General features: G+C 41.7%; 1 protein-coding gene across 1 annotated transcript; it reads left to right on the top strand.

The window, feature by feature from the left end:
- Positions 1 to 26937: 26937 nt before the first annotated feature.
- LRRN2 (leucine rich repeat neuronal 2) lies at positions 26938 to 68882 on the top strand. The gene is made up of 2 exons (XM_075196087.1): positions 26938 to 27194; positions 65759 to 68882. Exon 2 carries the CDS (start codon positions 65940 to 65942, stop codon positions 68046 to 68048), a length of 2109 nt encoding a protein of 702 aa, XP_075052188.1. The 5' UTR covers positions 26938 to 27194; positions 65759 to 65939; the 3' UTR covers positions 68049 to 68882.
- The last annotated feature ends 3207 nt before the right edge of the window (positions 68883 to 72089 follow it).

Genomic DNA, 72089 nt, shown 5'->3' with positions numbered 1-72089 from the left:
TCAATGAACACCACTCCCTGGTCTCCCTTGGACCTTTAAAAACTTGTAAAATACATTTTACTCAGACTCCCCTTGTCTGAAGATCTTGCAGTGGGATGCGTGTATTCAGGTGTCATTTCCCTGTACTTCCACTACCATGGGAGTCGTCAATAAGACCTGGAGAGGACTCTCATATCTGGGTTCAAGACTCCTCCTGACGTGCTTTTTCACGGCCACCCAGTCCCCTGGTTGCAGTTTATGGGTACCTGCATCAAAATTAGGGCCTAGAATGGAAGAAATCACTTGACCATCTATTTCAGTTAGTTGTTTCTAGAGATGGTCACTGACCCCCGTGTTTTGGTTTTGGATTCGGTTTTGGATCTGGATTACCGTTGTGTTTTGGTTTTGGTTTTGGTTTTGCAAAACCGCCATTGCGTGTTTTGGTTTTGGTTTTGGTTTTGTTTGGTTTTGTTTTGCTATTTTGTTGGAAAATACATGTTTTTGTGCCTAAAATAACCCAATTTAGTGCTCCAACTGTTTTAGAGATAAGTAATCTAATTGTTGAGGTAATAAATCATCCAAAAAAACTGTTTAATTCTTCGTTGGGTGGCCTTCATTTATTCTACACACAAAACAGATTGTCTTCCTCTCCATCTATGCATATTGGCAATGCAGCCATCGTCTTTGAATCTATATTACACCCTACACTTATAGTTAAATATGTAAAGAAATGGAAAAAGACAGTTTGCTTTCTGTCTCTATAGGCCCCCTCCACTTTTTTAAAAAAACAAAAAATTCAGCCATTATAGACTGTACAATATTAATTGACATGGAGAAAGCCAGTTTGGTTTCTGTCTCTCTAGGCCCCCCTCCACTTGTATAAAATACTAATAAATTCAGCCGTTATATACTGTACAATATAAATTGAAATGGACAAAGGCAGTTTGGTATCTGTCTGCATCAGATCCTCTCTCCACTAGGAGTAAAATAGAAAACTATTCAGCCGTTATATAATCTAGAATATAAATAGAAATTGAGAAAGGCAATTTGGTATCTGTCTGCATCATAATCATCAACATCATCATTAGCGCCCTCGTCGCCTACACAAATCTCCCCCTCATCCTCTTCTAATTCCAAAGTGGCATCCTCAATTTGGGTATCACCGGCTACACTCGGGCTATTAAGGCACACATCAGCAGAATGCTCACGATTAGACATCCCACTGTTGGATGGACTCTCCACAGGGATTGTTGTCATTTGTGAATCAGAGCAAATATTCTCCTGTAATGCCTCACTGTTATCTTGCAGCTCGGCTTTGACGCGTAACAGTAGTTGTGCACCAATTGTAGGCTGGGTAACTTTTTGGGATCTGCCACTAATAGCCAAAGGTGAAGGCCTCATTCTCTCTTTGCCACTGCGTGTGTAGAATGGCATGCTTGCAATTTTTTTTTTATCGTCACTTAACTTTTGCTCAGTTACACTTCTTTTTCGCTTCAATACAGTAAATTTTTTTTTGGTTTTTGTTTTTTGCACTAATTTGAAAACACTCTGTTGTTTGACATCGCCTTGGCCAGATGACGTACTGGGAACACTAACATCAGGACTGGTGACAGAACCTGGTTGCTCATTCAGATCATATGTGGACTGCTTTGAATCCATTCTGAGCGCAAACCACTGGGGAGTGCTAAAAATTATTTAGTAGATTCTGCTGACAGTTAGGACTTTTGACAGCCAGAAATATTAATGCACAATTAGGGAGGACACCCCAAAAGCACTGAGGAGTGCTACAAATTATTTAGTAGATTCTGCTGACAGTTAGGACTTTTGACAGCCAGAAATATTAATGCACAATTAGGGAGGACACCCCAAAAGCACTGAGGTGTGCTACAAATTATTTAGTAGATACTGCTGACAGATATGACTTTTGACAGCCAGAAATATTAATGCACAATTAGGGAGGACACCCCAAAAGCACTGAGGAGTGCTAAAAATTATTTAGTAGATACTGCTGACAGATATGACTTTTGACAGCCAGAAATATTAATGCACAATTAGGGAGGACACCCCAAAAGCACTGAGGAGTGCTACAAATTATTTAGTAGATACTGCTGACAGATATGACTTTTGACAGCCAGAAATATTAATGCACAATTAGGGAGGACACCCCAAAAGCACTGAGGAGTGCTAAAAATTATTTAGTAGATACTGCTGACAGATATGACTTTTGACAGCCAGAAATATTTATGCACAATTATGGGGGACACCCCAAAAGCGCTGGGGAGTGCCAAATATGAAGAAAAAATAATAAACCTCTATCCTCCTCTCTGCACTAGCGATTTTGGTTAGAGCAATTGCAAGAACAATATTGTATTCTCTGTCCCTGCTCTAATTAGCCTATGACTACACCCTGCTCTCTCCCTCTTTCAAATGGCGATGGATTGCTGTGGAGGCGTGTATTTATAAAGTTGAAGTATCGCGAGAACCGAGCCCCGAGATCCGACGACGTCACAATGACGTTCGGCCTCGATTTGGATTCGGAATGGGCGGGAGAGTACCGAGCTGCTCAGCTCGGTACTCGGATACCCAAAGTTCGGGTGGGTTCGGTTCTCGGAGAACCGGACCCGCCCATCTCTAGTTGTTTCTATAATAAAGCAACATAGTTCAACAAATCACCATGTACATGCTGTAGTTTCTATGGAAAGTAACAGCCTGTTCTGTGTGCTGTGCCAAACAGTATCTGATTTGGTGCTAAACCAGTGTCTTTCCTAGGAGTGTTTCTTACTGAGTGCAGGTAAACATAAGATCTATGGCAGACCTGTTTCAGCCATTATTTTCTGCATTTTCAATTGCAGAGTACCATTAAGGCGCTCCACACATCCCGAACTTTGGGGTCTGTGAGGGGTGTGAAGGGCAGATATGATTCCCATGTCTTTTAACAGTTCCTTGAATCCTTGCCCCGTAAAGTGTGTCCCTCTGTCACTTTCAATGACCTCTGGTACCCCATATCTGCAGATTACCTCACTCGTAAATTTCATGGCTATTGCTTTAGCATTTGCTTTTCTATACAGCCATGTCTCCAGCCAGTGACTAAAGAAGTCGACACAGACTAGCACATTCTCAAAGCCCGAGCATTTGGGAAGTTGTATAAAGTCTATCTGCATCCTCTTATAGGGATACTTTGTCTGGGGTGCGGTTTTCCATAGGACAGACTTACCCGGGTTATTCTATGCACAGATTAAGCATCCTGCTACTAACACCTGTGCTGCTTGGACAAACCCTGCTGCTATCTATAATCTGCTAGCGAGTGCAACCATGGCATCTTTCCCTAGATGCACTTTCTCGTGTGCTATATTGGCCATAATCATGCGCTCTTTAAAACGCATAACTTGAATCAATGTAAATGTTTACTCTTTGTCCTTTTGCATATATGCATGCAAGTGTCAGGGCCTTTAATTCAGAATCTTGCGCTGACATGTGACTCTGTAGATTCTGTTGAATCACTCTTTCTGTGTGTGTGGTTACAGCACACCCTGTATAAGAAACACCATCTACGTGGTAGCGTAAGATGTCTGCATTTGGTAGCGGTGTATCTATGTCAGATAAAACCAAAGATCCTTGTCTCATTAGTTCTACACAATAATATTCAGAAAAATTTTGTGTTTGCATTTTTTTTCTTCCTGTTCAAACTGGGATGGGATTCCCCCAAATCCCTAGGGGAACCCCGATATATACAAGTACTTCTCCCATCTTTTGAAACTTGCTGCAATAAGGCAGCAGGTTTCAACATTGTGCACCACTTAAGTGTAACGTTGCAGGGAGTTAGCAGTGCTACTTAGTCTGGCTGCTGAGAAGTGTTTTGTTTATGCTTGATTTAAAATTTCTGTTACCACATGTGGCACCATTAGGGTTACTAGCACAATATCTGTACTTTTTCCAAACACCATGGCCGCTGCAGCCATTGCTCGTATGACTGGGTCTAATTGTGCAGAGTAGTATGCAAGTGACCTTAGCTTGCGACCATGTATCTGTGTCAGTACTCCTTGTGTATGTGCACGTACTTTATGACAAAATAATGTGAAAGGTTTGTCATAATCTGGCAAAGTCAGTGCTGGCGCTGAAGTTACTTCAACTTAAAATTGGTTAAACATTTGGCTCTGCTCAGAGGAGAGTATAAATCCCTTGCTATCATCCAGAAGTGCTATTGCAGGTGCACAGATAATCAAAGCATTACTATACCCATGATACAAAGAGGTATTTACAGTATATGATGATTATAGCACAGCAAATAAGGGCAGTGAGGATAAAAGAATAAAAAACTTTGTTATCTACCATAATTTGACATTACATTGCATTACTTTCTTTCAAACCATCTGATATAAAATTTGGTTAAAAAAATCCAAAAATAAACCTAAACACTATTTCATATTCAACTATGTTAGTCCATTTCTCCTTTTCTCTTTAAAAACATCTTCTCACCTTCTTCGACATACAGAAAAACCACCTAGTTCATGCATTTGCTATGCGAATAGCCCATAAACTCTAATATCTCTTTCCAAAACAAGGTAATCATTACTCAGCAGAATCTACGTTCTTTAAATCCTTCATTAGTTTATACTTATGTTTGTTGTGGCTGTAGACCAAAACATATTGCAACTTCTATTCATTGGAAGTTGGATCAATGCAATCTGGATTGAAAGGTTGCTTTGTAGCTGGAGAGCTTCTGTGAAGAAAAAAACTTTTGCATAGAGATTAACATTTATTCACTAGGAATTACAGTAACTGTTATTAATTCACATTGAACAGCTGCTAATATGTAGGGATGAGCGGACTCCGATTCTCGCAATCCGAGCCCACCCGAACAGTGCGGATCCGAGGCCGATCCGAGCACTGTTTGGGAACTTCCGGGTGGCAAACGGAGCCAAGCCGAGGCTATGACATCAGAGTCTCGCGAGATCCGACACGAGACTTGGATGTCATAAATACTCACCTTGCGGGCGCCATCTTCATTCTGGCTGTGATCACTCGTGAGGGAGGTTGTAGTTAGGGAGCTCCTGATCAGTTTAGTTGTTCTTTGTGCTTTGTCCAGTGCTCTGTCCTGCTGAGTCAAGTGGTGCTTTGTCCAGTGCTCTGTCCTGCTGAGTCCAGTGGTGCTTTTATCCTGTGCTCTGTGCTGCTGAATCCAGTGGTACTGTGTCCTGTGCTTTGTCCTGCTAAGGGCATAGTTATTTCAAATTTATTCCAAAGTTATAAAAAATTAAAAAAATAAAATATAAAAAATGTTTTAGACAAAAAGAATTGAAAAAAAAACATAAAAAAAATTGTTTAAAAATACTAGGTACTGATATTTCAAAGTCAAACTACGTCAAACTACGTTCACTGTTGCTGCTGTACCAAAAAATAATAGGTACTGCTATTTAACAGTCAAACAACGTTCTCTGTTGCTGCTCTACCCAAAAATAATAGGTACTGCTATTTAAAAGTCAAACTACGTTCACTGTTGCTGATGTACCAAAAAAACTAGGTACTGCTATTTAAAAGTCAAACTACGTTCACTGTTGCTGCTGTACCAAAAAAAACTAGGTACTGTTATATAACTCCAGTCCAGTGGTACTCTCCTGTGCCGCAGATAATTTGTCGAGTGTGTGTGGTTTAGGGGTACGCTCTCTTGTGCTGCATATAATGGAGTACCAAAATTTGGAGGATAAAGTAGGGAAAGATCAAGAACCACTTCCTCCTAATGCTGAAGCTGCTGCCACTAGTCATGACATAGACGATGAAATACCATCAACGTCGTCTGCCAAGGCCGATGCCCAATCTCCTAGTAGAGGGCATTTAAAATCCAAAAACCCAAAGTTGACTAAAATTACCAAAAAAAGAAAATTAAAAACATCTGAGGAGAAACAAAAACTTGTCAATATGCCATTTACGACACAGAGTGGCAAGGAACGGCTTAGGCCCTGGCCCGTGTTCAGGACTAGTGGTTCAGCTTCACCCAAGGATCTAAGCCCACCTCCTCCCCCCTCTCCAAAAAATTTAAAAGAGTTATGCTGTCAGCAACAATAACAAAACAGCAAACAACTCTGCCTTCTAAACAGATGACATCACAAATCCCCAAGGCGAGTCCAAGGGTGTTGGTGGTTGCGAAGCCTGACCTTCCCATCACTGTACGGGAAGAGGTGACTCCATCCACCATTTGCAGCACACCCTCTGCATATGCTGGAAGGATCACCCACAGTGTAGATCCAGATTTGGATAATCAAGGTGTCAATGTTGTACACCGGGAGGAGGCTATTGATGTAGCTGGCGCTGTGGAGGAACTTGGTGATGAGGATGCTGATGTGGTTATTTTAAATGAAGCACCAGGGGGGGAAACAGTTGATGTCCATGGGATGAAAAAGCCCATCGTCATGCCTGGTCAGAAGACCAAAAAATGCACCTCTTTGGTCTGGAGTTATTTTTATCCCAATCCGGACAACAAATGTATGGCCATATTTAGCTTATGTAAAGCTCAAATAAGCAGGGGTAAGGATCTTGGCCACCTAGGGACATCCTCCCTTATACGTCACCTGAATAACCTTCATAGTTCAGTGGTTAGTTCAGGAACTGGGGCTAGGACCGTCATCAGTCCAGGGACACCTAAATCCCTTGGTCCTGTTGGATACACACCACCAACACCCTCCTCGTCAACTTCCTCCACGATCTCCATCAGATTTAGTCCTGCAGGCCATGTCACCAGCCAGACTGAGTCCTCTTCAATACGGGATTCATCCGAGGAATCCTGCAGCGGTACGCCTACTACTGCCGCTGCTGCTGTTGCTGCTGGTAGTCGGTCATCTTCCCAGAGGGGAAGTCATAAGACCGCTACGTCTTTCACCAAACAGTTGACCGTCCAACAGTCGTTTGCCCTGAGCACAACGTACGACAGTAGTCACCCTATAGCAAAGCGTATAACTGCAGCTGTAACAGCTATGTTGGTGTTAGACGTGCGTCCGGTGTCCGCCATCAGTGGAGTGGGATTTAGACGGTTGATGGAGGTATTGTGTCCCCGGTACCAAATCCCGTAGAGATTGCACTTCACTAGGCAGGCAATACCAAAGATGTACAGAGAAGTACGAACAAGTGTCCTCAGTGCTCTGAAAAATGCGGTTGTACCCACTGTACACTTAACCACGGACATGTGGACAAGTGGTTCAGGGCAAATGAAGGACTATATGACTGTGACAGCCCACTGGGTAGATGCATCACCTTCCGCAGCAACAGCAGCAGCTGCATCAGTAGCAGCATCTCCACAACGGCTGCTCGTGGCAAGGCAGGCAACGTTATGTATCACAGGTTTTAATAAGAGGCACAACGCTGACAACCTCTTAGAGAAAGTGAGGGAAATAATCTCGCAGTGGCTTACCCCACTTAGACTCTCCTGGGGATTTGTGGTGTCAGACAACGCCAGTAACATTCTGCGGGTATTACATATGGGCAATTTACAGCACGTCCCATGTTTTGCCCACACCGTTAATTTGGTGGTGCAGCATTACCTCAAGAGTGACAGGGGTGTGCAGGAGATGCTTGTGGTGGCCCGCAAAATTGCTGGACACTTTCGGCATTCTGCCAGTGCCTACCGCAGACTCTAGCAACATCAGAAAAGCCTGAACCTGCCCTGACATCACGTCAAACTAAAGGTTGTGACGCGCTGGAACTCTACCCTCTATATGCTGCAGAGGATGGAGGAGCAGCAAAAGGCCATTCAAGCCTACACAGCCACCTACAACATAGGAAAAGGAGTGGGGATGCGCCTGAGTCAAGCGCAGTGGAGACTGATTTCCGTGTTGTGCAAGGTTCTCCAGCCGTTTGAACTGCCACACGAGAAGTCAGTTTCGACACTGCCAGCTTGAGTCAGGTGATTCCCCTGATCAGGCTGTTGCAGAAGCAGCTGGAGAAAGTGAGGGAGGAGCTGTTAAAGCATTGCGATCCAACAAAGCATGTAGCTCTTGTGGATGAAGCCCTTCGTATGCTTTGCCAGGATCCGAGGGTGGTCACTCTTTTAAAGTCAGAGGAATACATTCTGGCCACCGTGCTCGATCCTCGGTTTAAAGCGTATGTGTCACGGGCACTAGGAGTCTTTGCCCAGGATATCACCAGATGATGGACTTACCAGCGTGATATAGTTGGTACTATGGTTCTCTGGTAGTAGGGTGACAACGGAACAGGAGAAACAGCAGATGGTGAGAGAATGCTCAAGGAAAGTCTATGACTAGCAGCAACTGGTAATGAGTAGATGAATGTACACGAGGAACCAGATGGACAAGGGAACGTGAGGAAAGTCAGTGGTCTGCGTATAGCAAGTTGTACCACTGCTATAGTGAGGAGGAATGTCCAGGAGTAGCGAGGAGGTAGTGAGAGTCAGCGGTCTGCGTATAGCAAGTTGTACCACTGCTTATGTGAGAGGATACTTGAAGCTGGTGTCACAGGGAACAGGAGTCAGTGGTCTGTGTCAGCAAGTTGTACCACTGCTATATATATGTGAGGAGGGGCACGAGGAGATGAATGTAGAGCAGAGTATACACGGGGCACACAGAACTTGATCCCACGATGATATCCACAATACAACGATAACTGACAAGCACTGCTTGAAATATACAAAGTCACAATAGCTATCCAGGCAATAGTAAACAAAGTCAATGGTAACAATAGCTTCAATGGATAGGAGGCTCCTGAGGAGAACACAACTCAGTCCAGATGGATATGCAATACATAAGCAAAGTCAATGGAAGGTATGCATAACGCGGTTCAGGAGAGCAGGCTGTCAGAGAGACGTGCAGGGATACCTGAACGGCTGAAGGCCGGCAGGAGGAGAGACCACTGGAGAGTGGAAGTGGTAATCAGGTTGGTGCAGCGCACGGCAGGTAATCCAGAATCAACGAAGCAATACTCAGGAAGCAGTAGTAAGTGAAACTGGAAACATGAAGAACACGGGAGAGTTGAGGTTGTCTGGTATCCAGTAGTAGAGGTGGAGGCAGCAGAGAGCTGACACGATAAACCCTGGAGAGATGAGACGATCAGGACCTCTGCAATAGTAACGGAGGCAGCGGATAGGAAACAGCTGAGTGCAGGCACGATGAACACAGGAGAGTTGAAGTGAACAGGAACTCTGTAGTAGTAACGGAGGCAGCGGATAGGAATCAGCTGAATGCAGGCACGGTGAACACAGGAGAGTTGAAGTGAACAGAAACTCTGTAGGAGTAACGGAGGCAGCGGATAGGAATCAGCTGAAGGCAGGTACGATGAACACAGGAGAGTTGAAGTGAACAGGAACGCTGTAGTAGTAACGGAGGCAGCAGATAGGAATCAGCTGAGTGCAGGCACGATGAACACAGGAGAGTTGAAGTGAACAGGAACTCTGTAGTAGTAACGGAGGCAGCGGATAGGAATCAGCTGAGTGCAGGCACGATGAACACAGGAGAGTTGAAGTGGTCTGGAAACCACAATAGCAGCAAACAGGAATCAGCAGGAGCTGAATACACGAGGAACACAGGAACACCTTCAGAGGCTCATGGGGAATGAGACTCCAAGATCAGGCAACCAGGTAATGATCACAGGTGGTTTAAATAGGGAGGGTTGCCTGATCATCCAATCAATTAAAAGCAACAGGTACTGAAGGCTTGATAAGGGCTGCACATGCGCAGACCCTCAGGATGGCGGACGGCCACGGTTCCTGAACACACGGGAAATGGCACTCACAGTCCGGTAAATGACAGTATGTTGTGTCTCTGTTTCCGGCGGACACAAGTCTACAGCGGTGCAAAGACCTGCTGGTCAGGAGATTGTCCTCTGAAGAGGACCGTGACATACCAACAGCTCCACCTTCATTTTCTTCCACACCTTTGGCTGCGAGGAAAAAGCTCAGTTTTCCTAAAAGACCTGCTGGCGGGGATACTGAGAACATCTGGTCCGGACTGAAGGACCTTCCAACCATTGCAGACATGTCTACTGTCGCTGCATTGGATGCTGTCACAATTGAAAAACTGGTGGAGGATTATTTTGCTGACACCATCCAAATAGACATGTCAGACAGTCCATATTGTTACTGGCAGAAAAAAAGGCAGTTAGGAAGCCCCTGTACAAACTGGCTCTATTTTACCTGAGTTGTCCCCCCTCCAGTGTGTACTCCGAAAGAGTTTTTAGTGCAGCGGGGAACCTGTTCAGTGAGCGGCGAAGGAGGTTGCTTCCTCAGAACGTTGAAAAAATGATGTTCATAAAAGTGAATTATCAATTCCTCAATCAAGTAAAGCACTGCCCTCCAGATAGTACAGAGGGACCTGTGGTTGTGGAGTCCAGCGGGGACGAATTGATAATGTGTGAGGATGAGGAAGTACACACTGAAGGGGGAGAGGAATCAGAGGTTGAGGATGAGGACGACATCTTGCCTCAGTAGAGCCTGTTTAGTTTGTACAGGGAGAGATGAATAGCTTTTTTGGTGTGGGGGCCCAAACAAACCAATCATTTTCAGGGTGGGTGGGAGGGCCCAAGGACAATTCCATCTTGCACCTTTTTTTTTTCTTTGCCAGCTCGTTTTGTGGGGGCCCAACTAAACCAATCATTTCAGCCACAGTTTGGTAGGCTCTTTCACTGAAATGATTGGTTTGTTAAAGCGCGCATGTCCTATTTCAACAACATCAGGGTGGGTGGGAGGGCCCAAGGACAATTCCATCTTGCAACTCTTTTTTTGGCATTATGTGACCGTTCAACAGTCGTTTGCCATGAGCACAAAGTACGACAGTAGTCATCGTATGGCAAAGCGGATAACTGCGGCCTTAACAGCTATGTTGGTGTTAGACGTGCATCCGGTGTCCACCATCTGTGCAGTGGAATTCAGACCATTTGAAGGCGGAGGTATTGTGGCCCCGGTACCAAATTGGGTACCAGGGCCACTCCACTACGCAGTCCAGATAGATGCGTATTACATATTAAACTAAGTTCAATGTTGCTGCCAAATTAAAACAAAAGTAAAATGCCCTGTCATAATAGAAAACAAGAGGTATTGACGCGCTCGAACTACACCCTCTATATGCTGCAGAGGATGTAGGAGCAGCCATATGTGCAGTGGAATTGAGACCATTTGGAGGAGGTATTGTGGCCCCAGTACCAAATTGGGTACAGGGGCCACTCCACTACGCAGTCCAGAAAGCTACCTTGGTGCAATGTTTTGGACTAAAAACAATATTGTGAGGTGTGAGGTGTTAGGGAATAGACTGGAAATTAGTGGAAATGATTGTTATTGAATGTTATTGAGGTTAATAATAGCGTAGCAGTGAAAAGAAACCAAACAACTGGATTTTAGCACTTTTTATGCTTTTTTTAAAAATAAATCAGAACCCAAAACCCTAAATCAGAACCAAAACCTTTCGTCAGGTGTTTTGGCAAAACAAATCAGAACCCAAAACCTCAAGCTAATCAGAACCCAAAACACTAAAAGTGGCCGATGCACACCCCTACTAATATGACACTTGTTTAAAAGTTTCTCTTTGTAGCTTAACTGTGACGCTATGCGTTCCATGCAATGAAAAACTGATTTCCTCAAAGGGGCAGTCCCTAATCTCACAAACAGGGAATGTCAAAGTGAGGAGACCTGGGCGAGTGTTCAAAGCCACTCCTTTCTCATCATCTCTTTGTAAACCAAATATTCACACATATTTCCAGATTCTGTGATTTCCATGTTTAAAGTACAAATATAAATTCTCGCTCACAGACGACATTTTAGCTTGTAACATTTCTTTATGGGCATAACAAACCCTCCTGATTTCTGAGAACATTTATCAGCGCCATTTTACACAGATAAAAACAGCTTGTAATATCTCTCCATGTAAAGCTCACTCCCAAAATTCTCAACTTCAGAAACAAAATTACTTGGTTTAAATACAGAAAACGGCTTGTTGGACCCCAGCCAACTTTGTTCTGACACCAGTAATAATAGTGATAATGTACATTATTTACGGTCTTGTGACGGACCAAAGATTTTAAAACTTCTTTTGCATCTCTTCAAAAGCATTACATTTACAACTGTACAGCTTTTTCAACCTTGAAACATGTCTCTTGTAAAACGGTCAAGACAGACAAACACGGATCTCCCTCACACGCAGTAAGACGGAGATAAAACTCACATACAGAGAAAGAAAAATTAACTGCTATCTTCCAGCCTACTGCTGTGGAACTACAAGTCCCAGCATTAGACTAAATACACATTAGCTTCAACGTGTTACTATCAATCAGCACTCCGGACATATTTTTTCTCTTGAAATATTGAAGCAATGTTGCATACATTGTCAGATAACAAAAAACAGCGTGCTTCTTATCTCAACACACTGAAATCTTTTACACAGAATAAGGGAGGGGCACATCTCACTCTTCAGCTGCGCAGCATTAAACATTCATTTTTAGTACACAACCTACTTGATTCATTGTTTTAGTCATTATATCATTTAGCTTGTGATACATTTAGCCTATCTACATATTTTGCAACTTTCTAGATCTCTTAACTTTCCTTTGCCACCTCAAACTATCTCTTGGGGTTTGGCCTCAATACCCCTTTGTTCTTGTCACATTAACACTTGCAACACCCTTGTTTCTCCATTAACACATATCAATTCCTTCTTTGGCTATCCCCGCTTTCTTGATAAATTACTTGCAGACCTTCTACTCCCCACACATCCTAGAAATCTGCGCATCATTTCTATGGGGGGTTGCTGTCATCTATCTGCTTACTGTCTATATTCCCCTATATTGACAGTACTTTTGAGTCCCAATAGAGACTCTGGTCTAGTTTCTGTGGGTTGTCCCAATAGTGGACGTCCCATTCTGTGGACTCCTAACAGTGAATGTCCGGGTCTGTGGGCTCCGTACACTAGATTCCCCTTTTTGGGCTCCATACACTGGATGCCCCTTTTTGGACTCCTTATACTGGATGTCCGGTTCTGTGGGCTCTGTGCACTAGATCCCCTTTTGGACTCCTTACAGTGGATGTCCCTTTTGGACTTTTTACACTGGTTGTCCGTGCAGAATAGCCTGACAGCATCTGGGATGAAGGTCTGAAAACTCTTTCTAAACTTCTTGACAAAGTTCTGGGGGATGGTGTATCACACATGCACTCAAAATTCACTCATCTTTCAGAAATCTAATTACCAATACAATTACAATACACAAATTGTTAGTAACTGTATAATTCTGAGACTTACAGATTTGCGTGCCTGATACCTTAAACGGACATGAGATAGCTCTAAACAGAGGAGCCTGACGAGTAGAAAACTACTCACCCGGGTTATAGTCAGGGTCCTGTGTCTAGGGCGACCTCCAGTTCTGTCTGTCCTTGGCTCAGGTCAGCAGTCTCGGTGTGGACCTCCAATGCTGTCGAATCTATATCAGATTGTTCACCTGTAAGTGTCAGATTATCAGTTATGAGCTCATCAGCTGGAGAGAATTAAATACACTGCATGGTTTGAGTGTACAAATAAACTGCTTTATTAGTTACAAGTTCCTATCTATATAGCAAAAATCACGTATTGCAGAAAACTACGCCCCAAAAGGTTTTAACCACTCATGTTCCCTTCACACAGATGTTCGTATATTCTCTCATTATCCACACTAGAACTCCCCAGGAGGGGGGCTGGCTTATCTTCTGTCTGGTATGTTCAAGGTTATAAGCTTAGCCTTGCAAATAATGAATTACTCCTACAAAACAGGTGCATCTAATTGTATTTAAGCTATAACAGAACAAAATGGCTATAAGGCAACAAGATGGCGTCAGCTTAGCAAAATCACATTTATCAGCACCACTAATTCCGCAGCGCTGTACAGAGAACTCAATCAGTCCCTGCCCCATTGGAGCTTACAGTCTAAATTCCCTAATGCACACACACAGACAGACTAGGGTTAATTTGATAGGAGCCAATTAACCTATTAGTATGTTTTTGGAGTGTGGGAGGAAACCGGAGCAAACTCACACAAACATGGGGAGAACATGCAAACTCCACAAAGATAAGACTATGGTCGGGAATTGAACTCATGACCCCTGTGCTGTGAGCAATGCAGAGAAGCTAATCCACTTTTTTGTTTGTATATTGTATAATGTGCTGTCTACAATTGTTTTGTGTGGGGGCTGGATACTTGGTCTCCTCATAAATAAAGAGGCCACTAGAGAGGACTGTTTGTTAGTTAGAGCTGGACATGAATTAGGATTCATTTTGCAGTTTATTTATTTTGTTGCTCACTCTTTTTACGACACAATGAACAAATGTGACGTAAAAAAAGTTTTAAGCCTACCCATTGCTCACTGTTACAAATAATGTCTTGGGAATCGTATAAAAACAGCCAAAAAAAAGTTATTTTGTCCCTTTTGGTGAGCAAGCTCTACCCCTTACTTCTTATGGTGGAGAAGATTAAAGAAGATATGCAACAAATTTAAAGGTTTTCCAGATCTTGAATGTGTCAGTTTTTCATTGGACTGAACAGCTTGCTCTGTCTTTCAGCATTCATGCTGTCAAGTCCGCATCATTGTGCAGTATCAGTCTTTGAATTCCAACACCTCTATTTTTATAAGATTCATTATGAGAAGTTTCACCTGCCTGAAAAACATGCAATACAAAGTAAACAAGGGAAAATTAGGATCATAACAATCCATTCTCCTCTCAATGGGCCTGATTCATTAAGGAAAGGAAAGCAAAAGTAAGCAAGTAAGGCAAAACCATGTTGTATTAGAGGGGGAGGTAAATTTAAAATGTGATGGCAGATTTATAGCTGGGGTAGAGCAACTTTAAATTTCAGTGTAAAAACAAAGTTATCAGATACTTGTGCGCTACATGAAAAAACAGTCAGTATTTTCTAGGGATGTGCACCGGCCACTTTTGGTGTCTCGTGTTTTGTGTTTTGGATTCGGATTTGCTTGAGGTTTTGTGTTCGGATTTGTTTCGCAAAACACCTGACGAAAGGTTTTGGTTCGGATTTAAGGTTTTGGATTCGGATTTATTTTGAAAAAAACATAAAAAGTGTTAAAATCAAGTTTTTTGGTTTATTTTCACTCCTACGCTATTATTAACCTCAATAACATTCAATAACAATCATTTCCACTAATTCCCAGTCTATTCTGCAGAATCAGTGAACTTTGTAATATTGCAGTACCAATGGACTTTTACTGCAGGATTGTTTTTGGATATTTTTTTTTAATTTCTTTTTTTTATAACTTTTTTAAAAATTTTCGTGCTGTGCTGTGCTGGGCTGTGTCCTTCTAAGGGCATTGTTATTTCCCCAGCACAGCACAGCACAGCACGAGATATAGCAGGACAGAGGACCACCTAACACAACCTCCCTCTACCCTGATCAATGCCCGAGTGAAGATGGCGGCGACTAGTGGGGAATTTATAGGATCCGAGTATCGCGAGATCTGACAGCGGGATTATGACTCAGAGCCTCGGTTTCAGTTTTGCAATTGGCGGGAATACCCGGATCTGTCTCGGATCCGGCTTGGAACGGCAACGTTCGGGTGGGCTCGGATTTCAGATATCCGAGCCCGCTCATCTCTAGTATTTTCCTTATGTGCAACATAATAAACTCATTTCCACCCCTTGCATTGTAACATGGTTTTGTCCAGAAAACTTGAGTAAGAAAACATACTCTTATACTTTCCTACATATACTACATATACTTTCCTTAATGAATCAGGCCCAATATGGTCAAAATCTTACATATTAGAAAGACTTCAGGAGAGACATAAGTCAAACCAAACTGCCACTCCTGAAACAAGGCATTAACTTGAGGATTTAGGCAGAAAAGGCAAGATACTACGTTACCTGGAAATATTGTGTTCTATTCAGGTAGGTTGCAGACAAAATAGTGAGATTTCTTCTCTGACCATGCAAAGATATTAGCAGACAACTCGAAAAAATGAGACCTCCAAGTCCTATCTTAACTGTTGATGGGGTACCCACCTGTTAGGATTCTGTTTCTGTGCTGTTTCCCTGTGTATGAGAGCTCTGTGTTTTCAATTGGTTGCCTGCACTATTTAAGGTCTGTCCTGACACTCCATCTTTGCCAGTGATAGCGTTTTGTTGAAGTGGTAGCATCCTGGTTCCTTTGCTGTATTATCCTGTGTCTGCTTTCTGTTTCTGACCCCTGACTATGATGCTAGTTTTGATCCCTGGCGCTGTCTGACCATTCATGTTCCTGTTACTTGCCTGGCTGTCTATTTCCCAGCACTCCATTCCTGGCTGAGGTGGTGATGTCCCGAGGAACACCACTACCTCACCATCAGAGTGGTACCATTACCATTTATGCAACATGTTCTGTTGCTGACATCTGGTGGTACATCTCTCTAGTGTCCAGCTATCCACGACATTTCCGGCCTGCATCCTAACTATCTGTGGAGCAGCTTCACTCTATTCAATTGGCAATTGGATTGGTAAGAATTTGCATTGATTTTTGTACTGCTTTAAGTGCTACTGTGGCCAGGTGTTCTGAGGGACACACTCTGTCTTAGAATACTTTATATACTCTGGGATTTGTTATACACTGGTGATAAGTACACTGTGACCAGGGGAGGGCTGGAAAATTTTAGCCGGGTGGGCAAGACTCGACTATAGCAACCAATTAGGAACATTTTTAAAGGGAAAAAAAATGCAAATGGCCCAGTGACCCAGCCCAAGGTAGCCCTCTATGGGACCAGCCCAGGGGCAGATGCCGCCTGCCCCCTAGCCCAGCCTGGCCCTGACTGTGACATTATACTGTACCATAGCTGCTCATTTGGGTTAATCTTCTGCTCTGATATTAGGACTTTCTCTATCCTGCATTTTGCCTGTTGATAACAGAGCCCCCTGCATATAATTCTGAACCTGATAGATCTTCATATGATTCTAACCCTTATAATCTGCATATGATTCTGAACCCAATAGTTTTGCACATGATTCTGAACCTCATAATTTGCATATGATTTGAACCTCATAATCTGCATACGATTCTGAAACTAATAATCTGCATATGATTCTGAACCCAATAGTTTTGCATATGATTCTGAGCCTCATAATCTGCATATGATTCTGAACCTAATAATCTGCATACGATTCTGAACCTGATAATCTGCATAAGATTCTGAACCTGATAATCTGCATAAGATTCTGAATCTCATAATCTGCATAGGATTCTGAACCTGATAATCTGTATATGATTCTGAACCTGATAATCTGCATAGGATTCTAAATCCAATAGTTTTGCATATGATTCTGAACCTCATAATCTGCATATGATTCTGAACCCAATAGTTTTGCATATGATTCTGAACCTCATAATCTGCATATGATTCTGAGCCTCATAATCTGCATTTGATTCTGAACCTAATAATCTGCATACGATTCTGAACCTGATAATCTGCATATGATTCTGAATCTCATAATCTGCATAGGATTCTGAACCTGATAATCTGTATATGATTCTGAACCTGATAATCTGCATAGGATTCTAAATCCAATAGTTTTGCATATGATTCTGAACCTCATAATCTGCATATGATTCTGAACCCAATAGTTTTGCATATGATTCTGAACCTCATAATCTGCATATGATTCTGAGCCTCATAATCTGCATATGATTCTGAACCTAATAATCTGCATACGATTCTGAACCTGATAATCTGCATATGATTCTGAACCTCATAATCTACATATGATTCTGAACCTAATAATCTGCATAGGATTTTGAACCTGATAATATGCATATGATTCTGAACCTTGTAATCTGCATAGGATTCTGAATCAAATAGTTTTGCATATGATTCTGAACCTCATAATCTGCATATGATTTGAACCTCATAATCCGCATATGATTCTGAACCTAATAATCTGCATATGACTCTGAACCTGATAATCTGCATAAGATTCTGAACCTCATAATCTGCATATGATTCTGAACCTGATAATCTGCATAGGATTCTGAACCTGATAGTTTGCATATGATTCTGAGCCTTATAATCTGCATGATTCTGAACCTGATAATCTGCATAGGATTCTGAACCTGATAGTTTGCATAAAATTCTAAACCTGATAATCTGCATAACATTCTGAATTTTATAATCTGCATATGATTCTGAACCTTATAATCTGCATAGGATTCTGAACCTGATAGTTTGCATATGATTCTGAACCTCATAATCTGCATATGATTCTGAACCTGATAATCTGCATAGGATTCTGAACCTGATAGTTTGCATAAAATTCTAAACCTGATAATCTGCATAACATGCTGAACTTTATAATCTGCATATGATTCTGAACCTTATAATCTGCATATGATTCTGAACCTGAAAATCTGCATAGGATTCTGAATCTGATAATCTGCATAGGATTCTGAACCTGATAATCTGTATATGTTTCTGAACCTGATAATCTGCATAGGATTCTGAATCCAATAGTTTTGCATATGATTCTGAACCTGATAATCTGCATATGATTCTGAACCTAATAATCTGCATATGACTCTGAACCTGATAATCTGCATAAAATTCTGAACCTCATAATCTGCATATGATTCTGAACCTGATAATCTGCATAGGATTCTGAACCTGATAGTTTGCATATGATTCTGAGCCTTATAATCTGCATATGATTCTGAACCTGATAATCTGCATAGGATTCTGAACCTGATAGTTTGCATAAAATTCTAAACCTGATAATCTGCATAACATTCTGAATTTTATAATCTGCATATGATTCTGAACCTTATAATCTGCATAGGATTCTAAACCTGATAGTTTGCATATGATTCTGATCCTCATAATCTGCATATGATTCTGAACCTGATAATCTGCATAGGATTCTGAACCTGATAATCTGCATATGATTCTGAACCTCATAATCTGCATACGATTCTGAAACTAATAATCTGCATATGATTCTGAACCCAATAGTTTTGCATATGATTCTGAACCTCATAATCTGCATATGATTCTGAGCCTCATAATCTGCATATGATTCTGAACCTAATAATCTGCATATGATTCTGAACCTGATAATCTGCATATGATTCTGAACCTAATAATCTGCATAGGATTCTGAACCTGATAATATGCATATGATTCTGAACCTTGTAATCTGCATATGATTCTGAATCAAATAGTTTTGCATATGATTCTGAACCTCATAATCTGCATATGATTTGAACCTCATAATCCGCATATGATTCTGAACCTAATAATCTGCATATGACTCTGAACCTGATAATCTGCATAAGATTCTGAACCTCATAATCTGCATATGATTCTGAACCTGATAATCTGCAAAGGGTTCTGAACCTGATAGTTTGCATATGATTCTGAGCCTTATAATCTGCATGATTCTGAACCTGATAATCTGCATAGGATTCTGAACCTGATAGTTTGCATAAAATTCTAAACCTGATAATCTGCATAACATTCTGAACTTTATAATCTGCATATGATTCTGAACTTTATAATCTGCATAGGATTCTGAACCTGATAGTTTGCATATGATTCTGAACCTCATAATCTGCATATGATTCTGAACCTGATAATCTGCATAGGATTCTGAACCTGATAGTTTGCATAAAATTCTAAACCTGATAATCTGCATAACATGCTGAATTTTATAATCTGCATATGATTCTGAACCTTATAATCTGTATATGTTTCTGAACCTGATAATCTGCATAGGATTCTGAATCCAATAGTTTTGCATATGATTCTGAACCTGATAATCTGCATATGATTCTGAACCTAATAATCTGCATATGACTCTGAACCTGATAATCTGCATAACATTCTGAACCTCATAATCTGCATAGGATTCTGAACCTGATAATCTGCATAGGATTCTGAACCTGATAATCTGTATAGGATTCTGAACCTGATAGTTTGCATAAAATTCTAAACCTGATAATCTGCATAACATTCTGAATTTTATAATCTGCATATGATTCTGAACCTTATAATCTGCATAGGATTCTAAACCTGATAGTTTGCATATGATTCTGAACCTCATAATCTGCATATGATTCTGAACCTGATAATCTGCATAGGATTCTGAACCTGATAATCTGCATAGGATTCTGAACCTGATAATCTGTATATGTCTCTGAACCTGATAATCTGCATAGGATTTTGAATCCAATAGTTTTGCATATAATTCTGAACCTGATAATCTGCATATGATTCTGAACCTGATAAACTGCATATGATTCTGAACCTAATAATCTGCATATGATTCTGAACCTGATAAACTGCATATGATTCTGAACCTGATAATCTGCATATGATTCTGAACCTGATAACCTGCATATGATTCTGAATTTGATAGTCTGTATCTGATATCCTGCATCTGATACTCTGCATATACTGTTTCTTAGTAATCAATTGTGTTATCCATTTGTTTTATTATGGCTTACTCCTTAAAGGGTTGTACAACTTTTTACAACCCCTACTAGTTAGGCACATAACCCCCTGTATCTCTATTGAGGAGGTAGCCACCCCAAAGGCTTTCAGCAATACCTGTATGTAGCCATGGGTAACACACATTGACAACAAGTAGAAAAGAGAGCTTTAAGAGCTGTTAGATACTATGCACCAACTAATAATCAGGTAAAATGTGATTGTGAAGCAAATTGGCCCCTCAAAAGATTTGATGCTTTTTCGGCCATTTGGAAGCAACGTCCATTATTTAAATATTGAGTGGGAGTTTGAATCTCATAACCAGTTCTTACTGACAACCTTTACTTCTTTCTGCTGCCAGCAATGGCAGAAAGCGGCTACAACCTAGTAATTGTGGTGGGGGTATTCACCAAAGTGGCACATGGAGCTGTGCCTATGTAGCAGGAGCTGTACAAAGATGAACACTCCTTTTCAGTAGAGTCTATCAATCAAGAAAGGTCTTTCAGATGGCAAGCATGTCCGCTGCAGAAATTTGGAGTTGTAATGAGATCCTCAGCCCTCCTAACTTGCATTTTGTGGTATGTTCTCCCAAACTGGAATGTTTCAGACAATCCCTACTGTGATGCTTTATCTTGGAACACCAATTCAATAATCCCTTCATTGAAGGTGGAATGTTTGTTTCTTTCTACAGTGACTTTTTATGACAGGGCCAAACTTTCAATGATGTACCACAGACGGTCTTAGGTGCAACATTCTTCACTGAACTGCTTTCATCATGGCTGATCATAACCCTATCAGGTGAAATTCAACCTTTCAACAAGACATCATCTCGAGAAATATAATTCTGACTTTGCTCATCTTTTCTTCTTGACTGACACTAGCGATTTCTGGAATTGCAGAATACATTAGCGGGAGGTTAGTGAGACTGGACTCTGAAGACTAGATGCCGTATAGAGCATATCAGCAGCAGCAGACTGTGGTTAATCAACAAGTGAGTACAGGCTTGCAGATATCAGAGTGATTTGTAAACAAGCCATGGTCAGCAATAGTAATTCAAACATAGAAGGCTGGATTAAAGTGCCATAGCACAGTAATCTATCACTTTCTGAACGCAAGAAGCTGCTAAAAATACTCTGATGGTTTCAGGAAAGCAGTGTTGTCTGTGCACAGATGGGCACTGATCATACCCGAGGTGTTATTTATCTTTCTGAACAGATTTTGTTTGGTTCACGCTCAGGGTGTTTTAAGATTTTCTCAAAGATACTGACACGGACATAACAGGACAGGAATATTTTCCACTGTGTGGGCTCTAGATTGGATTTCCCACAATATTGTATCTACTCCTGTACTCTGTCCAGAATGAGAAAGCTACAGTTAGGTTTGCCTAGTGGTCCATTAAGGTGTGGTAGAATTATCACTTTGTATTTCCTGAGAATACACTGCAATCATCATGTGAAATGAGGGGTCATGGTGTAATATAGATCATGGTTAGGCCTGTAAACTGGCAGAGATCCAATTATTTTAAAAAAAAATCGTTACCCTTGTTTGATCTATCTTTCTGTTTCAAGTTTGCCTGTGGTGGCAAGTATATATGGAAGCGCTTCAATCAGCTGGAGAGAATTGACACAGACCAAGTTCTGTATAGAATGAATATTCTCTGATCTATTGATACAAAGATACACGTTTTTATAGCCTACTGAATAAATGAATCCTACGTCATAAGCATACTAAGTCTATGGGAACGCTGCTAATTAACTATCCCACGTATTCTTGAGGTGTTTACTTTATCCCCCTTCTAAGGACAGATGAGCCTATTATTTTTATTTCAAGGGGAGCTGGAGGTTTTATCTCCTGTGCCATGTCCAACATCATGGGCACAGCTCCCACACTACGAGCTGAACATGAAGCTACTTATTGTTCTCATATCTTGATACATTCTTCAGGTGTTCTCTATGCCAGCTTAACCTCAAGGCCATGGGCTTACATCTTGTAAAACTGCAAATCAGCAGAAAAATGAATAATCTCTTTTAGCAAATAATATTTCTATGCAAGTTACAATAAATGGCTGAACAAAGGCTTTATGAGGCCTTAACAAAAAATCATATTTAACACCCTTATGTTATATATGGTACACCATAGCTTTGAAGCCCATGGTGACATTAGGGACAATGTACATTTATTTTGAATCCTCCCAATGCTTTTAGAACATTTGTCAAAAAAGTAGAATTCCTGTAATCAGAATAGGATTTTTATTGTGAGGTGATAATCTTTGAGGTAGCAGTGAAAAGCCTCTGCTGCCTTTGGCTCTTTATGACCTTCTTCTAACTCCCTGACAATGTTTATCTTTTACTCCTGAGAACTGAAGGATGCCCTGGAATAGCTGTAAAAAAAAGTTTTTTGTACAATTGTTTTTGCTGCCTTCTCCTAAGGCTTGGTATTCTTTTCATTTGTCTTTTTCAAAGGGCAGATGCTCAAGATCATTTCTAACCAAGATGTGCACGCACAACCAAGCTTTGAACCAGTGAGTGTAACTACAAGACGAGCAAATCTTGCTGAAATCCAAACCCTCTAAAATGAAGTATCACATATATTATTTACTGTAAGACTGACATCTACTAGGTAGCATATTATGGGTCTCATTTATAGTCGGATGCAAAGTCCTTTTTGAGTGCATCGACCCCAAAACCACTATCACGCATGTGCAGCAAGCACCATATCCGTCTGCATCTTAGACGCAATTTACACTTGCGACAGCTTGCGGCTTACTACGAGGGAAAGGGCGGAACGCGTAATTGTGAAGGCGTGAACTTGTATAATATAGACACAGAGGGTGTGACCCCGTAAGTAAATCCTGGGCGCAGACGCAACACATGTCAAAAAAGGTCTAAAAATGTGCGGCAGTTATTAGATGGTGCAAGTAGTTAGCTAGCTGCACGAACTGCTTGCAGCTCGGTAGGGTATTACAAGTGGGGTGCAACTGGGGTTGCATGCCACTCGTAATACCCTACCAGGCTGCGGCACACTCCCTCTCCTCCACATCTTAGACGCACATTGCGTCCGACTCTAAATGAGGCCCTTTGTGTTTTCTTGAAACCCCTGAAAGGATGTCTTTTTCTGTCTGAAAAATCCATACACTCACGGAATATTAAAAAGGAAATGCTGCAACTACTGGTCCGAACCCTGGTGCATCAGCCTTGTGTGTTCTTTTTATAGAATCATCAGATTAACAATCTATCATGCAACCCAGGTTTCGGTGGTTGTGCGTTATCCTTAAATTCTATATTGTGGTAGTTCCCAGGTGTAGCTCAGTCTCTATCACCTCAGGCTCATATAAATTACATTTTAGCAAACAAGCTACAGCAGATGTAGTGATGTACAGCTACCAGTGATTATATCAGCGCAAGTCACAGTCACTTATTTACATCTCCCAGCTTTACTCTCTTAGTAATCACTTAGTTAAACATAGCAGTTTTGTGGGATTTCACTCTTTATCTAATTTCTATGCCTCTACATAATTGAGATCACACTAGCATACTTATACGCCCCCAGGTACCAGGTGCTCTCCAGCTCTTCGCTCACTTCACATCTATAGTTCCACTATTCTCTTACAGTATTAGTCACAGATCCAGGAATCTTGCAGCATTTAGCTTATCTGGGCTCTCACATATCTCTTATCCAAATCTATCCCCTCTCTCGCTCTCTATATGATTACAATCTTAAGTCTTCAATCTCCCACCCTCTTCTGGGGGGGTTATCTCTCTCCTCATCCAGTTTTTAGCCTACTAAAAATAATGCAGCTTCAGAGCACTATGTTGTGTTCTGTGAAGTACTACTATGTTATTTATTCCAGAATATGTCCCCTTCCTTACTCTACTTATGTAGCAGAGAGCGGTGGAAGAAATGTGATGCACAAAAATAATTAGGAGTCAATGCTGAGCAGTTGTAAGCAATTATTTTTTTTACCCAGTGATAAAGCTGATAGAGTATGGTGTAACACAATGAGAACATGTTCCCAGTAGCTAAATCATGTATCATAAGGTTCAACTCTTTGACATGCAGGTTTCTTATTGTGTCCATGAATTTCTTAGCCATAAAGGTGCAGGCTATGCATTTCTATTTTCTTTGTTTTCACCAGAAACATCATGGAGGTTTAATCCAGCGGTGCACATCAACACGTTTTTGAGGCATGTGGGAAGTAGAATAAAACTGCAGTATTTCTGCCCCAGGGTTCCCTGATCTCGTTCCTAAAAATGCCCCTCAATACCGCGAGCACCAGCCACTGCTATACACGCCATTGAAGGGGAATCCTTTACTGGAAAATATCTCCCAAATGAACTACAAGAGTCTACTTGCCCTGACATTCAGAGCCCACTGGGACCTTTAGTATATCTGTAAAAAATATACACTGACATAAACACACACACACACACACACACACACACAAACTCCAGCATGCACAAAGAGCTTAAGGCTGCCAGGGCTTGCTGGGACCAGTAGTACACCAGCACAAAAATACTCTTGATTACATCAAATCCACCACTCTAGGAATGTGAGCCCAGTGCTTTCAAAACCATAGGGAGTGATTTTTTAGGTGGGCCCAATTCCCCTAGGGAATTCAGCACCTTGCTAAATAGGCTCAAGCTGGTTGGCATTATAAGAAGAGAACTCAATGCTGCAAGTTTCCATGTCGATCTATCATACCCTAGTGCTGGTAGATGCTTTTTCAGGAATACCCCATGCTGTTTGTCCCCCCAAAATTAACTCTAGCAGCCTAGGCTATGAGCACTAGCGCTGGTACTAGTTTTGGGAGAGGAGACCACTCTTTTAAAAAAGCAAACATGTAATGACTTCTTTTTTTTAACAACGCTTGCAAGGTCCGTGTTGATGATGATGACCTTTAAATAGGTAGCAAGTACGTGAACACAACTTTACTCATACTTACCAACTTTTGAAACCTGTCCTGTGACAAGTGCAGGGGGGGTGTGGCATCGCCATTGCGTCACCATAGCCCCGCCCCTACAATGTAAAAAAAGGCAACATTTGGGGGTCTTAATGATGCAATCACGTCATTAAGCCCCATCTCCACAAGTGTCCGGGATGTTGCTTACTCTTCTGGGAGTCCAGGAGGTCTCCCTGAAATTTGTGAGCCTCCTGGAAATTCCGGGAGAGTAGGCAAGTATGCACTTTACTTGACCTACATTGAAACACCCCTTCCCTGCCTGTGTAAGCGTACACAGTAAGTAAAAGAGGTTCCCGAGGCTGCATAATGAATTGCACTTACACATTTATCATGTGCAGTATAGAATTGCGTATTTTGCGTCACAAAACTGCACTTGCAACCAACTCTATATATATTCAGTATGTAGGTTAATGCATGTTAGCATTTACTAGATTTATTGAATATTTTCCCTCCTACAAAATTGTATTGAACTATTGTTTCTATTTCTGAAATTGTATATATTTCTGTAATAATGTGTCAATAAAGTTACAATTTGCTAAACTTGTATTTTATGTGCACCTAATTTTCAGTGTGTGTTGTTGTTTCTGCCTATACTTATTCATTGATGTTTCTGTCACATATGTCACATGATATGCTGACACCACACTTTCCAATGATTTCAGTGCTGCTATGTTGACATTGGCAGTCACAGCCCACACATGCATACCTCTCTGCTTCCTTTTTCCATTAGATTATTCGACATCCATCAGTTCACCATGCATTAGCTGCAACTTTCTAGCTGTACACAGAACCATATATCAATCACCCAGTCCCTATCCTAATAGAGCTTTCTTCTCTATGCTCCTGTTTACATGCACCATGTATACATAGATAGTGCAGTTCAGGGAATTGACAACAAACAACAGGATGGTAAAGGGTTAGTCTGCTGTCAATGTCGTGTGCAGATTTCTTATCATCTCTCACCCACAAATTATCACTTGTTTCCTAGCAACCAGCCTGCACAGATAGGTTGCGGGTGAGGGGCATATAAGGGAACCACCTGCTTATAAGTGATGAAGAGAAATGGGTTGATGAGGAAATAATATTCAAGTCTTCCGACAAGAAGGACAATGCACACATGGGCTACAAGTCCATGGCTGTACATTGGCTAGTACAGAATGACTAACAACTATATTTAAAATAAATCAATTACTTAATTTGGATTTAAAAATTGATATGATTTTCTTTGAACACAATATGACACAATTCATACCTCTCCATGCAGGTTAATGTGAATATTTTATAGCAAGAAAACAATATATAATAAATTACAGTAAATTCTGTGAAAGAAAAAAAATTGTTAATGTAAAATGAAGTATCTCCATTATCATTAGGCAGATGGACTGATGACTGGATTGCCTCTTGTCCACAATCAGTGCCACAGGTTGGCATCAGAAGCTTTCTGTGCAGCATGTTCAGGAACAGTTATGCAGTAGTGTCTGCTTGACACTGGCTGGCACTGCCCCCTACCTTTACCCTGCGTTTGTGTGTATGATTGCAAATCAGTGGGTTTGGAGATTGCCCCTCCTCCCATCTTTCTCTCCCTCCCTTCTCTGCTTCTGCATCCCACTCACATCTTCCAGAGAGGAGAGAGGAAGAGTACAGTCTGCAGTGCCAAGGAAAGAGGGCAGTGTGGGTGTCACTGGAGGACTGGATTTAGCATCAGGAGATGTAAGGTTGGATGGTGAAACAAACATTTCATCCATCCACCCAAGCATTTCATCCATCCACCCAGCAACAGATCATTCCTATGTTGAGAGCAAAAGGCATAGAACAATTGCAGCTTGAAGGAGTATCCTGAAGGTAAATATCTTCTGTATATTTGGCAATTAGAAATACAAGGCAGGGATAGTAGAGTAACAGGAGAGGGATCGGTGACTTATTGTGTTGATTGTCTATAGGTCAATGTACATTATAAAATAGGGGGGTTTTGTGCTATTTTTAGGTCTGATGGTCCAGCAACGCAATGCCATTCAGGCCCCTTTCTCTAATAGCATATTGTACACCCTCTATAATGTGTGTCTGTGACTAATAGGAAAAAAAAGCATTGTGTCTATATAGATAATGAATTGTTAAAATTTCAATATTCAGTAACATTATATCAACACACCATGTTTGCAATAAAGGGTTAATGGAAGTGTGCCATTTCGATTTCAGGAATCGTTTTTTCGTTATTTATTTTATTTTTCCCCACTGGTGCATGTAGCCTAAAGGTTCATCATTATGAGGATATCTACCTGCCTTTATTGGGTTTAAAAGAGTAGCTTTAAAAGAGTATTGTTCTTGGTTTGTATTCAGTGCAACTGTAAGCACCATGCAGAATGTGCATTTGGCTGTGAACTGTTATGCAACAGAGATGGGTGTAAGAGATTTTTTGTATATATTGACATAGTCATGATTAAAATGAATAATAGGTAGATTGTGTATCCTTATCTGATATACTGTGTTATCTGTATTCATATTTAATACTTTACTGTGTTTTATATGCATTTATCAATGGGAAATCTTACCCTTTAATAGACATACAGTATTGGAAAAAATATACTGCATTTTCATATTTATTTTTTCTATGCGTTCACACTTAAAGAGGAGGTCTAGTCATCTTACCTTGTATACACTTGGCTGTCAGTTCTCTGAGTATGTGACATAATGTGCTGCCACATGTTGCAGGCCTCAGCAGTTGTTAAGGACATTCAAAACAGAATATTGCAGACTAACAATAGCAATATAAAACAGAAAAGAAAATATTTATTGAGAATATTGTTACATTGGACATTAAATTGTCATCAATCGCAGATTTTACCAGACTATGAATATTTTCACATATACCATACTCCCGAAATGTCCTAATAGAAAACTTTACCATGGATAATAAGGTTAGACCTGGCCCAAATATAATTTACTCAATGGAAACAACTGGATCTTTAGGTTTCTTAGTAATATAGCATTGGTTTGTACAGTATATCCCTAGATGGTATATACAATAGGTTTCCATCTCCGATAGAAAACTGTCCTGTAAATTGTCATCCAATACATTTATTATTTACATGCTATTCACTCCTTGACGCTTCTCTCATGTTTTTCTTACCTCCCTTTCTGTGAAATTTACACTTTTTCCTTTTTGTCATGACAACCTGTTCTTACTGCTTTCAAATTGATCATTTTGCTAGCACATCCACCTTTATTTTCCATAAATAATTTTTCTTGTTTTTAATTAAAACACATTTAAAATGGATTTTAGCATGTAGACAGTTTGATATTTATGTGTTGGCTATGTGTCCTAACAGGCCTCAATTAATGGCTGTTTCTATAGAAACGGCACATTTTCTATCTTTAATTTGTATGACAGGGGTGATGGTTCCCCGCTTCTGTGTGAGATGCATTCAGCACAAGATGGAGTCACCCTCCTCTTAGATTCACATGACCATACAAATATGCCTTTCTCTTTCCCATTAGTGTGTCTGCATCCTCTCTTCATCTGTCTTTATTGTGTTTATACCTTCTCTCTCCCTCGCATTCACCCTCTCATTCACAAATCAGTAGGTGGTATTGCAGCAATGAGTACTGTGAGCAATGTATTCAATGTATAATATTTTTATTTCCAATGCAATTAATGGTAGGTAAATTAAAGAATGAAAACAAGAACAGTTCTAACAATGATTTAATTATTTCTGGCATAAGAATGTGATAAATTGGTTTAAATAACAATCGTAGGTTTGGCTTGGTAATCAATGTATACTTTGCAATTGGGTGCTATGGCTCACACTATACTTGGCTGACGATAGTGAAACTTTTAGTTACATTAGTTATAATAGAATAAGCAGCTATTTCGTTTACCAAGTTGTTTGGCGGATTTAACCTACTAACTGCCCACGTAACAAATTAGAAGTTGAGAAGGCCAACAAGCTGGAGATCCGATGGTGAACAAAACTCACCAGAGAATCTACTGCATGATGTAGTTTTTGGATAGCATCTGGATCACAAAGGTTATAGTTATAGCATATATGCAGCCTTTTACATAGAAATAGTTTGACGCACTGTTGCCAAAGTAGTTAAACCTTTCCTAGTATTGATATACTGACATATCTTTTGGGAAAGGTTATTACCACCATGAGCAAGTTAACAATTCTACTATAGGCAAAGACTAGATTGTTACCTTATTTTCCCAACTTACCATCACTTCTTTCGTCCCTTGCATAGTCAGTCACTCCATAAGAAAGCTTATGATGACACACTTATCAATCACTGTGTGCTTTTTAATGCAATCATTGTATGAGGGTAATGAATGACAATGTACCACACAGAGAAAGAAAGTATCCTTTCTAATCTGCACCTAATGTGCTTCTATTCTAATTCTCCTGTCAGTAACCACAATACTCATACAGTGATGCCATCAGGAATAACACAGTGACTGACATCTATATCACCTTGTGCTTCCTCATGCAGTCAATTTATGAGGGAAACAGTAATTTCCACCAGGATTGTGCACTGGGTGTTAGGGATAGTTAAGGGGCAGCCTCAAGCATCATAAGAGGCAGGAAAGCACCCTGATGGATAGGCCTCCTATTTATTTAATCACAAATCCAAGATAGTGATGTCATACAGGTCAGAATTATCATTGATGCAGTCGTTGCAAAATACCTGGGCTCTAATCAGCCAGGAGCCTGTTTGCTCAACAGTCATTCTCTTTTTATGAGGGCCAGATCACATTTGCCCCAGGTCTACAGTAGCTGCTGCCCACTTAGCTGTGGTTGGTTTTTAGCTGGTTGCACTGTTGCTCCAGCAAGTTAGCGTATTGAATTCACACATGGCATGCAGCAGTCCAAGTCCTGAGGATCATGTGCTCAGGCACTGTCAGTGGACAGCATCACAACTCTAGTTTTGGTTGGGCACTTCAGCAGCAGGCTGCAAAACATAAGGGAGCTTATCTTCAGACAGCTCTGCTATTATTGAAAGACTCTTCAGGATGCTGGGGTGCAGCTAGCGGTGACACTGTCTGACAGTGTCTAAGATATTGTCACGGCAATAGGGTTTCTAGGATCCGTCTCGGGACCCTTGGGGCTAGCTGTGGCAGGGGTGCAGTGGAAACTGGGAGGCCAGATGAGTGTCTTGCTCATAGGGGTACCTCTATTCCTGTAGACCAGATGTTAGGAGGAATGCTGGACTCTGTACTGGATTAAACGACTGGAATCTGGACCTGATAGACTGGAACCTGGACGTGGAAACAGGAAGGACCTCACCCCACGCTTAGAGACTCAATACCACCAAGAACTCAGAAACTCAGAGGAATATAGTACCACAACTGGGACTGGGAAGAGTCAGAACTCAGGCAGAGACTATACAGGGGGTGGCAACCTCCTGAAGAGAATAAGCCTGGAGCTGGCCCTGGACAACTCAGAACCTGAGGTAGGCCTGGAACTGGAAGTCAGTACCCCGAGACACAGAGATGTCTAGCAAATAAAATGAAGGTGAATCCACACAAGGAATAAATAGCCAAAGTCTTTATTTCACCAAGCAGAGTGAAGCTGAATTCACACTAAGGGTTAATGGTTTAAAGTCCATATAACAGCAACAAGATGAAGCTGAATTCACACAAAGGGTTGATGGTTTGAAATCCATACAACAGCAAACAGGATGAATCTGAACTCACTCAGAGAGTAACTGGTTGAAGTCCATGTTTTAGCAACAGGTTGAGGCTGAATTCTCTCAGTGAGTAACTGGTAGAAATCTGCATACAGCAGGTGGAATGAAGTAGCAAACAGGATGAAGCTGAATTCACACGAAGGATTGATTGTTGAGATCTGTATACAGCAGACAAGGTGAAGCAGCAAACAAACAGCAACTGTGGTAGTCTGGAAGCAGTAACTATGAAAGTGTTGCACTGGCAATTTGCTGACTATAGGAGAAGACTCTTATAGTCTGCAAAGGGAGCTAATTGGTGTGTAAGATCAGGTGTTCAGACTCGGCAGGATGTTTTAGCAAATGTCTAACCCAAGATGGCAGCCTCCAGTACTGCAGACAGAAGTCACACTTGTGCCAGGATAGAATGCTGCCTTCGACCAAAATGGAGATGTACGGTGATATGGTACCGCCTAGTGGTGTAAACAGGACTAAGACCCTGATTCGTGACAGATATATCCAGTTAAAATTTTACTAAACCATAGCTGTCCTGGGAAACCAGGATGTAAGAGGGTTCCAGTGAATGATTGGATTTGTAATCAAACTGAGCTTATCACTGGTCAAATTTAACTTCCTAAGAATAATGACACAAAATAGAGATAACACTAATATAATGCATAAGTAATGTTAACATATGTAAAGATTCTTGAATACACTGCAGTAATATCTACATGCAGTGGTAATTTGTGAGATCCTTATCCAATCTTATCAACGTTTACTATCTTAGCAAATGTTATCTTGTTATGACATATATTTTTATGGTTTTGAGTATCATGGTTTTGATTTAGATGGAATGAGGCTAAAATGTTTGTCCAGGGCACATATGACACTTTTATTAGTCTCTGGTAAAAATAATACTTTTCCTTCAGTCTCTCTAACGTATTTCCAGTGTGGGCTTTTGTACAAATTGTTGTTTGTCATAGCAACAAGTGTTACCTGTGGAGTCTTGCTTGTGTGGGAAATGGTTCTAATCAGTCACTACAGTATGTTACTGTCATTTCTTCATAATTCAAACTTTGAGTCCAGTTCAGTCATCTTGTGAGAAAAAATAAGGGTCATTGATCATATTGATTGTTTATTCAGGTGCTTGGAATTAGAGATGAGCAAATTAATCTGAATGTCACGGCTCTGAGGTTTTTTGCAAATCACTTGCCTCTAATATAGAGGATGGTGGAGGCAGAACACAATAATATTCTCAGGATAAATTCACGGCTTATAAGCATTAATAATAACAGGAGAAAGTAGTAGTGCTGCAACGTATTATATTGAATGTTGGTACAACAGGAATGGAAGGAATTGGATAAATATTTTGGCAAAGATGAATACACGGCAATTCGTTGTAATGCAGACATTAATCACATATGCTACTTCATAGTCGGTAACCCTTGGCAACAGCATGAGATGAGATGATATACAGTTCAACGCAGTGATGATAAACAAGAACACTAGGATCCAATAGAGAACCACACAGCAGATGAATGTGAATCACTGGTACAGCTTACAGTCCAAACAGAGTAGTATATAGAACTTAGCTGATCCGAGAGTAGAGATGACTCAGCATGTGGTAGCAGGTGGTACTGGAAACACTGTGATTCTTATTAAGTAGCACAGCAAGCGTTAAACATCACCCAAGGACTTGGATGAACACTGACATGTGCAGTAGAATGTTGCCTAGAAGTAGCAGAGACGTGTGTAGTATCTGAACCATGCGTGGAACTACAGGTAGCAGGATTCGTTGTAACTGCAATGGTAAGTTCGCTGTAGTATGAAGCAAATGAACAGAGACACGTAACTTGAGCCCAAGTACTAGCCACCGGCACAACAAGTAGTTCACAATAACAGTCCAGTAAACAGGTAACAGCAGAGTAAGGATAACCCATGTCAGACGTGGAACTACAGGTGACAAGTAACTTGATAGTAGCTCTAACAGCGAGATGCAGCGATCTTAGCCAGCCAGACGTAAAGGTGAACCAATAGATAAGGCACAGGTTTAGCAACAACTCACGATACTCGTTCAGCGTGCAGATGAACAGCGGTGAGGAGTTTGCAGCTTGCAGGTGAACAGCGGTGAGGAGTTTGTAGCTTGCAGATGAACAGCGGTAAGGAGTTACAACTTGCAGGTGAACAGCAGTGAGGAGTTTGCAGCTTGCAGGTGAACAGCGGTAAGAAGTATAGTCCAGCAAGCAGGTAACGGACACACGGAAGGAAAAGGTGCACAGCCAGATCCAAATGCAACCAGAGTAACACGAAGAACAGGAAATGAGCCCATAACCATGGGAGGTTAATATAGTGCTCCAGGACCAATGAGGTTCAGGAGGAGGTCCAGATCACAGTAGCCAGGAACACCTGTGAAAGTAATGTCTCTGAGGCAGAAGCAAGCAGAATCAAGGTTCTTAAAGGGAAAGTCACAGCGCCGGCACCTAACTATGGGACCGGCGTGTGACACTGAAACTGAAATTGTATATATTTTTCAGATTCGACCCTTGCAAATAAATTTACAAATCGACCTTGATTCAGTAAAAGTTTGAAGATTCACAAATGCCTATAATAGAAATAGACAAAACACAATCAAAAGAAAAAGAGCCAATCGCAAAACAACAGCCAAAACCACATGACCATTACCCTATACAAATAACGTATAGCCATTTTGTCACTCATTTTTCCTAGCTGTATAAAAGAGAAACCTTTCTCTACTCTCTCTTTGTTTTATATATTGATATTGCACTGCTTAATTATGTTAATAAATTAAAATATTTTTCAACAAAACACACAATACATGAATCAAATTACTTATTGATATAATGCACCTAAATATGTTCTCTATTATAAATGCATTTTCCAGTCAAATAAATATGGCAATAGCTGGTTTAATATCTTGTAATATTATTAATACCAGTTGTGACCGTAAATATTTAACATTTTAAAAACACCTTTTTCTAGTCAAAATAAAAATTGCAATTTGGGGCTCAAATTAATTGTGATATATTTTATGAAAATTGTAACCAGAAATAAATTTAAAGAAACAGTTTTTTAATCTACTAAATAGTGCAATATGTGGTTTCATTTATTGTTGTATGCTTTTAATTAAGATTGCAACAAACAATAAACTAAAACATCAAAAGTGTAAAAACAATGTTAAAAATTCTGTCTTAGCTCCCATTCAAACTAGTTACACCAGAGAGATAAAAGAACATTTTGGGGCTAGAGTAACCGAGTTATGCAAGAACAATGGTATAACCAGCAAATCACTGAATTGATTTGCGGAATTACAACTTTTATGGCTGAATCAATTGTTAATCGAATTGGAGCAATTCCCTCATCTCTATTTGAAATGCAATAAAATACTAATGCTAATTACACCTATTCTACTTTTATACTGACCCATTACTCATTGTACTCACTCAGCCAGGACAAATTAACTTAAATTCCGTTGATTAAATGAGTTTGAGTTAAACTGGCAGTCTATTGCTGGTCTGTGAGGGTCAGCATCTTTTCTTGTGGTCTGACACTTGTTTTTAATATGAATGCCGTAAATCTCTGGTTTTTATTGTGAAACTATTTGGCCCCATTCAGAGTTGGGAGTACATCAATTTTTGTGATGTAACTCATACTTGCCAACTCTCCCTGAATGTCAGGGAGACTCCCTGAAAAAGGGGTAATCTCCCTCACTCCCAGAAGAGTCTGGCATTCTCCCTGATACTGAGCCAGTAAAAGACGCGGTTGGCTTCGCCATCTGTGGCATGATGACACAGTTCAGAAATTGTGCCCTATGTCCATGTATTGATGCCTATGGAGGTAGCCATATTCATGGAGACCAAGATTTAATCAAATACTGACAGGTAAGACAACATGACTTCAGTAATGGAGACAGAAATGTAAATGACACTTCCGTCTCTAGAGATTCATTAGCTGCTTTTCTTTAACGCATAGTTGCCTATTCTCCCAGAATGTCCGGGAGACTCCCGCATTTCTGGGAGACCTCCCGGTCTCAAGGGAGTGCAGGGCAACCTCCCGGTTCTCGCCCTCGCAATAGATAAGTGGTGGGGTCGGGGTTTAATGACGCAAATATTGTGTCATCTTAGCCCCCTGCTGTAATTGGCCAAAATGGTGACAATCATTCATTTACGGGGTAGGGCCAAAATGATGCGATTCATCAAGCCCCGCCCCAGCATGCCCACCTCCCCCGGGATCTTCCTGAAGCCAACGAGGAAAAGTTGGCAAGTATGATGTAACTATATATACAGTTCCTACCTACTGCACACAAAACTGCATCTGTATCTAGGTTTGTCTATATCTTAGGCTTACAGAAATGGACAGGCAGGCATAATTTAAGTACAGTTAGGGCATGTACAAATGTAGCCTGTCCCCTGGAGATGCCATCTAATGTGACTTTGACTCATCCCCAGATACAGTTCTATGAAGGCGTATCTTTTTTGGTATTGGAGGACTGCATATGTGAAGATGATGATGATGATGACACCTCAAGCACTATATACCTGCTTCTGGCTGCATGTGTATTGACCCCTCCAGCTGATAGTTCTTTGTTCATTATCATTGCGACTATATTATATAAAGTCATGGCCATCTATTTAGATTACTTATTTGCCATTTGCTTTGGGCCTAAGGAAAGAATATTCCTGTTGGATTTTTAAAATGGTAAACAACAGATGTAGTGGTTTGTATTTCATTATATTTTATAAGGCACATGTAATTCGCTTGCTGCTATTTAAGAACAGTATTGTAACAGCAAGCTAAAGCTGAGGCTAGCATCTTCAACCCTGCATCTTAAAGCATGTCATTTCAAGCATGAAGAATTGTATCTGAAGTTTGAATTGGGTTTGGACTGGACATTGGCCCAGTCTCCAATTTCAAACATTCTACAAGGTCTCCAGCACTGCACCCCTTGCATCCTACTACTTCCGCAATTAAACCCTCCTGCAACTTTATCAGTACTCCAACTAAACTCCCTTCTTACACAGTTCTGACATGTTGCCTCTCCTCACCATCCCGAATTATCCCCTACCCTTCCTCATCCCTTTGCATAAGTGTAGGAAGAGCCTTAGTGCTTTCAACACGGGGCTGGATCTTCCTAGAGGGTGAGCCCAGTCATTTTTTTTGTGGACCCCAAACCCTAGTGAATCCAGCCCCGTGCTAAACAGCCTGGGTTTGGTTTGTCATTATGGCAGGGGGACCCCTGCTGCGTGTCCCCCAGCTATAGGGCCACACAACCCGACTGGTTGACCTAGTGCTGGTTTTGGTAAAATCAGCAAAATCGGGGGGAGGCAGGCATTTTTTCCCCTGATTTCCCCAAAGCCAGCACTAGCCTGGCAGCACTAAGGTTAATAGCATTAGGAGGGAGGAACCCCATGCTTATTTTTTTGTAAGCTTTTTTTTAATACAGTAAAGAGCTGGTGGGTTCGCTGAATGTAATGCCGGCTCAGCAGACGCTAATAGGTACATAAGTACCTGCAGCGCCTGTGTACTGCAGCAGCTCTGTACCTGAATTCCACACCCCACTGATGTCAAGATCTATGGCTTGATGAATTCAGGCACACGCAAAGCTGAAATAGAGGCGTGAAAATTCTGAGCATGGGTTTCGCTCAGAATGCTTGCCCTACTGAATCAGGCCCATCATCCTATCCCTACCTCCCACTCCACCACTTGTAATAGAACTTTCCATCCACAACGTACCTCCAACCCAACCAACCATATTCCCACCCCCACCTGCAGTCACCTCCCATACTCTCATACAATCTGGAACACTTGTTACATTCTGTAACAAGCTTACATCCTTACTTACTTACATGATATTTTAATTTCTGGCTTATTCACTCTCCTTGCTCTCACGGAAACCTGGATCTCTCCCTCTGACACTACCTCCCCTCTACAACTCCCTCATGTAGTTGTTTCTCTTTCTCCAACACTCCTCATGGTGATCATCATGGTGGCGGATTGGGCATCCTGCTATCTCCTGGCTGCGTCTAAAACGTCATTCTCCCTGAACTCTTATTCTCCTTTTTGAGGTTCCTTGCATTCAATTATTCTTTGTCCATATTGCGGTTGTATATAGTCCACTTGGCCCCCTAGCCCAATTCCTTTACAGCTTTGCTGTTTGGCTCTCCCATTTCCTCTCCACTGACTTTCCCAACTCTCCCGGAATGTCCGGGAGACTCCCGCATTTCGCGAGAGTCTCCCGGACTCCCGGGAGAGTGTGGCAATCGCCCTGATCGGCAAAATTCGTTTTAAACGCCGCGATTCTCCCGGAATCAAAATGACGCGGTTTCGGCGCCCCGCCCCCTGCACGCCCACGTCCCAGCCGGCATCTCCCGGAAGAAAGAAAACAAATGTTGGCAAGTATGCAATACACACATGGATTATATGCTTCTCCTGAGATGAATTTTGCTGGGACAATAAGTGGGCGAGTTGCTATACTGGTAAAGTAAAACTGAAATGTTAAGTGAACCCCCCCCCCCCTTCAAAACCACCACCATTTCTTATTGCAAACACCAGGTTATACCATAATCAGCCCCCTTGATTATACCTGTATTTTCCAAATTACTTATAACGACTTTTCCTAAGTTCATTAAACGAAGACGGAAGGAAAACACAATAGTTCATTGCACCTTATATGGTTAGTTAGTCACAGTAATAGCACGAATGGAGCTAGACAAGGAATACCAATAAATCAAGTGAATTTTTAATAACAAATAAATTGTATAAACGTACAATAAAGTTAGATGGTAATCACATTTAGAGCATTTAAAAGGGCAGCTACCTTAAATGCTCTAAATACGTTATAATCTCAATTTATTGTGTGTAATTGTTTACTATATATTTGCTATTAAAAACTCACATGATCTCTTGGTAGTTATTTTATCTTAATAAAGCCAATGACAACACACAGGTCATAAAAAATTATTATATATTGAAGAAAATAGCACACATTAGTGCAGCCAAGAAAAAACCCCAAAAGGCAATAGTGCAAACTACGTGTATTCTTACCCTCCTCAAAACTTTGTATGTATCAAAATAATTATTAAATATACAACTCTGTCTGCAAGAAATCTATTTAAAATCACTTATTTGCAATACATCATAATTACTCTAAGTAAAAAAAAATGCAGTCTAAAATCGGAAAAACCACAGATTCTATTATGTGTCATAATTCAGGTTCAGTATATACCACATAGAAAAAGAGAACTATTAAGTGAAAAAGAATCTATAACAAATTCAAATCCAGGTTAGCCATCCAGCAATAGTTATAATAGTTATTTTGGCTTCCTTGTTCAGCACTCTCCATTCTACTACTGTAACCCAATAGCTTCATCAAACGTAAGTTTCCTCTTTCTTACCAAGCAGCTGTTTGTTCTGTGGATTACTGGTTGCATTATGCTGTTTCAGAAGTGAAATGCATTCTCACATATAAAATTAAATCAAGAGAGTGGCTTGGCCAGTCCAAGACTTCCCATTTTCTTCAGCCTTGAGGAACACCTTGGTTGTGTTGGTAGCATGTTTTGGGGAACTTGATGCAGTTAGTTGCCTATGAGTCTTGAGGTATTTACTTGTGAATAGGTAGACAAGATGTTTCTTCATGTTACCTTTGCCAATAAAGATGATGAACCAGTTCCAGAGGTAGAAAAGCATGACACTACCTAAACAATGTGTCACACATCGAGATCTTAGCCGTACTTACCACATCCGCCGCTGTTATATCATGGCTACCCGAATCCCTATTGAATGCCAGAAGCATTCCTGTCCATCACAACTCTGTTTGTAAACAAACACATGGGGGTAAATGTATCAAAGTGCGATTTTGCAACTCCAGCGATTTTCTCGGGAGAGTTGAAACTCGCCGATGTATGAAGCTGAGATTTCATGCAAAATCGCCAGATTTCTGCTTCTGTCAAAATCGCTATTTGCAAAATGGCCAGAGATTAAACTCCCGACTGTTTGCCACTGCAGCTATACAGCTCTCAAATGTATGAAGCTGCGAGTTAGCAAACTCAGGAGAGTTTGCTTCAAAACACGCCAGATACAACATGCTGCTTGATAGCAGCGTGTTGTAGAAACACATCACTGTTACACTGCCCTGGCAGTGTTAAAATGTTAAAGAATAGATAAAAGTTGAAAAAAGAAAAACCTGAGGTTTCCCCGCTATTCATGCTTAACCCTAGTGCTGCCTGACTAGTGCTGGTCCCGTGAAAATCGGGGAAAAATTTGGCGTGGGCTCCCCCCAATTTTCACTTTACCAGCACTAGGCAAACCAGCCAGGGTTGGCGGCACTATAGCAGTGGGACACACGGCAGGGGTCCCCCTGCCATAATGACTAACCAACCCTAGACTGTTCAGCGCTGGGCTGGATTCCCTAGGGAGTGGGGTCCACCAAAAAAAATGAGCACCCCCCCCCCCCCCCCTAAAAAAGAACCAGCCCAGTGCTGATAGCACTAGGGCTCTTCCTGCTACCCCTGGGCTGTGGGTAGTAAGGTAATACGACGATAAAGAATGAAAAAAATAAACAGACGCCATTTTGTTTTGTGGAACAACAAGTCCCAGCCAGCCAGGTTGCCAAAAACAGTGTGGCCATGCTGCTGCTTGTATAACTACAAGCACCAGCATACCCTCGGCAGCCAGGGCATGTTGGCACTTGGAGAACCACAAGTGCCAATATGCCCTGACATCCCTGGCTTGCTGGGACCTGTAGTTCCACAAAAAAAAATGTTAAATAAACAACAGCACCCTAGTAAACACCACATACATTTATTAAAAATAAAAACACCCCAAATACTCACCAAAGATGTCTTCTTTCTTCTTCCAAAGGTCCGTGCTTGCCCCAGTCCCTTAATAATTATACTTCCAAAAGTTTTGACTTGCCCCAGTCCCAGCAAAATTATACTTCCAAAATGGCTTGAATAATATCTTCATCACTTCGTCCAGAAGGGGCCCCTTGTTGATTGAAGTCTTCTTTGCTTTGGCCAGGAGGGCCCCATATTTGTACATTCCACGACACTGTAATCTTGATTGAAGAAAAATAAAAAAACTCTGGAGCCGCCGCTAACACCTCCTACTAGGTAGGAGGTCCGGTTCATTGCGTAAGCTATAACTACTGTATTATGTCATTTTCCCACGCTAGTGGGGGAATCACCTAATACAGTAAATAGAGCTTACGCAAGTAACGTAGCTCATTGTGCATGCGCAACGCTACTTGCGTAAGCTATAATACTGTAAATAAAACCCGCGATTTGCCGCAATTTAAACATGCTGGCAAGCTCACACTTTGATACATTTACCCCATACTGTTTGTTCTGCATGGATGCGGCCATCTTGGATGCAGTCAGGTGATCATTCCAGACCAACCAGATTCAGCAGCTGTGATCACATGAACTGTGCAGCAAATAATTTGAAACACCCTATTTAAACATGCTGCTGAGATCTGTTCATTGCCAGAACAACACAATTCTCCCCTGAGGATAGTTCTTGGTTCCAGTTGTTCCTGCACTGTTCCTGATTCCCTGTGTTTACAAAGTGATCATGTTCTGTGTACATGTGTACATAGACAAGCATCCTGCAAGTACTTTGCACTTCAAAGCTGCTCATCTTCCTGCAATATTCTGCATTCAGCAAGAGTGCTTACATCAGTAAGAACTTTGCACCATCTATTCAGCAGTACCAGTGGCTTTACCGGTATTACCTTTTCTGTTGCTAAGGCTGGTTCTGAGTCTCTAGGTCTTATTTTCAGTTCTGTTTATCTGCCTGTGGGTTCCAAGTCTGTGGCTGCCACATAGTCCTGTGTTCGCCATTCCGTGTCACGCTTCTCAGTTCCTAGTCCCTGTCTCCGGTTCCAGTTTGTTCTGTACTGAGTTTCTGTGTGTTTCATATCTGAGTTCCTATTAGTGGGTTCCAGTCCCGTGTGCCTGGCTACAGGAGCCGGGATTGAGTTCCCACGAACAGTTCCACTCAATTGTTACGCTGGATTCCAGTTCAGTACTCAGGCACATATTCCAGTCCTAAGACTCCTATACTGTTTACACTACTCTGAGGACTCTAGATGAGCAGAGAGATCATCAAGGCATCTAGGTTTCGTTTCACTCTTGCTCCAGCTAGACCCAAGGGTCCTGAATCGGATCGAGAAATACAGACGTCTGTGACACAATGTTTCACAGATGAGGTTGTATGCTTCGGATTATGTGCAGTTCACTCGTTTCCTCCACACTTTCCGTTTATCATTACTTTGGCAGTGGCTTATATTCGTCTTATCTCTTCATAACACTTTGTTTCAAAAGTTTACTTTTAAATCTCTATATATTTTTATCTAATGTTATTCTAGCCCAGGGGTGGCCAACTTGTCAGAGATGAGGAGCCAAAAAATATCTATATATATATATCGCAAAGAGCCAACTTTACATTTTATATGTGTGTATATACATATACACAGAATAAACACAAACATACATACCGTACACACATACATTGAAAAAAATAACATAATTTACAATATTTTGCTAAGCAATAAAGAAAATATCCAATATTGGTAAAACGTTCACAATAATCCCAAAATCTGCACAACTTTGCACTGCACAGATCTTACCTCGCTGCTGTATCCAGCGAGGAGGGTTCAGAGGGCTTCTTATAATCTCTTCACAGTGATTTACGCTGCTACTACATCCACAATTGCTATGGGAGGTACTAATGTAGTGGGGAAAAAAGAAAGTCATAAATTGCTCTTTTTCTGGGGGACATAGTGTCACGCTGATCGTGAGGGAAACCAACCTTCTGGTATTGGCACCGCTACTCCAGGAGGCGCGGAGTCTAAGCGTACCCCTGGTCTTCACCAGGGACCCCCACAAGGAGGTTTGGATTTCGTGGCAGAGGCACGCAGGTCGCGGCCCTCCCAGGTAGCAACCAGAGAGATGAGGGGTAGTCGTACAAGCACTGTGTGGGCAGAGATACAGTAGGAAATAGGCAGAGCCGTAGTCAGGATAGCCGAGGTCAAACCAGGAAGTAGCAGAGATCCACAGGGAGTAGCCGAAGAGTATTCAGGAAAGCCAAGTCAAAGCCAATTGGGAGTCCACAGAGACGAGCCAAGAGTAGTCAGGGATAGCTGGGTCAAAAACAATGGGAGCCACAGGAACAGAAGAGATAGGTACAAGCTGAAGCACAAGGAAGACCAAGATACTCTGGCACCCTAGAGGTGCCAGAGTCTTTCTTAAATAGAGGGAGAGAGAGGCTCATTGGTGGCAGCAGGGTCGGCGGTGGCGTCCTCGTTGCCTAGTAACGAGGACGCCGCGGCTCTGCGCATGCGCCGGCGCTTGTCTGGCATGAACGCGTCCCGTTGCTTAGCCACGTGGCGCAAGGAGGCGGAGAGGGAAGGTGTCCATCACCGGCAATTCCTGTAAGTGCGGGGACGACGCCTGACAGTACCCCTCTCCTCTCCCCGAGAAGGGTGTTTCTTAAGTCTTTTAAGAAAGGCAGCCATGAGATGGGGAGCATGGAGGTCCTTTTCATTCACCCAGGACCTTTCTTCAGGTCCGAATCCTTTCCAATGGACCAGATTCTGAGAGTGCCCATGATGGCGACGAACCTCCGGGATGCGACTAATCTCATACTCCACACCGTCAGAGGTTGGAATGAGAGGAGGATGGGAGGGAAAATGACTAAACTTGTTGAGCACTAGGGGTTCAAAAGTTTTGTGAACCTTGAGAGAAGGAGGAAGAAGAAATCTGTACGTGACGGGATTGATGACTTGAGTTAGGGGAAACGGACCAATAAAACGAGGGACCAGCTTTGTGGATGGTACCAGTAATTTGAGGTTTCGAGTGGAGAGCCAAACTTAATCTCCAGGCTGAAGAACAGGGACCAACCTCCTGTGGTGGTCAGCAGAACGTTTGTACTGTAGAGAGGACTTTAACAAAATTTTCCTAGTAGCAGACCAAATGGCACTCAAGTCCTGGACGAGAGAGCGTGCAGCCGGAACTGTAGAAGCCAACGGAAAAGAAAACTCCGGTAAGGTGGGATTGAAGCCAAAGACGGTGTAGAATGGGGAAAAGCCAGAAGAACTATGAACATGGTAATTGTGACCAAATTTGGCCCTTGGAAGAAGCTTACTCCATTTCAATTGATTTTTGGCAGAGAAACAACGGAGAAATACCTTGAGGTCTTGATTTACACGCTCGGTCTGTCTGTTGGTTTGTGGGTGATAAACAGAGGAGAACTTCAGATTGACTCCCAAGTCCTTGCAAAAGGCCCTCCAAAAGCAAGAAACGAACTGGACTCCGCGATCAGATACGATCTCTCGTAGGCATCCATGGAGAAGGAAGATTTCTTTAATAAAAACTTAAGCAAGCTTGGGAGCGGAGGGTAACCCGTACAATGGAACGAAGTGAGCCATTTTGGATAAACTATCCACCACCACCCAAATGGTATTGTACTCATTGCTAAGGGGAAGGTCAGAGATGAAATCCATGGAGAGGCAGACCCAAGGACGATCCGAAATGGTTAAAGGAGAAAGTAACCCGGATGGAGGTTGTCTGGGTGTCTTACTTTGAGCACAGACTGTACATGCAGCCACAAATTTACGAATATTAGAGCGGAGGCTATGCCACCAATAGTTTCGAGATAACAAGGCAATAGTCTTCTTGTAACCAGCATGACCTGCGATGAGGGTATCGAAATCCGAAGGAAGCTCGCGAGCAGCCAATTCATCTTTAACCTAATCCGTCAGGCCTTGCCAGAAAGTTGCGACCAGTGCTTCGTTGTTCCACTTTAGCTCGGAGGATAGTGTACGGAACTGTACCGCATACTAACCCACGGTCATGGAACCCTGGCGTAGATTCAGGAGGCTGGAAGCGGCAGAAGCTACTCGGCCTGGTTCATCAAACACCTTGCGGAAGGCTTCAATTAAAGAAGAGGCGTTAAGAAGCAGTGGGTCATTATGTTCCCAAAGAGGCGAGGCCCATGCCAAGGCTTGGACGGAAAGAAGCGAAATAATAAATGCGACCTTTACACGTTCGGAGGGAAATTAACCAGAATTACACTCAAAATGTATAAGACATTGATTCAGGAAACTTCGACACCTCCTAGGATCCCCGTCAAACTTTTCCGGGAACTGGGAGACGTAAAGCGGCTGCTGAAGTAATAGCGGGAGCTGCTGGAGGCTGAATAACTCCGGAGGAAGTCACGGCTACTGCTTGAGAGGACGCCACCGCGGTCTGTAATGATTCCAATCTGGCGGCAACTCCTTGAATGCACTGCAATAACTGAGCCTGCTTGGTCTCCTGTTTTTCTACCCTGTGAGCCAAGTGTAACAATAAGTCACAGGCAGAAGGTTCTCCGAAACCGTCCGTAGACATAACCATATGTCACGCTGATCGTGAGGGAAACCCACCTTCTCTTATTGGCACCGCTACTCCAGGAGGCGCGGAGTCTAAATGTACCCCTGGTCTTCACCAGGGACCCCCGCAAGGAGGTTTGGATTTCGCGGAAGAGGCACGCAGATTGTGGCCCTCCCAGGTAGCCACCAGAGAGATGAGGGGTAGTCGTACAAACCAGATCAGCACCGTATGGGCAGAGGTTCGGTAGGGAATAGGCAGAGCCGTAGTCAGGAAAGCTGAGGTCAAACCAGGAAGTAGCAGAGATCCACAGGGAGTAGCCGAAGAGTAGTCAGGAAAGCCGAGTCAAAGCCTGTTGGGAGTCCACAGGGATGAGCCAAGAGGAGTCAGGGATAGCCGGGTCAAAACCAATGGGAGCCACAGAAACAGCAGGGATAGGTACAAGCTGGAGCACAAGGAAGACCAAGACATTCTGGCTCCCTAGAGGTGCCAGAGTCTTCCTTAAATAGAGGGAGAGAGAGGCTCATTGGTGGCAGCGGGGTCAGCGGTCAGAATCAGCTGACCGCCGACAGGAAGCAGAGACGGGCGTCCCGTTGCCTAGCAACGAGGACGCCGCGGCTCTCTGCATGCACCGGCGCCTGCCGGGCATGGACGCGTCCCGCTGCTTAGCAACGGGGCGCGAGGAGGTGGAGAGGGAAGGTGTACTTCTTGTAAGTGTGGGGACGGGCCTGACACATAGATATTAATTAGCCTCAGGTCATGCTCACTCCTGAAAATATCCCAAACCATACATCTACCAACTTGGACTTTTAATATCTAGTGGACATTTAAAATATTGTACAAAATACCAACTATACATTTCAGCCAAAAGAAAAGACCTAACACCCACAAGTGTGTCCAATCTGATCTTTTGCAAATATAAACCAGCCATATAGCAAGCCGGTTCTGATTTAATCAATGCCACAGGAATTAAAATGTAAATTATCAATAAAATTAAGCTTACATTTATTGGCACCTCCAGCAAAATCAGTGTTTAAACATTATAAAACATGCTGTACAGCAGAGATGAATCCACACAAATGTTTGGACAATATAACATGAGCCTTGAAGTTGAAAAACCAAAAATTCAACATAAAACTGGCACTCAGTAGGTAAATCATACAGATTGAATTGGCACAGTAAGAAATTACTATGAATTATTTAATATTAATCAAGTGTTCAACACAAACATTTGCAAAATTTATTTTCAAGCTATGTGTTGCTGTCCTATTTATATCCCCTGTATATTTTGCTTGATGACTGTCCAAATGAATTGGCGCTTATTGGGGCTTATACTGTTTTTCTATTTTTAGATTATTCCATTGTAACAGGTGGCAAAACATTTTTTCCCACACGTTTCTAATTGAAGTTCTTTACCTTCCTGTGTTACTCCTTCTTTTAATTGTTGTTCTCTCCTCCCTCCAAAAGAGGTCTCAATACTTCCAGCCTGATTTTCTATACTTGGGAGGGAATGCTCTTCATCTGAGAAGTGATCTCTTGCTCTATCTTGCTCTATGTTTTTAGTTTCTTGTACATGAGTCCCAGGAGAGCAAGCAAGTATCCCGCATACTGGAATTTATTTGCCATAATGACATGATTCGTGTCAATTGCGTCATTTTGGCCCCAACCTTGCGACGAAACGGCATTTTGTCACGGGGCGGGGCCAAAATGACGCAATTGGCCGCGTCCCACCCTCCCCTGCCCTCCAACGACGCCCCCTGCCCAGGATGTCCCGGAATTAACTATGCAAAGGTTGGCAAGTATGGTGTTGCCTCTGCACTGTTTGTAAACCCTTCACACCTGTCAGCATTGGTTCTACTATATCCAAATGTTGTTGCATTTTTACTGTAGTTTACCACTTGCATTACTTTTAATCAAACTTGCCTACTTTTCATTCCTTAATTCCAAGAGTTGCAGAGGTATGGTATGGTAAGCGTTGGGTGTGACTTGATGACTTTTTTTTTGCTTTACTTTTCTTAATGGATTAAGGAAAGTAAAGCAAAAAAAAAAGTTTTCTCCTGGACAAAACCATGTTACATTGCAAGGGATGCTAACTAGTCTATTATTTTTCATATAAGTTAAATACTGGCTGCATTTTCATATACCACACAAATGCTTCATAGCTTTATTTGGACACTGAAATTTAAAACTGATCTAGGGCATGCCCTAACCCAACTATAAATCTGTCCCCACATTTTAAATTTACATCCCCATCCAATGCAACATGGTTTTGACAAGGTGCAAAGTTCCTCTTTTTTTGCTTTCCTTTCCTTAATGAATCAGGTCCAATGTGCGTTATCAAGTCAGCAGGGCAAGGCAGGTGATGACGCTAACTTCATAAATCCCTACCTAATCATTGTTCATTGAGGTGGGAGGTGCTTGATGACATGATTGACATCAAGATGGCCCATCACCGCTTACCTTGCCCAGGTATGTCCTTCCAGGAAAAGGAGTTTCCTCGATATTCCGGGAATGTAGACAACTATGTTCTTAATTCCGTTGCTTCTCTCTGCGGCTGCCTAACCCTTTATTGCTGACAGTATGTGAAAGGTCTTTACCACATGTGAAGTTCCTTTCTTCAATATTTTTAATTTGTCCTAATGAAACATTTTGCCTGAAAGATTGTGTCCTTTCGTTCATCGGACATCGGTTAGTGGACAAGGGAGTCGAGAATGCTTGAGAAACAGTTAATGAAATATAGTTTGTTATGATGGGTCTTTCATTCTTTTGCCCTCATTCTTTTTTCTCTCTCCTCTTTTCCTCACATTGGTGTCTGCATTATTCTCCTCCTTCTCTTTCTTATTCCAAGCACTTTCCTTTAAGACTTGATTCCTACTAAGGATCTTTTATTTGTGAAAACTGATCATCTGTCAATGGTGAATGCATATTTTTACAGTATTTTTTTATTTTGGAATACTTTTCTTTTTAGTTTTGCAACTTATGTTTCTCCTACTTTGATTTCCCTGCTATTAGGTTATAGCAGGCATGTCGAACTCAAAACCCCAATAGAGCCAAATAATCAAAGTCTAAGATTGTCTGGGCCGCATCAAAAAGAAAAAGTCTCATATACAATTTTGTCACCCCCTTTCATCTCACAGTGCAATTGTAAAATTTACACTTTTCTTGTCCTTTTTTAAAAAATATGATTCTGTTATGGTTGATTGTTTGTGGGTGGTGTGTTGCGCTGTTTATGTGTTGGATGAAATGTGCATGGTTTTTCTGTCTTAGTGGGTATTTGGTTGATCTGTTGGTCTAGGCCATACTTGCCAACTCTCCCGGAATGTCCGGGAGACTCCCGCATTTTGCGAGAGTCTCACGGACTCCCGGGAGAGTGTGGTAATCTCCCAGATCTGCCCACTTCACTAGGAAGTGCCCCACTTCCTACTGAAGTGGGCAGAATTAGGTCCCAAACGCCGCGATTCCCGGTGAATCGCGTTTGGCCCCGCCCCCCGCTGTCAAATGATGGGTTCAAAATGACGCGCATTTTAGAGCCCTGCCCCCCATCACGCCCACCTCCCCTGCAGGCTCCCGGAAACCAACATTTCAAAGTTGGTAAGTATGGTCTAGACGTATAGCATTGCCGATTGTGGGCTTGGGAATGTTATGTGTTTAGCTTGGTATTTTGTGGCCTTTTGTGGTGTGGTTTTGTGTACCTTTGGGTTGGTAATGTCTTGTTGTTATACTTCAAATATGCATTTTTTTTGTTATGGGGATGTTGTGGGTGGTACTTGTGGTTGGGCTGGGGGCAGGTAGGTGTGGGATATGTTGCGCTTGTATGGGTTTTGGGGTTTGTATTGGTTGTCTTTGTTTATGTAGTTAGGTTTGTCATTGCTGGCAAGTCATACTTGTGTCAGTGTTGTGTGGTGGTATGCTTGTTGGATTCCTTGTTTAGTTAGACGTTTCTGGAAAATGTTTTCCTGTGTACTCCTTTTTTAGTTGTCTGTGTGCTCTTGCTTGTTTTCTCTTTTTAGTTTCTAGGATGTTCTTAACTAAGCATATTTAGTCTTATTGGGTTATGTTATCCATTTTGTTGTTATAAATCATGTCAGAACATATTCCATCTTAAATGTAACCTTGCAGTCAACAAAATTCAAGTGAAAAATAAATATACAAAACCTAAAAGACCAAGGGCTAGATTTACTAAGCTGCGGGTTTGAAAAAGTGGGGATGTTGCCTATAGCAACCAATCAGATTCTAGCTTTCATTTATTTAGTACTTTCTACAAAATGACAGCTAGAATCTGATTGGTTGCTATAGGCAACATCCCCACTTTTTCAAACCCGCAGATTAGTAAATCTAGCCCCAAGTGTACATACCTCTAAACTAAAACTTTGTGGAAGCACCTTTTGCTTTTATTATTGCAGTGAGTCTTTTTGAATGAGCCTCTGTCAACTTCGTACACCTTGACTTTGCAATTATATCCCACTCTTCCCTGCATAAAAGTTCAAGGTCCATCAAATTGCAAGGGGAACTCCTCTTTTGGTCATTCCACAGGTTTTCAATGGTATTGGGGTCTGAGTTCTGACTGGGCTATTCCAAGACTTTGATCTTCCTTTTCTGAAGCCACTCCTTGGTTGACTTGGATATGTGCTTTGGATCATTATCATATTGGAAGGTGAAATTCCTCTTCTTCTGCAGCTCTGACAGAGATCAGCAGGTTTTGTGCCAAATTATCTTGATATTTAGAACTATTCATTATGCCCTCTATCCTGACTAGAGCCCATGTCCCAACTGAAGAGAATCAGCCACAAAGCATCATATTGCCACCAACATGCTTCACAGTGGGTATGGTGTTTTTTGGTTAATTAGATGTGCTTTCTTGCGCCAATTTATTTTTTTTTGTTTGGCCCAAAAAGTTCAACATTGCTCTCATCACACCAGAAGACATTTTCCCATATTATTTGGAGTGATTGAGTGTATTTTCTTTTGCAAACTTTAGATAGGCTGTTAAGCAGAGTAGTGTGAGATCCTCAACTACTAGAACCGCTTTGCGAGATGTTCACCTTTAGCAACTCCCTTTCTGAGGCAGGGGTAGGCTGGCCCGAGGGGCAGGGGATCATGTGCCCCCCGGGTCGGTCAGATCAAAGTGTCGTTTGGGCCGGTGCCCAAGTCTCCACTGCTTCAGGAGGGACCAGCCACCTTCTTTATTGGCCGCGGATGCTTCTGATCCGTCCCCCCTCCCGCCAAACATTTGGCCTATCACTGAGAGCTCGTGTCACATGGGACGTGCACCACATGACAGGTGCCGTCCCATGTGTGAAGTGATGCAGACAGCACACGGCAGTAAGTACAACAAAGTAAGTGTTAATATTGTGTGTGTGTGTGTGTGTGTGAGAGAGGGTAGCATATGAATGCAGTGTGTGTGTAGGAGCGGGCAGCATATGAATGTACTGTGTGTGTGTGTGTGTGTGAGGGGGCAGCATATGAATGTAGTGTGTGTGTGTGTGAGGGGGCAGCATATGACTGTACTGTGTGTGTGTGTGTGTGAGGGGGCAGCATATGAATGCAGTGTGTGTGTGTGGGCCAGTAAATGAATGCAGTGTATGTGGGGGCCAGTAAATGAAGGTAGTGTGTGTGTGTGTGTGTGTGTGTATGTGTGTGAGGGGGGCCAGTTAATGAATGTAATGTGTGTGTGTGTGGGGGGGGGGTTAGTAAGTGAATGTAGTGTGTGTGGGGAAACAGTAAATGAATGTAGTGTGTGTGGGGGGGGGGCAGTAAATGAATGTAGTGTGTGTGTGTGGGGGAGGAGGGCAGTAAATGTAGTGTGGGAGGGACGGGGGTCTTAATATAATGTGGGAGGTAGACTATTAATTTAATTGTGGAGTGCAGGTGGGGGCTAATTATTGGGTGCTATTTTATTTGTGCGGTGATGGTGGGGCAATTTAATTTATTACTGGGGCCTATGAATTTATAATGGGGTAATTGGAACTTTAATTTAATGCTGGGGTGGTTTGGGAGCTATTTATTGATTGCGGGCTGTTTGTGGAAAATGAGGTCTATTTATTAAATATGATTATGTACTATTTAATGCCTGTGATTGTTGTGGGAAATTGTAATATTTGTTAAATGTAAATGCTATTTAAATTATTGCTGGGGCTGTTTGGAGGGAGGGAAATAGGTTTATATATTAAATGTGTTTGCTATCTAATGTCAGGGTTGGTTGGAGGGAAAGAGATCTATTTAGAAAATGTGAATATTATTATTTTAATGTTGTGGCTGGAGGGAGGCCTAATTATAAAATGTGGGTGCTACTGATTTAATACTAGAACTGGTTGGAGTTTTCTAAATTTCATGTACCCTTTTTTTTTTCCAAATAGGGCCTCCAACATTCCAGGATCCAGACAACCAGCAAATGAATTAAAGTAACCAGCAGCCACAAGTGGTGACAGTGACAAGACAGGTAGGAGAGAGCAGGACAGTCTGCCAACTGTCCAGAATCTGGAGGGACAGTCCCGAATTTGGGTGACTGTTTCGCTTAGGACAGTTGGGAGGTATGTCTCGCTTCACCGTGTACTGCTCATGAAGGCAGAACTGTGTGCACCTAACAATGCACACAGTATTGCCTGTGTATTTGACTAAAATGATAACCATGCTACATCATAGGGGGTTACCCTGTCTAAAGTGCCCAGGCCCCCCAGAACCTTAATCCAGCTCTTGGCCTGGGCATAAATATATATATATGGATTAAGCAACACTAAAATAGCCTATTGTTATATAGATAAATATATATTGTACCAAAAACCACCCTACTTATGGGCTAGTGCTGTGTGCTTGCCCCCGGGCTAAAGTTTACCAGCTCTCCCCTGTTCCAAGGACCTTGTTACCTTCCACAGTACTCGGTTGCCTCGGACAGTAGCAGTTGTTGATCTAGCACCTGCCCAGTAAAGATTACAGAACACAGTAGGAAGTAATGAGCAACCAGGATATATTAGCAAAACTCTGAGTCAGGCAGGCAAGGGTTAATGTGAAGTATTCTGGCTCTTGTCTGATGAAGTGGACAGCACATGTCACCAGGTACTGAGCAACTAGACTGTAAATAGCAGAACTCTGAGCTAGACAGGCAAGGGTTAATGTGTAGCAGTCTGGCACTTGCACACTTCACCAGGTACTGAGCAACTAGACTGTAAATAGCAGAACTCTGAGCTAGACAGGCAAGGATTAATGTGGTGTAGTCTGGCACTTGTCTGATGAAAAGGACAGCACACAGCAGCAGGTTGTGAGCAGCCAGACTGTAAACAGGTCAGGATACAATGCACACTATGTAAAGCAGGATCTATCACCAGCACTGGTATGCTGCCAGGAAGAGGTTTATAAAGGAAGCAACACCAATCAGAACTTCAGGATGATTAGCTGCATGAGTGTGGTAGGTGATTGCACACCTGAGGCTGCCAGACTGAAAGTTGAATGAAGCTTGTAACTATTTGCCTAGCAACCAGATGAATCAGTGAACTGCAGGAATGATCCTACACATAATAGTAGCAGTAATTGCACAAATGATAGATCAAACAAACAGGAGAGCTCCTATTAACATAGGCTTGGGTGTTCTTTTCTGTTTGAAATTATTTAAGTTGTCAGAATCTGCCTCGATTCCTTTGCAGCATCGACTCAGGATGCTGCTTCATCTCGGCAGCTCCTGCCTCTGAGATTGGATTGAACTTTATTATTGTGTTTCATTGTATGTATTATGGCAGTACCTCTAATTCACCAGAGGTGCCGCTATTGTGCTTTTATCCTTCTCACTACTAGGTGTTAACTTGTTGGACTAATCATGTCTTGCACCTGGTGGTTCCTTACTTATACCTACCTCCCTCTATTTCCTGTGTGGTGTCATTGTTTTTTTGTGTCTTTCCTTATGGTTTTGTTCTCCTGCTGCTCCTGTGCTCTCGGACTTTCACATACTGCTCCTGATACCACTACTCTGGACATCTCTCCACTTACCATACTACATGCCTCTACAGTATTCCTTGCAACCAGTATTCAGCCTTCTCAGAAATCCCTGTGCAGTATAAGCAATAGTTGGTTCGTACTATTGTTCTGTATTTTCTGATCAATAAACACCATACTTGCCAATTTTCTAAAGTTGGCTTCCGGGAGCCTGTCGGGGGAGGTGGGCGTAATGGGGGGCGGGGGTCCAAAATTTGCATCATTTTGGACCCGCCCCCATGATGTAATGATGCAAACGCATCATTTTATAGCAGGGGGCCAAACACAATTGCGGCGTTTTGGACCTAATTCTACCCACTTCACTAGGAAGTGGGCAGATGCTGGAGATTGCCACACTCTCCTCCATGATAAACACCGCTATGCTTTCATCACATCCTGGGCTCCATAACAGTGATTTACATTGAAGCGTGACATCCGTCTTCCAACCCTACACCATGGCACAGACATGTGCAAAATGCAGGAGATTGTTGCCACATGCAGGAAATGACCAGTTCCTGACAGATATTTCTGCAGCTCCTTTAATATTGCCATAGGTCTCTTGGTAGCACCCCTGATGAATTTTCTTCCTGTCCTGTCATCAACTTAGGAAGAAAGTCCAGATCTTGGCCTTGTTGTGCCACATTTTCTCCACTTGTTGATGCTCATCTTTATAGTGTTCCATGGTACATGTGATGACTTTGAAATTCTTATCTACCGCTCTCCTGAGTGGTATCTTTCAACAATAAATTCCTACAGATGTTTTGAAAGCTCCTTGTGGTGGACCATGTCTATGCTAGTAAGATGCAACAAGAAAAGTGCATGGATATCCTACAGGAACAGCTGATCTTTATTTGGGTTTATTCACAATCACTTTCATTGCTGGCAAGTGTATACTAACTACTAAATTACTTTCAGAATGCCTTAAAAAAAACATTTTAAAACGCTCTATGAAATCTTGTAACTCAGAACTGTCCTTCACCTAATGTGAGTCAGTTGAGTTAGTGTTATCCTAATTTTCCTATGTAAAACAAAAAAATAATGATCTCTTTAATTACATTGCTAGGTTTAATCCTAAATCTTAAATAACCATAATCCTAAACAATAAACATCATCCCAAAATTATCAGAAGATGTAGCTATGGTCGGACTGGCCCACCAGGTGACCGAGCTATCCCCCGGGAGGCCCCGACCCTGATCGCTCCTCTCTTCGTTGGTGGGGGAGCGGAAAACTTAAAATAAAAAATACTAACATGATCGCGGCCCCTCATCTCTCTCGTCGCTATTCCACTTATCCACCACCCTGTCTGTGAACTAATTTTTTCTCAAATTTCCTCTGAGCCTACTTTCCTCCAGTTTCAGTGCATGTCCTTGTGTTCGAATATTTATCAATACATTGAAGAATGTTTTTCTCCTGTACCGTGTTAAAACCCTTGATATATTTGAAAGTTTCTGTCATGTCCCCCTTTTCCTTCTATGCTCCATATTATACATATTAAGATCCTTTAGTCTTTTTGGGTACGTTTGTGCTTTAGGCCATGCACCCTTTTAGTTGCCCTTCTTTGTACAGTCTCTAATGTATTTATCGCCTATACAGTGACATTATTACTTCTTTCTGTTACTGATTGCTCTTCCTAAGCAACCAAGCATCTGACTTGTCTTTCTCATTGATTTGTTATATTGCTTACCTGCATTTACATCACATGAAATAGTGACTCCTAGATCCCTGTTCTCCTCAGTACCAGCATGATGGAGCACCTTGCCGTAAGTCAAAAGTGATAACTAAGTAGCTTAGGATCAAAACATCAAAATTTTGGATCTATGGCCTTGAAAATCCCCAGACCTTAATCCAATTGAGAACTTGTGCTCAATCCTCAAGAGGCGTGTGGACAAACAAAAACCCACAAATTCTGACAAACTCCAAGCATTGATTAGACAAGAATGGGCGGCCATCAGTCAGTATGTGGCTCAGAAGTTGATTGACAGCATGCCAGGGCGAATTGCAGAGTTCTTCAAAAAAAAAGGGTCAACACTGCAAATATTGACTCTTTGCATAAACTTAATGTAATTGTCAATAAAAGCCTTTGACACTTGTGAAATGCTTGTAATTTTATTTCAGTATACCATAGCATCATCTGACAAAAAGGTCTAAAAACACTGAAGCAGCAAACTTTGTGAAAACCAATACTTATGTCATTCTCAAAACTTTTGATCACGACTGTACTATACCTTGGATTAAGGACTCTAGCACATGTTTTGTTTATTACTTGCAGTTGTCAAGATATTGTATTGAACATGTGCTACATTCTTAAATGGCATAATCAGCATATTCATATGTGAAAATGAAAATAAAGAGATTTAAAAAAATTAAATAAAAACTTGATGGCGGTGTGGCCTGGAGAAGCATGGAGTAGCAAGCACAATTGCACGCTCTCCAGCCCATATATCCTGATAACCTCTTGTATTGTGGCCAAAGTGAATATTTGGATTAAGAACTAGACCCCTGACCTGCTGCTGACACTGTTTACCTGCGGAGACATTGTTTTCAGCACTTGAGAGTGTGGTGGTAATCTGCGCGAGAGGCCGGGACAGTGGGGGAGCAGCGGAAAACAACTAACTTACACCCCCTACCTTGATTGGGCTCGGTACGTATGGCTGGCGGCACCATATCCGATAGCTTCAACGTGTGTGCCTGTCGGGCCGGTGAGCGTGCAAAGGGGCGGTCTGGGAGCGGCTCCCACCTGTGCCTGCATATACTTACAGATTGCGGTCTCTCTCCTGCGACAGAGGCTCCCCAGATGGGTATCGTGAGCTGACTCTGTGATTGGTGCTGATTTCCCTCAGTGAACTCCTGCGGGGATGCAGGGTGCTGTCTGGTTATCGGTTCTCTCTTTTCCCGCCAGTTTGTGCTGCAGACACTATATAGCCCTGGATTGGGGGTGACTGCACACACCAAACTTATAAATGATGGGAGGTGCTCTGTTATCGCACTTTAACATCAGATGCTAGCTGGTGCACAGGTTTGGTCACCACTACTGGTGACATCCATCTCCCCAAAGTTCATTACTGTCAACCATTGCATGTATGGCTGGGAGCCTGTGCTATACTCTGTAACATATGCTGGAATCCACCCTACTGTGACTTTGCAAGCTATATAAATATGGGCCAACCTAAAGCCAGTATTACACTCTGAGACACACAGGCATTTGTATTACTTCAGGCTTGTTGCTGAGTTATATATGAGACTGTAAGATAACTACTCTTTGGCATCGCTCCAAGGTGCTATACCACTTCATCCCCAACATCATATTGAAGCATAGCCAGTCCGCTGCGGCGGGAAGGTTAGGGCGTTTTGATCGCTTCTCCACCACTACTGGTAGCTTGGGAGATACTCCGAACTCAGTGCTGACGCAATCCTACGGTTCGTCCTCCTACCCAGCTCCTCCGGCTGACCCTGTGATGGAAAAAATTGGAAAGATGTAGACAGACCTCTTCCTACTTCGGCATTACATGCAGAAAATTAGGGAGAGAGTGGGCGAGGTGGAGACTTGTGTTTCTACATTGGAGGATGCTTCCGCACTAGTGAGGGGCAAGTTCGAGGGTCTCGAGGCACAAGTTTCCATGTTTAAACAAAAGTTTAAAAGGATATCGAAGGGCACCAAAATAACATCCGCTTGGTTGGATTGCCTGACAAATAGAGATATTCGGGCTCGGTTCTCCGAGAACCGAGCCCATCCGAAGTTCGCAGATCCGAGCTCGGCTCGGTACTTTTGCGCGCCCTTGAATGTGAAAATGAGGCAAAACTTCATTGCTGCGTCTTTGGATTGCAAGTTTTGGATTCTATAAGTACCGCCCTCCACGGAGATCCAGCGTCATTTCACAGAGAGAAACAGAAGAGGTAGCAGGGTTGTTGGCAGTCTGCAGTGCAGTTGGGCAGCGTCATTAATGAAAGAGAAAGAGGAGGGGTGGCAGTGCTCTTGGTAGTCTCCAGTGACATAGCTCACACAGAAACAGAAGTGGTGACTGTTTTCAGTACTGAAAGCAAAATTGTAATAATAGGACTGGCAGTGTAATTAAAAGTCTCCAGTGATATTTTACTGTGCCATAGCTCACTCAGAAACAGGAGAGGTGGCAGTTTTCAGTGCTGAAACCGAAATTATAATAATAGAGCTGGCGGTGTTATTAAAAGTCTACAGTCACATTTGTATGATGATAGTAATCCCTCTATTTCATCCGCTAAAGCCTATGATACAGTGCATAGTGTTTTTAAGTCATGGAAACAAAAACGTAAAAAAGCACCTTTAACCTTGGTAAAGAAAAAAACACCTGTAATCCAGGCAAAGTTAAGTGCTGAAAAAAATAACATTGCCAACATGCCATTCTACACATTCAGGGGCAAGTGAAAAATCAGGCCTTCGCCATTCTCTATGAGTGCTAGTTCTGCAACTGTCAGTGAGCCATCTTCTTGTAAGGTCAGTCATGACGATGCGAGACCTTGTCATTCTGACTCAAAAAGTGGTGTCCAAATACTTTTACGTGTAAAAGCCGAGCTGGAAGAAAACCGTAAGGCATTAGAAGAAACAGTATGTTCAGATTCAGAAATTACTCAAATCCCTGAAGAGAGTCTATCCACAAGTGCTGGGTGTAAGCCTGACCTTACTCATAAAGAAGCCTCCTTTCAGCATTTCTGCAGATGTGTGGATGAGCAACCCAACTGTAGCCGGTGATACACAAATTGAGGATGCCACTTTGGAATTGCAACAGGATGAGGAGAATATTTGTGTAGCTGATGATGACGCTAATGAGGATGTTGATGAGGATGATGTTGTTTGTGTAAGGCCTGCACCAGTGGAAGCAGTTCTTGAACGTGATAAGAAGAAGGCCATTGTCATGCCTGGGCATAAGGCCAAAAAATTCACCTCTTATTTGTGAAATTATTTTTACCCAAATCCTGACAACAGTGGTCTAGCCATTTATAGCATTTGTAAAGCCACAGTCACTACAGGTAGAGACCTTAACCATCTAGGAACTATATCCATGTTACGCCATTTGAGGCGAGTTCATGGCAAGCTGTTGGGAAAATATTAAACTTATACTAAAAAAAACAAGCAGTCCACCTTCAGCTAGCTCCCTTCTCTCACCTAGATCCCGGCATCTGCAATCCACACCCACAACACCGTCCTCATCAATATCCTCTGCAGCAATCAGAGTTAATCCTGCATCCAAGCTGCTAAGGCTAGAAGACTCCTCCACTATCCATGATTCCTCTGAAGAATTATTGAGCGTTAGTCCCGCTGCTGTTGCTGCTGGGGGTGGATCTTCAACTAAGAAGCAGACCAAGAAGAAGGCTACTAGTAGTTTACAACAATTGACTGTTAAACAATCCTTTGCAAGAGGATGCAAGTATGAAACCTGTCACCGAGTCGCAAAGTGGATCACAGACGCCATGGCGACTATGCTAGTTTTAGATGTGCGTCCAATATCCACTGTTACTGCAACTGGTTTTAGACAGTTAATTGAGGTCTTGTGTCCCTGTTACCAAATTCCATCATAACACCATTTTACAAGAAAATTCCTCACCTGTACAAGAAGGTTTGTAAAAATGTAGTAATTGGGTTACAAAATGCCATTGTACCCATTGTACACTTAACCACAGATATGTGGACAAGCGGAACTGGGCAAACTAAAGATTATATGACTGTGACAGCCCACTGGGTTGGTGATTCACTTTCACCAGCAGGAACAGCAGCAGCATGTACCCAACTACGTCACATTTTTCAGAGGCTACTCTGTGTATCACCGGCTTCACTAAGATAATCTGACAATCTGTTACAAAAACTAAGGGATGTCATTGCAACATGGCTTATCCCACTTGGACTCTCCTCAGGATACGTCATTAACGGCACCAATATTGTGAGAGCATGACAGCTGGGTGAATTCCATTACATTCCCTGTTTTGCTCACACAATCAACTTGGTGGTACAGAGCTTTTTGAAAAATGACAGGGACGTTCAGGTGTTGCTGTCTGTGACACGTAAAATATCTGGACATTTCCGCCATTCTGAAACAGCATGTAGGAGATTGCAGCAGCTACAAGAAAAATTTACTTTGCCCTGTCACCAACTGAAGCAAGAGGTGGTAACAAGGTGGAATTCCACCCTGTATATGCTTCTGAGGATGGAGGAACAGCGAAAAGCCATCCACGCTTACTCCACAAGCCATAACATTGGGAAAGGAGGGGGAATGTATTTTACTCTAGCGCAGAGGAGAATACTTTCCGTGTTGTGCAAGGTGCTGAAAGCATTCAAAGTAGTTGACTGTGACGTGAGTTCAGACACTGCTAGCTTGAGCCAAGTGATTCCCTTAATTAGACTTTTGGAAAAGCAGCTTGAGACACTGAAGAGATTAAACAAAGCAATTATGCTAAGTATGTCGGACTTGTAGATCAAGTACTTTATTCGCTTCGCCAGGATCCAAGAGTTATCAAAATCTTGAAATCGGATCACTACATTTTGGCGAATGTGCTTGATCCTAGGTCTTCTCTTTGTTTCCAACTGACCCAGATCTCAGGAGATGCAAGGAGCTCTTGGTGAGGAAGATTACTGTTCAAGTGTAACGTGACAACACGGCGTCTCCTCCTTCAGTTTCTCAGTCAACTCCTGCTAGGAAGAAACTTAGCTTTCCCAAGAGGCCCAGGGATGGTGCAGATGACTCTGCACAACATTTTGACATCTGGTCTGGTCTAAAAGAATTGACCAAAAAATGTGACACCACTGCCGTAACTTCACCTGATCCTACTATCAACATCCAAAGGATGGTGGAGGATTATTTTAATGACAGCATAGAAATAGACACATCAGACAGTCCATTTACATACTGGGTGGAAAAAAGGGGAATTTGGAGACCCATGTACCAACTCGCTATGCACCACCTAAGGTGCCCATCCTCCAGTGTGTACTCGGAAAGAGTTTTCAGCACAGCCGGGAACCTTGTCAGGGATCGGCGTAGGATGCTATTTCCTCAAAAGATGGAAAAGATGATGTTCATAAAAATGAACTACAATTTCCACGAGGAAGGCCTTTCCCGCCAATTACATCAAAATACAGAGACTTTTGTAATGGTGGATTCCAGCGGTGATGAATTAATAATGTGTGAGGATGATGTACACACTGATGAGAGTGAGGATGAGGCTGAGGATGATGACAACAACATCTTGCAACAGTAGAGTTCATTAACAGCACTGTTACCTTAGGTGCTTTAAGCCCATTGTTAGCTTGTTTTGTGGGGGCCCAAACAAACCAAGCACATCAACCTCAAAGTGGCTCCTTGTCGCTGAAGTGCTTGGTTTGTTAAAGTGTGCATGTCCTTTTTAAGATCCAAAATAAGGGTGGGTGGGAGTTCCCAAGGACAATTCCATCTTGCACCTCTTTTTCTTTCAGCTACCGCTGTGTGCCAATGTTCCCTACATGTGCTATATACTGTTGTGTGCTTTGCAAAACTCAGACACCCATTGTGATGCATGACTCAAAAAATTTTGATGTCTGGTCTACTGTAAAATAATTGACGAAAAAAGGTGAAACCTCTGCTGTAACTCCACCTCATCCTACTATCAACATCCAACGAATGGTGGAGGATTGTAATTAATTTTTTGAACAGTATAAAGACAACAGTTTTATTAACAAAGAACAACGTTGCTTGCAGAACTAATGTAAACATATACACGTCTAAATAGACGTGTATATGGATTATTCAAACCTTCCACTTTCCAGCTGTTTCATCAGTATTGCAAAAAGTGTTTGTAATCTGCACTTTATGTCAAAGGTACCTAGCTATATTTTAATTTTTGGGGAATTGGGGCTGATTCGGAGCTCAGTGATGATCTTGCTTTTTTTATGTGAATTTCAATGACTCTTTTTAGTGCATTGTCTGGAACAAGATCCGATATACTCATGCCAGAATGATCACAGCAAATTTTTGGACACCTGGTGTAGTTACCCTTCTGAAGTTTGTTTTCAATCAGCCTTTCAATTGCTTCTTTCATATGTGTGACCATATACTTTGTTTTTCACTGGGTTCACCATCTCCTACTGTGTAATAGGAGTGCTCTGTGACGGCGATCTCCTCGTTTTCATCTTCCAAAGCTTAGTCTGCAGGGGCTGGTGACACAACCATTTGTTTTCTCAGGTCTCTTAGCTGTTCTTTAAACTGGACATATTTATCGTCCTGCCTCAGGGCCTCCTCTGTATTATTCAGTGTATCTCTCGTGTACAAGCACTCTTAAATCCAGGATCTCATCCGGTGGGTCACATTTTAACTTAAATACAGTTTCCTCAACTGCGTCTATATATTGGTTTAAATCTCTGTTCAATGCAGCGTATTCTAATATGACAGATTCCATGCTGCCCACATGTTCCGTGTCACAGTTTTTCTGAAGCAGATCTAATGCCACACCAATTGCATTGTCCATTCCTGTGTCTACATAAGTTTGACAGTTTTCAGGGATGAGAAGGAGGTATCCACAGAGGATAAGGAAATTAAATATGCAGCACGAGTAGACATGGTTTAATAATGTAGAGTTCATTGACAGCAATGTTAGGCTTAAGGCGGCTAAGCTACTTGTAGCTCGTTTTGTGGGGGCCCAAATAAACCAAGCACTTCAGCCACAAAATTGGCACTGCTTGTCGCTGGAGTGCTTGGTTTGTCAAACTGTACATGGTCCTTTTCAATATCTTACATAAGGGTGGGTGGGTGGGTGGACAATTACATCTTGCACCACTTTTCTTTTTTGCCACTGCTGCGTGTCAATGTTTCCTAGATGTGCTATGAACTACTGTGTGTTTGTGTCGTTGCTCTGTCGCTTAGCATCCAGTCAGCTCGCTGCAGTCTTTGTCCAAAAGTGTATGAAAATAATATTGTGACCTGTGAGGTGGTCAAAATTGACTAGAAATGACTGGAAATTAGTGTTATTGAGGTTAATAATAATGCAGGAACAAAAAAGGAGCAAAATTATGGGATTTTAGCTATTTTTCTAAAAATATACAGATCCAAAACCAAAACCAAAACACGCAAGGGCAGTTTAACCAAAACACAAAGTTAATCCAGATCCAAAACCAAAACATGGGGGTCAGTGAACATCTCTACTGAGAAGGCAGAGGGTGCTGCCCCTGAATCCTGAAGAAGTGGCTGGCGCAATTGTTTGGCTCAGATTCATTTACAGCTCAATTTGCAGTTGAGTGGGCCCACCGCATTCCAGGCCCCGCCACATAGAGCTTCTCCTCGCACCTTTATAGCTAAACTCCTGCACTATCATGACCGTGATGCTGTGCTGCGCTTGGCCAGACAGAAAGGCCCTGTGGAATAAAATGGGCAATGAGTAGCGGTGTATCCTGATTTTGCTTAGGATGTACAAAAAATAGGGCGTAATTCATCCTTGTTAAGAGAGGAATGTGTGACTTACAAATTCCATATGCTATGATCTTCTCCGCCCGGCTAAGGGTGGTTTCGGAGGGCCGCACATCCTATTTTGATACTCCCCGGGAGGCTACTCCCTGGATTGACCGTCTGGCTGCTGGTGGACGCTGACGTATGATGCCTGATATTTGTCATTTGTCTCTCTCCCTTGTCCTCGGGACACTATGGTGCTGAATCTCCCTGTGCACCATGATTTGGAATGTCAGTAACAAAGCTTTCTCTAATGTTCATTTTCTAAATGCTGCTTAATATGTGTTGATAAGGTATATTGTTTTGCAAATGCCACTATAAGAAGTAACGGGAGAAATAACGGGCAGGAGAGCCCATGACTTTAAGGCTGATCTTGGTCTCAGTTTGCCCCTTTTTTCTTTTCCTTACCTTTTTTCCTGTCTCTTGTTTCTCTTTTTCTGTCTTTCTCTCTGATCTTCCTTGGGATCTTACCTCCTTACTCCGCTGGTTGCTGGGCGGCTTTCCTTGTTGGACCCTGGCTGTTCTGAGTAGTGCGGGCTCAATTGGTGGTCGTATGCTGGCTTGATGAGTATCCTAAGTTAACTGTAGTTAGGGATTAAGGTATACTTTAGCTTTGGGTGAAGTATACAGGGTGGGGGTATAGGTTTTTAATATTAAGGTTAAGGTTAATCAGACTCAGTTTTGATTGTAGCTATTATGTTATCGCAACTGTATGACCAATGTTTGCCTGTGCTTAAAATTATAGTAAATGTTGTATGCTCTGTAGGGATGTGGGATACAGTGCAGGGGAACCTAGGGGATCCGTTACAAGGGTATGTGGATTATGTATGTATACTGGAGCATCTAACAAGGAATTGAGAAAAAAAAATTGGAAAGCATTGGTCAACACTACTATAAGGCATGAGAAGTTTGTGTATACCAGCAGGCAGGCCTTAAAGAAATATGATGGTATAGGTGGCTTGAGTCTTCATACACACTTGTTGCCCCGAGTCAATGGGGCCCAAGTGCATAAGTCTACAGGTCCCCAGGTCAAATGTCACACACTCTGTGCCTTACTTGCAGTGTCTAGTTGTGCCACTATGGCTCACAGGTGGATTATGCAGGCCTTCTTATTGTATCTGCATGGATAGTCATGTGTGAGATTTTCTTCTTGCTCATGCTTCTCAACGAGTTTAGCACATCTGTTGTAATTTTGCAATGTTCGTATATGGAAAATGTTCCTGTCTTTGATTGAGTCATACTTGCGATTGTTTTCCTTTGTATGTTTTTTTATATGTCTGGTTTTTTTTGTGAAATACCAATAAAAATACTTGATTAAAAAAAAAAAAAGCTTGATAAGCAGAAAAATAACACTTTCATCCTGTCTGTCATTTTCTCCCTTGACCTATATTATAAGTCCAGACCAATTGTAATACAGACCCTTAGTAATATACGTCAGCCCGCTCTGTTTTGTGCATTTCCATCTCCTCTTGTCTGATCACTTTACTTTTTATTTTAAAAACTGTTCTTCCCTTGTGTTACTTTCACTATTCCCTTCTTGCACTGTAACTGAAATCTCATTGTTTTTCTACCTGTATATATCTATCTCACTCTTTCTTTCCAATACACCGTTCTTCTGATGCTCCCTGCTTCTATTGCTCACATATTTTGACTGTGAGTATCCTTCCCCCTCATTTCTGGGTATTAAGTGCTCAGTCTGACACTGCAGGGGTTATAAATTACCTCTGCTCTATGCTTCAGTCTATAGAAGGAGGTGGCTTTCCATGCAGATCCCTCTCTCTAACCAGACAATACTATTCTAAGGGCTCCGGCACTGGCTTTAAAACAGATTACAGTACACTGAAAAAATTGTCCAGACTTTAGCACATCTCACCGCTTTTTCTTCAGTTACATTATTATTATTTTTTTCCTTTCAAAGGTAAATACTGTATTGTGGATTTAATATTGATGACCCTTTCTTTCTTGGGTACTGATACTGTAAGTCTTTCAAGTCATTTTAATATGAATTGTGACCTTCCTATATTGTTTTAATATTATGTATATTTTTTATTTATTTTTTTAAATATTAATCTTTGATTCGCACATTATTTCCTGCTGTTTACCTCTGTCTATAACTTCACCCCCTTGTCCACATTTCAACTGTTTGAACCTTGCCCCCCGCCTTATATTTCTGGAATGTCTAGCTTCAAAGCCAGATCCTTCATAGACCACTTTGTATAATCAACCTTATTGCCCAAACATCACTTGCATTATGATCAGCCTCTCCCGGTGACTAGTGTCAGTCTGTTTCTTTTCTTGGGGTGCTGCTTGAATTCTTTCTGAGTTTATCAATTTATAAACCTTCTCTTACAACAACCTCATCTACTGTACTAGCCGTTTGTTGATTAGTATATAAATTGCTTTATGAAAAACCTACTTCAGCTATTATTGGAAAGTCATGTTTTGATCAGAATTAAGAAATGATCACCAAAAGTGGATACTTATGATCCATTATTTTTCTACACCAACCTAAAGGAATATTACTTACTTCAAAGTGTTCCATTGTCCTTATCCCCTTATTAACAATGTACAACCCTGCCACGTGTTTCTGGCTCATGCTCTGCATTTTCTGTATATAAGTATTGTAAATGCCTGTCCACCTATGCAGGGGTAGGCAACCTGCAGCTCTCCAGGTGTTGTGAAACTACAAATACCAGCATGCCTTGCCACCTATCTGCTGACTATCTACTGGCAAAGCATGCTGGGACTTGTAGTTTCACAAACACATGGAGAGCCGCAGGTTGCCTACCCCTGACCTATAGTATGCACAGCATTTTACAAGAGACAGATCATTTTGTACTGCAAAGGGAAGTTACCTTTACAGAGAAGTTACACATTTACTTAACATGATATTAATGAAAGTAAGAAGAAGAGGTGCAATGGTGATCAGTCATAATTGTTGTTGTATTGGAAGACAGATACTAATAAAGCTTTGTCAATATTGGTTATTTATAGACCTACAGTACAACAGCAACAATGTAAAATACACTGTATATTACAAAGCGGTGGTGTGGAAAGGGTTTAAAGCAGTGATAGGCAACCTGATACACTTGTCATGGTGTGGGCCTCTAACCTTCAAAAAGGCCGCACATTACCATTAATCTTAGTGATGAGTTAAAACAAAACATTTAATCAAAGAAAGACGCATCTCTGTAATAACATATCAGCAATAATTTTTAAGAGTTGTTACAAGCTATAACAAATCTCACAATAAAGCAGGAAAGCCACAGATGAAGGCGAAAGGTGAAAGAATTTCCCTGGATATTAATTTACCACATGTTCTAATTAGAATAACCATAAGAAAACAAAAAAATCCAATTGATTCTTAAATTATTTTTATACGTCTTATATTGTTAATGTTACATTAAAATGCGATGCGAAAGTCAGAGGAGTTAAAACTCAAGGTTGATCAGAAAACAAGTATGTACGTCTAGGCTATTTGTAGCGCTCACCAACTCCTTTTTCTCTTAACACTATCCTTTTGAGGCCAGAGCTGCATATCTGGCCAAATAGAACATGTCTGATGCTTGCTGATCTGTCGCCATGGCGACAAGCGAGAGGCTCATTGGAAAGAAAGGGCCATGGAAGAAAAGACTCAGCCTGTGGGGGCGATGCAGAGGGAGGAGGAGATGAATTAAAAAAAAAACACTAGGGATGGAGAAAACTGGAAATGGGGAGAAAAGAATAAAAGGAAAGAGGTGTTTTGAGTGGGAGAATGGTAGTGAAAGAATGAAGGAATAGGTCGAGAGAAAGGTGATAAATGTACAGAGAAGACGATGTAATAGATGACAAGGAGAACATATACAATAAATTGGATTCAACATAGTGACATTAACATAGTTAATTAACATAGTTAATAGCACAAACTACAAAGTAATCTGTTCTTGAACATTCCAATCCTAACAATAAAGCTTTGTCTCCACAGATCAAATCAACAGTTGGACGGCTAAATTATGCTTTTGGAGATACAGACAAGAAGAGCCCAGTACCCTGGTGTTCACAATGATGGAAGAGGATTGCTAACACAGGCAGTTTATGAGAACATATTCTGGATATATCTGCTGCCTCACACTAATTAAATAAAATTTTCTTTGCACATTTGATCAATGTGGAAGGTTACCTTTAACTATCCTTCTCCTGGCTGCAGGATGAGACTTCTTGTGGTTAAAATGATCCTGTTTTGGGCATCCTCCACACTAGCAGGAATCCCTGCTGTGCCCTGGAAGGTGCAGTGCCCATCACAATGCGTCTGCCAGATCCGTCCCTGGTACACACCAAGGTCGGCCTATAGAGAGGCCAACACTGTAGACTGCAATGACCTTTTTGTCACAGCTATTCCAAGCGCTCTACCATCTGGCACTCATACACTTCTCCTACAGAGCAACAATATTGCATATCTGGAACAACAAGAAGTAGGTTACCTGGAAAATCTGACAGAGCTGGACTTGTCACAGAACAGCTTCTCCCATATCAGAGATTTTAATGCCAGACACCTACCAAACCTTGTAAGCCTACACCTTGAAGAAAACCAGCTGGAAAACTTGCCCAACAATAGTTTTTCTGGGCTTGAGATCTTGGAAGAGTTGTACCTGAATCACAATCAATTATCTGACATATCTCCCCAAGCATTCTCTGGACTTCATCGTCTACTCCGACTGCATCTGAATTCAAACTTACTGACAAGCCTGGATAACCAATGGTTTAAGGAGATGCCAGCCCTAGAAGTATTAATGGTTGGTGGCAACAAGGTTAGTTTAATCCTGGACATGAACTTTAAGCCACTCTCCAATTTACGAAGTCTTGTTCTAGCAGGTATGGGGCTGAAGGAAATATCAGACTTTGCCCTAGAAGGATTGATGAACTTAGAAAGCCTCTCTTTGTATGACAACAAACTGATCAAGGTGCCTAAGAGTGCCCTGCAAAGGGTGCCCAGCCTGAAGTTTTTGGATCTCAACAAGAACCCATTGAGTAGAATCCAGCAAAAAGACTTTGCAAACATGTCTCAGCTAAAGGAACTCGGTTTAAACAGTATGGAAGAGTTAGTATCTATTGATGAACTGGCATTAGTGAACTTACCAGAATTGACCAAGTTAGAAGTCACCAACAATCCTAAACTTTCTTTTATTCACCCTAGGGCCTTCCAGAAACTGCCACGTATGGAAACACTAATGCTTAATAACAATGCGCTAAGTTCTTTGCATAGGGAGACTGTTGAGTCACTACCAAATCTTCAGGAAATTGCCATGCACGGAAATCCATTGAGATGCGATTGTGTTATCCGTTGGGTCAATGCTACTGCCCCTCATGTCCGTTTTATGGAACCTCAATCAACATTGTGTGCTGAGCCTCCGGAATTAAGGCGCACACAATTACGATTAGTCCCTTTTCGTGAGATGAGTGATCGATGCCTGCCCCTCATCCCTATACCAAGTTTTTCACCTCGTGTACGGGCATCCAATGGGCAAAGCATCACTTTACACTGCCGAGCACTTGCTGAACCGGAACCACAAATTTATTGGGTCACACCCTCAGGAGAGCAGCTAGGAGTATCTGCAGAGTGGGGTGGCTACAAAGTACAAGAAGAAGGGACACTGGAGATACAAGTAGTGTCATCAGCCCATGCTGGGGTATATACCTGTGTAGCACAGAATCTGGTGGGAGCAGATTACAAAAGTGTGCACCTGATGGTCAACCAGCTGTACCCAGCTAGAGATGACCCTGTCCAACTGCGGGTGGGAGAAGTGGGTGAGCGTCATTTGTTGCTCTCCTGGATTCCACCTCTTAATACACTTGGATGCAGCCTTCGTTGGAGCTGCTTGACACCTGGTGCAAGCGTTGAGCGTGCAAGACTTCCCGTGGGTCAGAACTCATACAATGTCACCAGACTACTTCCAGGAGAGGAATGTAGGGTATGTCTACGTGTCTCCATTCTTGGAGGCAGAGTGCGAACGGCTTGCGCTAGTGCCAGGACTAGGGAGACTGGCACAGGTTATAGGCATAGAGGACAAAAAGCACTGACTGCACTAGCCTTCTGCTCTCTGCTTGTAGTGATTGGCTTACTCGCCCGTTATCGCCCAAGTGGCAGGTCAGACCACTCATCACCTTGGTCTCTGTCTGGTAGAGTCATTTACCCACCAGTTATACATCAGTGGGACCAGAATAAAAAGGAAGAGCATCTGTCCGGCATCAATGTGCCAGCCACCTCTTTATGCTAATAAACTTTTGCCTGAGTTATCTCAGAGACTTTCCCAGAGAAGAAACTGCGGAGAGTAGTGCCTTGGAAGGGATCCAAAAGAGACAGAAAAGCTTAAACTACACAGGAAAATAAAGGCAGAGCCCCAATGTGGGCACAGAGACTTGTACAGAAACAATTACAAGCTAATACTTATGAACATTAAAAAGAACAGGAAACCTGCAAACCTAGTGTATACTCACACAATTGTGTGAGTATACAAATAAATTATGTTGTAAACCAGCAAAGAATGGAAAAATTGTAATAAAAAAAACCCCTACTCAAACATTCTACAAGCATGAAAAACACTCAGTACACACAGACATCAGTCTTACACACCTTACATTTTGTATAGAGTTCAGAAAGCTATAGTCATGTTACATTACACAATGATACAAAAGGTGTATAGTTATGTATTTGCTACACAATGCTGTGACTCTGTTGCTGTGTGGTTATCTCCCCTCAACCCTTCAGCACACTTAATGGACTCCTTGTGCCTCAGGGCCACAGGACAGGTTGTTTCTGTTTTGAATTAGAGAGTGCAGATATGTAGGAGGTACTCTTACATAATTGCTGGAAAATGTAAACAAATTAATTGTTCAAAGCTACTATGTAGAAGTAAGGCAGTATCCCTCCCTTCATATCCATCTAATTCAAAGAAATTGGGAAGGCAATGGGCCTCTTTGGCTTTGGACTGCATCTGGGGCAGAAAGGAATATTGGACTTAATTGAAGTAGACAGTGATACTCCTCTTTAAATCCTTTACCAACTAATATGTACAATCGTGATTGTTATAATAAAGCTCTGAGTAGCAAAACACTGTAGAGTCAGCTTTGTTTCCGATCCCAAAAAAAACACAACTTATTTTTTTTCTTCTATTCAGGAACAACAATGATTTGTAGGTATGGTTCTTATAATGCCATATAGCTATATCTGCGATTAGTTTGGAACTATTTGTTCAGGAGCATTTTAAATATTCCAGACACTCAGCCCCTAATTCTGGACCAATTCAGACAGAGAAGCAAATGACAATTTTAATCACAACTATTAGACTGAATACAATCAAGACTGGTCACTTCAGAGCATGCTCATCCATTTTTTGATAATTTTTTGACAATATTGCAGACAAAGTAAACACCCCTTTTACAGCCAAAAAAACCACAGCCATGGAACTAATTAAAATAGGCATCATATATGTGTAAACTCACATAACTTTTTTCCTGTTTTAACCACACTTGCCAACTTTTGTATTCCGTCCCCCGTGAGAGCCTGGAGGACAGATCATGTGACAGGGGGTAGGAAGAGAAGTGGTGACGTTGTTTTGTTACCATAGCCCCTCCCCCTGTTAAAAAAAAACCAAAAAAAAACATTCTGAAATTAACAAAATAATTGAGCCCCACCCCCACTATTCAATGCCTTGAATTTCGGCATTTTATAGTGAATGCAATCAGGATATGGGAAGTTGCCAACTCGTCCTGGAGGACTCCCGGAAATTACGGGAGAATAGGCAAGTATGGTTTTAACCTAGAACACTATGGGCCTGATTAATGATCAGATGCAACATGCACCCAAGTTGCATTATATAAATGAGCACGGAAATTAAGTGTAGATCCTACAGTATTCAAATCGAAGTGGATCTCAAGATCCATTTCGATTTGAATCTGAGTGTTAGTACACTTGCCTTACATAGACAGACTACAGTATATGCACCAGCGTATGTGCAATATAAGGTCACATCAGAACACATACAAAACAATTTATCTTATAAAATAAATGAGTAACTCTTAACAGTATCATTATTAATACAAATATGGATCTAAAAATGTTTTTTAAAAAAGTATTTTTCTTATATTTAACATGAAATACATAAAGATACTTTTAATGTATATTGTACATACAATGTCTTTTTATAGTCTATCATACTTGCATACACATGTTCTGTGCTAGATAGAGGTATGGATACACGCTGTGCAAGTCATCACTATCACTCTGCACTTACACCTGCCCTGTAGCTAGTGAAAATAATACAGCTGAAATCAAGCGTACTTACGAGAAAACCAGGACTTGAATTAGCTTAGGAACGCGTTCCGCGGCATTACTGAACATGGCTTATGTTAGTTCTCCCTTTCCCTCCCCCAATCCGCCCTTTAATTTTTCAATTGTGCCTCCCTAAACAAATGTGTTCATTCCAGCGCAGCCTTATCCATTCTTTTTTTTAAGAATATCAGACTGAAAAACACATTTCCACAGCGAAGTTACACAGAGGCATTCTGCTGGCAAAGTACAACTGTGAACAGGAAGGTATGATGTTTTCTTTTACAAATGGTGCACATATAACAAAGCCAAATAAAAAAAAAAAAAACCCACCAAGAACCTCACATTTGCCCAATAGAAGGTCATAAAAGTAATAAGGTGAAACATGCTCTCCTCTCTCCCAGGCTAGGCCCCCTGCACATATGAAAATTATGAAAATATGAAAATTAAGCCTCAGTAATAGTTTTGCACAACCCCCTACTCAATGGTGTAAAAAGTTTGTTTCTATTATAGTGTTAGGAGGGAAAGTAATTTTTCATGACCTCTGTTTTCTCTTTACTGACTGGTGATTTTTTGTTTTACACCGTAAGTAAATTTACTGATATTTATAGTTTAATTTAATTTTCTATAATTACTAGAGATGCTCACTAACCCCCGTATTTTGGTTTTGAGTCTTGATTAACTTCGTGTTTTGGTTTTGGCAAAACCGCCCATGCGTGTTTTGGTTTTGGATCCGTATTTTTTTTTAAAAAAGAAATTGCTAAGATATGCTGAAATCACATCATTTAGCTCTTTTTTTTGTTCCTGTATTATTAGTAGCCTCAATAACACTAAATTTCCAGTCATTTCCAGTCAATTTTGACTACCTCACAGATCACAATATTATTTTCATACACTTTCGGACAAAGACTGCAGTGAGCACAAACACATGGCAGTTCACAGCCAATCTAGGAAACTGTCACACAGCAGTGGAAGAAAAAAAGTGGTGCAAGATGGAATTGTCCTTTAGCCCTCCCATGCACCCTTATTTAAGATATTGAAAAGGACATGTACGGTTTAACAAACCAAGCACTCCAGTGCCACTTTTGTGACTGTAGAGCTTGGTTTGTTCAGGCCCCCACAAATCAAGCTACCAACAGCTTAGCTGCCTTAAGCCCAACGTAGGCAGGATGATTAATATGTCCAGTTTAAAGAACAGCCAAGACACTGAGAAAACAAATGGGTGTGTCACCGGCCCCTGCAGACTAAGATTTGGAAGGTGAAGACAAGAAGATCGCCATCACCCAAAGCACATGGCCGGTACAGTGAAACTGCGAATGGCTCATTAAAACAGTTATGGTTTCTTTTATTGCTCCACCTGTTACTTGTAAAACTGTGGTATTTCTACAGCTAATACATGGCGACAAGCGCTGACCCCCCGGCGTGTATTTATCAGACGAAGACCAAACCGGGATGCCCCGGCGGGTTGGAGATGGTGAATCCAGTGAAACAGAAAGTATGTGGTCACACGTATGAGATAGAAGCAAATGAATGGATGATTGTTTTCAAACTTCATCATAACAATATTAATTCAACCCCACAGGAGACCATCATTACAGAAGTCTCTAACATAGGTGTCAAAAACAAAAATGTAAAAGCTTTTACCTTTTTTTTTTTTTACTCAAATTTTTATTAAATCAACATGGGTGACAGCAGACATAAAAAAGATAGCAGGAAAATACAAAAAATAAAAACAACCACTGTCACAAAACATGTAATTGCTGTTCATAACAACACATGGTACATAAATGAATACTTGTATTGACACAAGCAATATCCATATTATTAAAAGGGTAATGGGTGGGAAGGGGTGAGGTCGTCTTTCAAAGTGAGATAATACAGGACGATATCTCAGACATCAGAGTGAATAACTTTGTCTGTAGGAATATTATAAGCCGAAGTATTTGGCACAGACGAGGCAATCTATAGGAGGGGAAGTATCGGGGACAAT

Source organism: Mixophyes fleayi, chromosome 2 (genome assembly GCF_038048845.1).
Source record: "Mixophyes fleayi isolate aMixFle1 chromosome 2, aMixFle1.hap1, whole genome shotgun sequence".
NCBI classification, from domain to species: Eukaryota; Metazoa; Chordata; class Amphibia; order Anura; family Limnodynastidae; genus Mixophyes; species Mixophyes fleayi.
Note: the sequence above shows the minus strand (reverse complement) of the source record. Positions and strands in the feature narration are given on the sequence as shown.

Coding starts and splice junctions, on each gene's coding strand:
- LRRN2 (XM_075196087.1), top strand. CDS start 65,940: ATGTGGAAGGTTACCTTTAACTATCCTTCTCCTGGCTGCAGGATGAGA.